This window comes from Photinus pyralis, unplaced genomic scaffold (genome assembly GCF_008802855.1).
Source record: "Photinus pyralis isolate 1611_PpyrPB1 unplaced genomic scaffold, Ppyr1.3 Ppyr1.4_LG6, whole genome shotgun sequence".
Taxonomy (NCBI): Eukaryota; Metazoa; Arthropoda; class Insecta; order Coleoptera; family Lampyridae; genus Photinus; species Photinus pyralis.
The window spans coordinates 12,267,648-12,339,736 of NW_022170663.1; the positions used below are offsets into that span (position 1 = coordinate 12,267,648).

The 72,089-nt window shown below is 33.6% G+C and overlaps 2 protein-coding genes and 1 long non-coding RNA gene across 3 annotated transcripts in view; 1 reads left to right on the plus strand and 2 right to left on the minus strand.

Annotated features, from left to right (window-relative positions):
* The window catches only part of LOC116172941 (roundabout homolog 2-like), a 20,240-nt gene extending 7,884 nt beyond the window's left edge, over window positions 1-12,356 (minus strand). Inside the window, exons 1-2 of the mRNA XM_031490219.1 lie at window positions 12,137-12,356; window positions 1,549-1,857 (exon numbers count right to left, since the gene is read on the minus strand). Of these exons, the coding sequence (XP_031346079.1) occupies window positions 1,549-1,857; window positions 12,137-12,191 (364 nt within the window). The 5' untranslated portion in view covers window positions 12,192-12,356. The remainder of the gene's footprint in view (window positions 1-1,548; window positions 1,858-12,136) is intronic.
* Window positions 12,357-33,814: 21,458 nt separating this feature from the next.
* LOC116174712 (ejaculatory bulb-specific protein 3-like) lies at window positions 33,815-34,359 on the minus strand. The gene has a single exon (XM_031492682.1). It carries the CDS (start codon window positions 34,324-34,326, stop codon window positions 33,946-33,948), a length of 381 nt encoding a protein of 126 aa, XP_031348542.1. The 5' UTR covers window positions 34,327-34,359; the 3' UTR covers window positions 33,815-33,945.
* A 6,753-nt stretch (window positions 34,360-41,112) lies between these two features.
* LOC116174199 lies at window positions 41,113-53,579 on the plus strand. Its single transcript, XR_004146054.1, has 3 exons — window positions 41,113-41,359; window positions 51,653-51,735; window positions 51,883-53,579. It is a non-coding gene; the product is annotated as an uncharacterized LOC116174199 (long non-coding RNA).
* Window positions 53,580-72,089: the final 18,510 nt, after the last annotated feature.

The window sequence follows — 72,089 nt, forward strand, 5'->3', positions numbered from 1 at the left end:
AAAATATTGTTGATGTATTACATTCAAAGTTAATGATTTTAATGGAATAAAAGTTACCGAATTTATTAGCTAACAAGCTAATAAAGTCCAGATTCATTACTGCTGAGCACAATCGATTATATTGATTTCTGATACTTGATTTGATAAGTTAGCATGAGGTTAGCAATGCCTTTGTTAAATTGAAATTGATGCTGTTAGAAAATGGTAAAACATAAAATGAGTTCTAAGCTCATGATTACCACCCCAGCATCAGGGGCGTAACCATAACCGATTAAACAATCGTATTTGTAAGTTCAATTGAAATTTTAAGAAGTCTCGGTTTCTCTGCATTTGTAGCTTCTACTAAAATTTTCGTGAAACAAGGCTTTGAAGTTTGAAGAAGGCTGAGATTTCCTACAAAGGAATCAATACAAACGAATTACTTAGTATATGGTGCATTAATCAGAAAAGTTACCAGAAAGCAGTTTATTTTAACCGGGGCGTCATGTTAATTTAAGACAAGTCCATTCTGAAGACGACACTACACTACCTGCAGTATGTAATTCTGCGCTGTATCGTTATTTTTTTCTTCATATTTTTGAACACTCTAGATGGCATAAACAGAGACCCAACGAGATATGCCACTTTACACGGTTGTGGCATTTTTAATTTGTAGCGTTGAGATTACGGACTAAGGGTGATGAAATTAACGAATACGAAAGAAAGACTCGATAAGGTCTTTTCTTTCTTTCGCCCCTTAAAACGGCAAAATTTTAAGAGTTTTCCGTGCTCCCATGATCATTTTTGCGGAAACGCCATCGACTTCTTCCTCTTTTGGGGAGTAGAGAGTTTTGTCGTGAAAGGTTGGATTTCGAAGCTAAAAATGTCGCGCGTTTTTAAAAATATACCCTTGAGTAACCGAAATAATTATATATTCTTCCATTTTGGCATTAAAAATTGTGCTGGAGTCACCTACGTCTCAGTGTTTATGAATTGTGTCATTTTGTAAGAATAAGAATTGGTGGGACTGAACTTCAGCAATATAAAATTGGGTTACGATTACGGGCGGATGAGATTCTGGGAGGTACACATATATTAAGATGATATTAATTGAGTTATATAAGAAGCTTCTAAGGTGCAATTAAAAGGGCTATTAAATCTGCGCCGGCAAGAATATTGTATATCTTGATAGAGTTGAATTATGTGCTTCATAATTAAAACATTCAATATGAATACGACACACGTTATTTCCACAGAAAAAAAACCATTAAATGCTAATGTTTTTATGCGCCAGTTAAATTGAATTAAAAGTAAATAAAACTAGGTGGTCTCAAGGTTCTTGTAATTTTAATTGATTTTTCCTGTCGTTTGCGTAAGAAGGATCTGCTGCTGTGATTATAAATGGTTTGAGGGGGCACGTCAAGTTTAGAATTTTTGTAAAGTTGTAAGGCGATCTTTTAATGGAACTAGTAGAGCTTTGAAGAAGTGTACATAATGAAATTGGATAATGAATCCGCCGTCTCTGTAGCTAACCACAAAGAAATATCAATATTTGTACAGTCATTTTACCTGCAACTTGAAGTGTAGCGTTTCTGCTAACGGCAATTCCGGCGATATTTCGTGCCACGCACCAGTAGACCCCCCCATCTTGTTCTTTTTTACTGCTTACAGTGCGAAGGAAAAATAATGATCCTGAAGGTAGCAGTACGCGATGGGACTTATTATCAACGGGAGAGGTCCTTACAGGTTCGCCATCCTTAAACCATTCCACGGAGGGCTCTGGGCGTCCTTCTGCTTTACAATTTAAGGTTACCGGTTCGTTTTTGGCAACGATTATATCGGATGGATGTTCTGTTATGCGGGGGGACCGATACTGTCCTGAAACAAAGAGATTCATTAAATTATATTTTGCTAGTTGAGCGAAAAGAGAAGATTGACTGGTTTTAACATTGCAAACTACCTATAAAAACGGTTTTAGTACATAGTGAAGTTTCTTTTATTTGTAGTGTTTTATCATCTGCAGACGTTTACTTTTATACGCAACACAGAAACGGACTTCAAATTCACGACAACCTAAAAGAAGAACCATCGTCAGTTAAGGGTTGCATTTGTTTTATTAAAATAAAGTTAAACTTAGGGCAATTTACGTAATTTAGAAGTTAGCTAGCCCACTCAACGAAGACCAAAAACTGCCAAATAGGAGAAATTATTCGTGTAAGAGGTCGAAGGTTCGGAAACATTAAAAGCAGAGTATGATTTGCAGAAAATGGACAAAAACTGAAGTTGCTGAGCAGGTTTTACAGCCTTACGACAATCATGCAGCGAACTGTTCTTCTCTAACATCAAGCAATTGCTAGGAAATTTTGCAATTACTTCATTCACAACTGCAACGCCTTAACGAACATTTTCATCTTTAAAACGAACCAAGACCTACCAGAGGAACCGAATGGGACGCTACATTTATTTTTTATCTAAATCACTACAACAATTCTTTAAAATGGTTACATTTTTAATCTGCTGCCTTAATTTATGTTTTCTAATTAAGTTTATCATTAATTCGTTGGGTCAAGCGATTTCTTTAGTTTTTCGTAATTCTCTTACGTAATTTTCGTGTGGAAATTAATTAGCTAAATACGCCATTTTTAACTTCCTACAGTTCCAGCTAGGCGGCTATTGCGTTTACATGTTAAAATTTCAGCAAATGTCGACGTTTTAGTTTATTTTTAGCAACTTTTAAAAAGATACAATTTTTTCGGTCTGTATGTATGTATGTTAGCAATATTCTGAGGTAACGGCTCGACCGATTTTGTTCAAATTTCGGATATGTATATAAGTATATTAAATTTTGGCGGTCGTCAAAAAAGTTTTTTGGTTTGAGCTAGGAAGCTATTCTATCAAAAATTTGGTACCTGGTTTTTTTGTTGTACGTTTTTTGAGACAACTGCAGTATTAACGCCGGCAGGTTTCTGTTAGCTTCCGTTTCAATGATTCATTGAATTTAATTGACCGATAGTTCTTGCAGGTTTGGTACAGAGAATCAAAGAGACTCAAACTATATGCGCTGTTGCTGATTGGAAATTTACCAATAAACAGTTCAGCTAATAGATAAGGATGTCAGTAATTGTGAAAAATGTCCCATTCACGGATATACATATAAGTAACCAGTAACAGAATTTGTGTATCGAGTGTGATAGAATATCCATGCAATACAAAACTGTCTTGCAAAGTCTGGTGTACGTCCAATTTAAACATAAAACCAAAGCGTCTCTTTAATTGAATTGCCATCAAAGAATGTATAAACATGCTAGGATTAAAATTCATCACTACTACATTCCCGTTCATGCATTCTTCACTTCGAAAAAGTCCCAAATTCAGAGGGTCATGTGACCTATCCAAATATAAAATGATGCTCTTCCGGATTTATTTTTGTACGGTAAAGGGTTTGGCGCAAGCCTTTATAATTAAATCACGAGTTATAAGAAGTTTATATCCGACGAAAGTTATACGTTTAATTAGAAAAGTGACAAAATACGTTACGAAAATCCTTGCAGTCTTTAAACGGAATCAAGTTAAACTTTAGTTAGAGTGACTGTTGTTATCTAAATTTTTAATGGGGGTTGTTAATCCTTCAGAATTATCTCTTGGAAAAGATAAAGTGGACGGAAAGCAAGACATTTGATTTATTTTTTATGACGGAAAATAAAATGGATCCGTGTCCGTAGGGACAATCGCGTACTCAAAATACCTTAAACGATAAATAAATATTTGTTAGGTACAGTTGACATTCTCCAACTCATTAATAAAGTCTACAAGTTACTTTAGGCATCAACATCACTTAAGATACAATCTAGTAATTTATAGTTGGGCCAATTATATTTTCATTTATCTTAAATTGGATCTTAAAGCGACTAGCGGCCGAGCATTCAATTCCAACTTAGCACCAACGATAAAATTTTTCCTTGTTCGAATTGATAAATGCGTTAGTTACTCTTCAAATTAACTCACCATTTAAAACAAAAAATAAAATGCGAAGTCTCTACGTTCGAAATAATAAATCTAAATTAGACTTTTGTGTTGGGTTTGATTAAAGACTCCTAATAAAAAACAAGAGGATCGAACGCAATTTACCGCTTAATCCCGAAATAATAGGAATTTAATGGCGCTCATGGGACCACGGGTAATCTTTGGCAGATAACGAACCAAAAAGTAATGGGAGGGAGACGTTCCCGGAACGGTTTCTATATTTTCAGATGATGCGTGCAATTTTCTGCACATCATTCGTCCTCTGACATTCGCCAGCAATAATTGGAAAATGAACCGATCGATTTTTATTTCGACAATAAAACTTTTGTATAAACTCTGTACTTTACCGGAGTAATAAACATCCAACGTTTAATAGCCTATTTCCTGAAGGAATTTAACTGTTTAATAGAATATAATGAGAACATATGGTTTTATGTTTTGGGTTTGCTTTGATGAAGCCTGCCTGTCATAAAATACATTTTATTAGTCACTTCAGCATCACTCTAACGGCGGTGATAGAATTATAGTCACTTCTTTTACGGCACCACATGTAACTACTACAAAACGCCAAAAATCCAACATCTATTATACTCCCTACCTCGACTACAGATTTATATCGCATTTGTTTGGTCGAATTTGCATCGCCTACAAATTAGTCAAATTCCAAAACTTTACGGCGATATAAATTGGTGAAACCTTTCGTTTGCCGCCATAAAGTCACATTATTCAGACGGTAGAATGCCAGAAAACGTGACTATTTTGAATATTTCCAACAATATTAAGATATCACGATTGGCACCACTCTTTGACTAGCCAAGACGCCGATTTAAAAGCATATAAATTATATTTTTAATAATAAATTTCGGCGTTGTTTCCAGCTGCTTGTATAACAGTACCATTGGCTACATGCCGAATATCATTAATCTAAACTGCCATATGAATGTGCAAAGTAAACCAACTGATGTTCAAACTTCTCAACTAAAAGAAGCAAGCGACTTGGGATAGTGATAATACACACCATTGGAATCGAACTCAATACTCGAACTCGAAAATTCATCCCTTAAGATACAAATGAAAGTCTATAAACACATGTCCTATAGGTAGGTATCTATATAAAAATAATTGCATGATACAGCGGGCCTAAATAAACACCTTTCCTTCGTCAAAAGTACTAATTTTTTTTATAAAAAAGTTCTTCCACAATTCCTATCGATTGGTAGATTAAGAAGGGTTTCGAATTTTCGAGGTTTTTTAATTCTTGAGATACATTAGTCTCTACAGATTTGTAAGATTCCTCAGATTCCTTAAACTCTTCAAATTCTTACGGTTCTTCGGGTGGATCCGTTCCTTCGAAATCTTTCGATTGTTGTTTAGATCCTTTCGTTCTTGCGAGTTCCTACAGTTATGCACCTCGAGTTCTTAGCATCCGCTTTCTTCATTAAACATCAATCGAGGAATCAAAAGTGTGTCGACGAGAGTTACACAGCTCTCAATTAGTGTAACGATAAGAAGTGATACAGGGACTCAATGATTTAGTACTTTTGGCGAGATATGAAATTTGTATGCCCTGTGAGAAGGTTGCTTGTAGACTTCGTAATCAATAGAGGAAACAAAGATATCCCTTGTACTACAATAATTACACCCTTGTCAATCGAAATTAGAATAATAAGCCAAAGTTTCCGAAAGTTTCTTTTCTATTCTTTTCAATCTCTCTAATCAGATCTTCAGATTCTTACATTCATCAAATTCTTCAAGTTCATTCCATGTATTCGAATCTTGTTATACATCTCTTCTACGAATGATTGCATTTCCCCGAATTATTTCCGATTTTTCAGATTGTTAGAATTGCTCAAGTACATAAGCTCCTGAAGATTCTTCAGATTCTTCCGTTTTTCCACATTCATCATATTCTACGAACATGATTTCTTAAAATTGTAGTAATTTCTGAATTTTTTGGGTTATTCTTCTTTTCACAACAGTCTTTCAAGCTTATTCAGTAACTTTTGTTCCCGAGTATTTATAATTCACTAATATAGTCAATAAGTTAAATAGAACCAATTATTTATTTAGAAACTTACGTACTATATTTACACTACCACAATTAATTCTGATCTATCACGCATCAGTACATCATTCGTTACGGAATTTGTTCATGGGGACCATCCCCCTATTCTCGTTGCGTCTTTCTCTCTCAAAAGAGAATTATCCGAACACTTGCAAATATTCGCAAATTTGATTCTTGTCGAGGATTCTTCAGAAAACATAAAATTCTCACTCTAACGGGATTGTATATATTACTGAAATCTGTCAATATATTTATGTCAACTCTAACAAGATGGTTAAAAGTAAGGATATACATCAATACAATATCCGAGGTAATGATAATCTTCGACCACATTTCACTAAGACAAAAATTGGAATCAATTGACCCTCCAATCTTGGAATTAAGATCTATAACCATTTACCTCACATAAAAATTATTTTTGTTTCTAGTTGACAAATGTCATTATGATATAAGTGAATATTTTACTGGTTAATGTAACTTGTTTGTCGCTATTTAATGTGTAATTTGTTTTTTACCTACATAATATTCAATGTAATTTAAAAATTTTAAGATATTTGTTGATAACTTCCACACAAACTAGTTTGTGTATGGAATAAATACTAATATTATTATTATCCCTTTTTTACCAAAAATCGACTACACCAAAATTTCTCGGGAAAACACTTTTTCTTATTAATTTGGGTGCGTAGAATCCAAATCAATTCGTACTTTTTCGAACAGACTTCTCAATCAAAAGTTATAGACTAGAAACCAATTTCGAAAAAAAATTCAAAGGGCTGTAACTTTTGAACTAGTAGCCCAATCTTGGAACTGTTTGTAATTATGGATTCTACAGGCCACATTCTATAAGAAAATTTTTTTTCCGGGTCGATCTGAGACAATTTTTTTTTCGGGGCTCAAAAAAAGGCAGTGTATAACCTTCCTTTTTACCAAAAATTGACTACACCAAAATTTCTCGGGAAAACACTTTTTCTTATTAATTTGGGTGCGTAGAATCCAAATCAATTCGTACTTTTTCGATCAGACTTTTCAATCAAAAGTTATAGACCAATTTTTAAAAAAAATTCAAAGGGCGGTAACTTTTGAACTAGTAGCCCAATCTTGGAACTGTTTGAAATTATGGATTCTACAGGGCACATTCTATAAGAACATTTTTTTCCCCGGTCGATCTGAGACAATTTTTTCTTCGGGGCTCAAAAAAAGGCAGTGTAAACCTTCCTTTTTTATCTCCTCAAACACGCAAAATGGGACCGTTTAAGGACACCCAAAAATTGCTCAACGTTTGAAAGGTCACTAGAAAATTTTACAACATAATCTACCCCTGTTTTAACATAGCTGAGTATTCGATTGCAATGCATCCAACGAACAATGCAAGCATTATTCCTAAAGCGCAGCATGTGGTCACTAAAAAAATAAATCAAGAAAGAGAAAACAGATCGCAACCGTCTTAAAAGTTAGTGTAAAATAAATATGAGATCTGAATCGAAAAACAGTAACATGTTAATAAGAATGCGCTTGCTCGCTGGCATTACAAGGTGCTATAAAACTCAGCACAGCATGAAGCTAATAAAGTAAACTTTTTATCTCATTTGTGTATTTTTTTAGCAAAAGATGTGAAAGAAATTTCAATACGACCTACGCCCGGTGGTGCTCGCGGTATTACAAAATCTCAATTTAAAAATACACATGCAGTTCTGGCGAAGAAAAACAGTTTGATTATAATTGACATATATATGTAAAATATGTTTTTGATTAGTGGATCATAAATATCATGGAATGTAGGTGGTTTGCTTGGGGGCGCGTATTTCAATTTCATTCGATTAGTTAACGCTTTCTTAAAGTACCAAATCTAATGCGGTTGTGAAAATACATTTCTTTTGGAAGCGCCTTACTTTAATGTCGTTCATTTCCTGTCTGTTATCACTATTTCGTGCTGCAACTGCAGTTAGGGTACATTGCCAAACGTACTACAGCGACCCCTCTTCTTTTTATCTTTTGCCATTTGCCGTGTCAATCTTTACCCCACAATCTGCCCTAACTAACATGGTTACTCCAATTTCGCTCTTTATCGACTGGTGCTCTCTACGAGGGTTATTTTCCAACAAATAAATGACACGTTTTCTTAGAAAGAGAACCGTCAAATTGTGCCTCTCGACCAATAAATCAAATTTAGTTAATTTTCTAGTTAACTTAAGATCGTTTGTTACAGTCGTTAAAAACAAACCCCTATAGCCTTATAGAAGTTTTTAACGAGCGACACAAGTGGGATGTAAGAAAGTTACAATTTAAACAATTAACTTGCCCTCTTTATGTAACACCCACAAGCGAGCTCGCAAATCTACTGGAAACAATAATTCAATTTAGTTTACTTCAGTTAACTCCCTCATAGCATTTCCCAGTTGCATTTCATTGCGTATCCGTAAGTTTTCATCGGGTTTTACGATATGTAAAACGATTACCGATTAGTTTTGTATTTGTAAGTCATGAGGGCGTACTTCAGCCTGTGGCGATTTGTACACTACACGTTTCGCTTCCGCTGAATTCTTCGAATACGATGGAGAGTTTAACTAAACTTGTATACTTAAAAAAACAATTAAACGCATTCTCAATATCTGGAAGGTGTGTTATATTTTTCAGGAGAAGAAAATTATTGTTGGTAATAATAGAATGACTGCGATTTTTGAGGGCGAAGCTTTGCCATTGTGCAGTGGCGACTTTTACTTTCTTCGAAGGCAGATTTGTATAACTGGATGATTGATGTAACAGTTATGTTCCATTTTGTAAGATTTTCAGATGCCTCCTGTCAGCTTGGCTCAATAGGCTGAATTGATCGTGTATGAATGGGGCCATTTGTAATACTAACGGAGAGGTTTTTTTCGGTTTTGTGTTGTTGAATATGCTGAAGCGTATTTGTCTGACTTATTTCCTGAAACATTTCCAATTCCGCGATGGGATTTCCTTACATTCATGAAGTATATGCGTCTAATAATTATTACTAACGTGTGTGGTCCTTCAAAATATTATTTAAAGAAAGCATAAAACAGAAACGGAATTGAGAATAAGCTAACATAGGAGCAGCTGAAAATTTCGACGTATACACAGATGCGTATAATAAGCTTTTAAGCGTGGCGATGTTTGTTTAGGTCGAATACTAGGATTAAACACATCTGAAAGGAAGGGAATGGAATGTCTAATTTTCCGAAAGTCAATAGCAACTGGTTCACGTGTCGAGTAGACCTACGATATAAGGACAAATATTACCTAAATAATACCTACCGCAACAAAAATTAATTACCTGCTTAGAATGAGATCAAAATGTCGGCAGTTGACTAGAATACCATTTTAATTTAATCGAGGTTTGAAAACTCATTATTTAAAGATTACAATACATTTGAATAAGGTCTGAAAGATACTCTATAATCTACAAGTAACTACCACATAAGCCCCATCTTCCCGCTTTGAAATTTCGCGATGTTCAATAAAATCCGCTTAATTCATCTATAAGCAACCCTTCAACTACCAAATAAAAATAAAATCCCCTCTCGTTTTGAAATTGAGCGATTTTCAAGAAAATCGGCGGCTTTACCGACACAGCAATATTCAATTGCGCGGGCGATAACCTTTGTTGCACATCAAAAATGTTTCTTCAATAGATTATGGTTAAATAACCTGGAAACAACCATTACATTGCCACATATAATCTGTTTCCGTTTTGAAATAGGGCATTTTCAAGAAAAGTCGGTTTTACTTACATAGCAATTGCCTAATATCCAATTGCACACGTTGTAAATCTTGATTCTCATCAAAAATTTTTGTTTCTTTAATATATTAGGCTTAATTGGTCACATAAATATCAAATCTTTTGTCGTTCTGAAAATTTGTAATTTTTAGAAAATTTCGTTCTTATCAGGGTTCTTATCTAGCAATATTTAACTGCGACGGTTGTAACTTTTGTTGCACATAAATTCTTTAATAGATTATTCTTAATTGATCTACAACCCCTATAAAACTAAAATCTCTTCCCGTTTTGAAATGTTATTATTTTCAAGAAAAGGCGCCTTGTCTGCATAGCAGTTTTTTTGTTTATGTGTTGCATTTTCCATTTTTAGCTTATAACTCTTTTTATTAAGTGATCGGAAATGTGTTTATTACCAAAGTTTCTTTGTAATGATAGCATCGTAATTTGCCGTTTTCAAAATAAGTATACGGCGTCAGGTAAAAAAGTTATTGAAGCATTTTTTAAATGGATTCAATTCAAAAAGGAAGTTTTTAAGGAAACTAAAAAATTCAAAAATTTTGTGAATTTTTTAATCATTTGAATCTTTTTTATGTGAAAATCACTTGCACCATTTTTTAATATCATCCCTGGTGTGCTATACCTAGTTGGGAAAAGATAATTTAGTATGCTATTTGTTTAGATTAAAACATACCGGATTTCCCAATTTAAAAAAATGAGGTTAAGCTCAATAACTTTTTCCTTGATGACAGACAGACCTGAATCCTTATCATTATTATTAATGAGTTGTAGTAGTGTTGAGTATTTTATAATCCTTATGAGACGTTCGGGTATTTTTTTACTAACATTCCAGCATTGGTTACCGTTGAAAATGGTGCTTAGAGTGCTCCCCTGTGATGTATCTCACATGGAAGTACCAATGTTGAAACATCATTAGAACTTTCACTGCTGGCTCATGGTTATGTATGAATTCAATTAATAATATTTATTAACACATCTTCAAAATTTATTAATGATGATTAAATGTTGAGCGTAGATAAAGGTATGACGAGTGATTCGATTTTTAAGGTCACACTATGACGAACTGCCATACCTATACCCTAAAATAGTAACTAATATAGAAATTTTATTTTTTACAAAAAAAAGACAATAACACACGGCAAATAATACACGAAGGTATTGTAAAAACTCTTCGTGAAATGAAATGGTCGTGCTTTTTGTATTTCGTAAGCAAACAAAGCAGCATTCGTTACTATGGTTAGAGGTACTGAAATAACGCGTAACAAAGACCTTGTTTTTTTGTATAAATGAACGTACCTACTATAATTATCTTAATGAAATTGTCTCACACCTCATTCGCAGTTTTATTGGTTCATTAGTCTTACCTTACATTATAACTTTTTGCAATACGTTTAATTAGACACACCAATAAACTAGTGCGCAAGTAGGTAGTGTTTCTGTTTAGTATACACAAAAGCCTGTAAAAAGCTCGACATGCCGACAGAATATGTCATTAGATTAGAGAAACACTATGCTATTTATTTATATCACCTTGTATTTGGAATTCCATTTTGAGTTAAAAAAAATAGAAAAGTGTAGAATGAAAATTTTGCACCCTGCGCAATGGGGATTTCAATGATTTCAATCTCTTCAATGTTTTATACTTGTAATAGAAACTAAAAATATCAATAGTAGAATTACAGGAAACTCTCAATTACCTCCAACTCTGCATTTTAATTTTGTTATTGATAAAGCCACTAGGGAGCAAAGCGTCCAATTAAGTGGTAACCTCCTTATTATTTCATGAAAGTAACTTAATCAGTTCAAACTGAAATCGGGAATGAGTATGCCAATGTGCAATTTGATATGTTTGCGGCTTTTGAATCTCGTTGTTATTTAGCTAATTTCAGCATTCACTTCATTTTGTGCTATGCAATCGGTAGTATTCGCATTACAGAATTACACATCTAAGGTCCGGAAAAGCGGATTTGTATAATTACATGATATACCTACATAAGAGCTTAATCAGAAATGCTCTTATATGTATATTATAGTGTACCTAAAACTCCTCTAACGTCGAGCCGTAACCTTTTTTATCGCAACGTTCATTTTGTTTGTTCATGGATCGTTCTAAATCTAGCTGAACGGTGTAAAAATCGCCTACTTCTTTTGAGGCATTAAGCAAAAATGGGAATGAACGCTTTTTGTCTTCTGCAGCCTGCCCGTAAACTAGTAACTAATATCCACGATTTGTATTCTCTTACCAAAATTCACAATCGGGATTCAACCGCAGGTACTAATTATTTTCATTTACTAGAATAAAAAATTCTTACCCATAGCCGAGGTAATTAGCATTGCAATTAAGCACAAACAATATGACTCCATCATGTTCACTTTCTAACATTTTATTTAAGGAAAATTATATAAATTCATCGCTTCTTTTTAGAAAATTAAAGTTGTTTATAATACGCGATATTAAAGGTACAGAGGACACGAAACATACTTCCTAAAAGCTCGCGCATGACTAACCCCGAACCCGGAATCCGGACTCCGGACTTGCTACCATTCTATTCACTTTTCAGTTGCAGCTTTCATATAAGCTCTATTTGTACCAGCGCACTAGAAGCTTTCTCACAAATAAACTTCGGCTGTATAATAGAGAAATTATAAAATGTAGTATGGAAAGCGTTTTTGACTTCGCAAGATTGGTACAACTGGCTGTTAAAATTCCAGAAATGTACACAAATGTAACAAGTCATTATTGGAAAATGCCTTTCATGAAGTAGTGAGACGCGCTTTTAAAGGGGGGTTGTAAGTAGGTGCACATTACACTTGCAAGCGTCTCCTTGCTCCGTTCTTGTATTTACAAGCTTTCCTTGGTATGGATTTAAATTTCTAAAGGAGATTCAATTACATTATTACCCGGACCTCTTTGAAATGAATGGAATTACTAATTTGTTACACATGCTGAAGCCTGACGATTAAACGCAATTGCAATACTACCAGATAAAATAATATAATTAATTATTAATAATAAAATTAATCTCACCCTAACTAGAAAAACTGATAGTTACTGCAACATCTACAGAAAACCTATACTACAACAGATGTAATTAGGTATACCCTTTAATTCATATCATGCACCCCAGATTAAAACTAGCATTTAATTATTTTTCAGACTTTTAAATACCCCTCTATTAAAACAAATTTAATGCAGGACTTTAATTGAGGATTTAACACCATTTTACAAATGGAAATAATACTAAAAACTAAAACTACCCATCTATTACAAAATCAAAAGACCTCAATGAAATTTATCTCTGTTATAAAAACTTATAATATAACTTCCTGTCAATTCCATACCATCCACGAATACACAACAAACTATCTACAAGACTACAACCCGCAAAATGTTCAACTTAAAATTAAAAACCAATCTCACCCCACACTAGCAAATCCCTTGGTCAATAATAAACCCCCAAACCCCAAAATATGAAAAAGGCCGGTATCTATGAAATCCAATACCACATTTGCAATATATCCTGCATTGGACTTATATTAAAACACGATTCAAAGAACATAAAAATGATTTAAACATAATCTACCAAAGAAGTAAAAATATTTGGGGTACCAGGTACCACACCAAACTAACCAAACAAAGTGCAACCCTCGCAATCGAGGATAGCATACATGGAGATGTGGATTTTCTAAAAAAAATTACGTACTTTTAATCTAAAAAGGCACTTTAGAGGGTAATTGAAAGGTTGCTTACAGACCACTCATACATAAGCTACTAAAGAAACGTAAATAATTTATCTATTTACAAGAGTTACAAACCCCGCAATCGAGGACTGCTATACACCAATTGTGAATAATCTAAAAAATATTGTAATTAAAACGAAAAAAACTTTATATTTGGTGGGTAATGAGTATGTACAGATACCGTGTACAGGTTGCAACCCCTAACCAGTTTTAATTTAATTAAACGGTTATGTAGTTAATTATTAATTATTAATTCAAAGTGCGTAAGAAGGTTGAGTGCGCTATATAGCAGGTGTAATCCTCTACTATTTGGGGTACTTTTGTTTACTTTTTTTTAGTGTTCGTAAGCTTGTTTATTCAGGGGGAGGAGTATGTTTACTTGATTCGGCGACCTAGTCAGAGTTTTGTTGAAATGTTGGTACAAATGTTGGTAAAATTATCGTTGTGGCCCTGGGCTTAACTCAGCGATTCAGTGTTTGCCTTTTTTTTATATTATTATGACATGTCTTCTACTCACAGATTTATAGATTTATCAATATTTATATCGTCCTGAGTAATTTTGTTTGTTGGCTGTAAATACATTGTGTTTGCTGTTGGTATTTGTGTATGAGAGGCTCCTTGGGATGCTGAAGGTGTTGCCTGAAGTTTTCAACAGCTACGGTCCGGCTCCCGTTATATTCAGCAGCGGGTTAGGAAGCGAGCTGGTGGCGTCTACATTCATTTTTTTTGCCTTTAGTCGATTTGAGGGTTGTAGTAAGTTCCGGTCAACGCGGCTATTAGCTAAGTTGGCGTTGTAGCAGGTTTGCTTATAACATAACATGATCTATCAAGCAAAATCACGTATTTACTAACGATAAAAATTTTTATTTTTAGGGGATATTGGATAGATGCTTGTGATTTCTTTAACAGATATCGATCAAAGAAACAAAAATATTGTATGCACTACAAAAGTTACAACCCCGTAATTGAGAATTGCTACACATCTCCATTCACAAGTCACAAATATTTATGGAACATTTATAGTAACAACAATACTAGGTTAATATTTCTCGATTACCGTCGAACGAATCCATCTTTTCACGAACTAGATCCTCGTTAGTATGTGTTTAACGTTAATAGACTCTTCGTCATCATTGCGCCGTTTTTGCAGTGTTTTGAAGCCAAAGGACAACTATTACGAAACTTCTAAATTGTTTAAAAATACTCAGAAAGGCCCATTCCAAATCCCCATATGATGTTTGCCGAGATGTTTGCGTACAGGAAGTTGACGACGGCACTGAACTTTTTAATATTTAACTCAAACAGAAAAACTCTTTTTGCATTAAAAATGGCATACCTATTAATTTATGAAAATTCAATACTATTTTTTAACATATACCTATACCTATCTAAAAAATGTATAGTAAGTTCATCTGGATTTAATTCAACAACTAAATTACAAGTTACAATCTCCACAATCGAGGATTGATGTACATGTAGTTGTGAATTTTCAAAAAAAATTAAATTTTAAACCCATCTTTTCGGTCAACTCAACATCACTTAAACATAATCTCCAAAAGAAGCAAAAATATTTGGTTTACTACAAATGTACAACCCCGCAATCGAGGAATATATTTTTACTATCCATCCAACGTTAATTAAATGCAAAAAAACTACACAAGAATCGTAAACAATCGCTAGAAATTGTGACATATTGTGTTTAAAAGCTGAACAAATCGAAGGTAGGTGAATAGGGATCGTTCGCCCTGTCGGTTGCCAAGGGTGACCGATAACCCCCGGTATCAAATAGCCCTCAAAATTTTTATGTGTTGCAGGAGGGAGCACCTTAAGGGATGTCTGTAATATGTAAGTCAAAGTTAAGGTTAAGTTAAATACACGTCTATCCGTGAGGATACGCTAGCTATATCGTGATGCCTTGAAAACGATAGCGATGGATTTTTGGGATCGCGGTGATTGATTTACTCAATTTGCGACTTGTAAGCTTGTCATTTCCTATTATCCTTGAGAAATGGAGTAAAATTGAAACTACACCCCCTTATATGCGAAAAGCCATAAGATACACGTGTCCATTCGGTAGTAGGATAAACATTTCCATGTGTTCCTAAAAGGCCTGTCATCGCTTAGACTAAGAATCTAAGCTAAGGCAACAAGGTAGGTAGGTATCTAGTAAGATAACAGCTCGTTAAAATTATATTGTGTGTAGGAGTTTCGAAAGTTGAAATCAGTATAAATGTTGTAGATTCATAACTTCACCAATCAGTGTAGATACACGTTTCAAATTTGAGAAACAATCACAAAATAAAATCTTCGGATGGCCTTAAAATAATTATAACTGGCGTAAGATTTTATCGGCGACTGCACGGAACCGCTGTCGCCAGAAGCTCCAAGTGTCATTTATTGAGATAAACAGCCTGATAGGTCTATCAAAGTTTGGATGTCTAATTAATGGTAGGCGTAGACGGCGTTTATACTAACTTCAATTCCAATTGTGGGACTTGCTAGCTTCATGTTGAAGTCGATACTCGATACCTACACAAAAAAGGGACATTGTTTTGGTACCTCATCAGTCAGAATCATTATTGATTGTTGTTTTACCACCTTAATTAGCTAATGACAGGTATTAAAAACTATTAATTTGATTTTAAACATCATTTTCGTAGATGCACCTACTCTCAGGCAAAAAGACTGAAACTTTTTAATAGGATTTCAACGTATGTGGTCCCGAAAGGTGTAATCTTATGAAATTAAAATTATACTGGAAAGGGTGTTATTATAGTAAACGATCCTTAACGCGCGTGGTTCTTTTATATGATAATCTCATCTTGAATGCCTTTGTTTTAAGTAACCGAGGAGAAGCCGGTCCCAAACGACACAAATTGAACGTAATTAAAAACACTGAGTGTGCATAAGAAAGTTGTTTAATTAACACGTAAGGATTTACCTATCTCGGTTTTTATACGTAGGATTCATTTTTCAACGCAAAAATAAAATCCGCGTTAATTAATACCTTGAGAGCCTCAACTCTTACCTTCCACCTGTCAGAAGCTGCGCGAATTTATAAGTTTTGAGAGAAGGATGTCAAGATAAATATTTTAAGCATGACTTCGTTCCGTGGGATATTCGCAGGAGAATATTCTAAATTGAAAAAGAAACACTTTTACAAAGCTGAGAATAATAAATGCATCCCGAAACAAGATTTTGATTTCACTTTATAAATTTTGGATATTATAAAATGTCAATGGTAACCGTAAGAGTATTTCAAACATTTTTACTACGGCCCTTTCTTCGTGAATTATAAAGTTCGAGCAAAGTTTTCGTAGAGGGCTTGTTAATTATTAAATCACGCATCTCGCCATAAGTTTAAGGGGCATTTCTAATTTAGGCAGATTCTCCCAAACAGTTTGTATATGCAAAATGTACACCAACAAAGATGTTCTGTTAAGTAGGTACGCATTTAATACTTAAGACAGTCATTTAACAAAAATCAGCCGACGCGAGAATATACACCGTCACTAAATTGGAGAATTAATAATGACCACACATAGACATCTAACTAACAACGTAGGAATGACATATTGAAAGCCGGTGAATTTTGATAGGAAAGGCGTCTCTTACTTCAGTTCCGATTAATTTACCTTATTAAGCATTCAAAAAGGTGCGAAAACATCAGCTGAAATATAGTACAAAAATATGAAATGTTGGGCAATCCGCGGATCATTAATTCTGTCGGTGGTAGTGGCTTAAATTAACACTTCGTTATTTATCGACTAATAATACCAAAATAACGAGCTCAATCGTTTATAGAACAAGTTGCAAACAATATAGCGAAAGAATGTGGGGTACGGTCGCAAGACACCCTTTATTACTATGCCCTGTTGGTTGCATATTTTGGTTGAGTATAGAGTTTTTAGTATCTTGTGTTTTTTGGGGGGCTGAATATGCTGAGGTTTGTCACATTTCTTTTACGATTTTAAGACCGATTACTTTGTGTATCAACCATACGCATATTTTATGTTGTTGTACAGCAAATTAATTGCTCGTTTTAAATACTATGTGTTTCTGTCGAGTCACCTTTGGAATTTTTGTTTACATGGGAAATCGTACTTCCAAAGGCGACTCGACCGCCACTCATTTTTGATCGCCCGTTATAGGCATTGCATTTGAAACACAAAAGTTGCATCGATTCTAGGTTATACCGGAAATGATGCCGGAAGTTTCAATATGCGATCGGACACTGGACAGATCGTAATGTCACATGTTACATCATATGACTAAGATTACATTCAATCATGATATTTTTTATTGTTATTGTTTAATTGTCATCGTTTTTTCCCGTAAGTAAAAATTAACTCGCTAGTATGTAACTACACCTAGCTTTTTCAGCATACAGTCTTAAGGTTTGTACTTTTATCCGGTAAGTTTTATAAATCTGTAACAGATATTGTAGTGTAGCCAGAAGATGACCGTTGGTCGAAACTAGTCGCTGCTTTCATAATTTGTTTATTAAATTAGTATGGGGAAGGTTTTGTGTCTTTTTGGTATTCAACGGCTCTAATATACACAAGCCGATTTTGAGTTTCATCACACCATGGATAACTCCGATTCTTTATAAAATTATATTTGACGAATTTTTCGTATCTCGCCAAATAAAAGGGATACTGCAGTGACGCTCTTATCCTGAACGCACTGTATACGACCTTTCAGAATGTTTTTCATTTTTATCCAAACGGTTAAAAAATTTTAATACGATTTTAAGGATAGCCTTTTCGGAGTGCATAAGAATTTTTACTAATTTTTGAATTTAAGTATTAACAGGGTAACTTAACGACCTTAACAGCAAGCATGTATATAATCTCCCTTAAATTTTCCGTTAGTCGTTAAAACTTCAATTTTAATACTCTATCAATATATCTTTCAGGTTGCATCAAAATCGGCAACAAAATATTTCAGTGAATAAATAACGAAATATTACTTTTGCTCCTTCACTCTTACGTGACAACATTTCTGCCTATTTGCGAACATGAACATGATGGCAAACATATAACAGTAAATTGGTGGGGGTGGTGTACAGAAAGTAATAAAAGTGATCAAATCTTTACCGGAAAAAGGGACAATGTTCTACCTCTCTGAATTCTAATCTTCAAATTAATAACCCCTATAGCCCCCAAAATTAAAGTAAAAATAGTAATTTAGGTTAATCATTCAAAAAACGGAGTGAATCAATTTTCTCTCGTTAGTTTTCGAACTAACTAATGGTGATTTTGGTTCCAAATGAAGTCACTGCGTCAAGGATTTTAAATACAGAATACAATAATTTATTTTCTATATCTATGCAATTAGGTATACATATAATTGCCATGGAACGATTTTAAAATGATCCAGTTCTGCCCTTAAAGGATAGAGGTATGGATTTTGTGTGATAGGCATAAACTGAGCTTAAATTATAATTAAGCCTGTCTCAAAGCATTGAATTCTCGTACAGCATCCCTTTAATCCCGAATATTTCGGTGGCAAGTTTAAGCCGAGTTCGCTCGATAAAGGTTTCGGAATTTAAATCACGTAAGGAATCAGCTCACAACTGCTACATGATTTTCAAATGACTTATATACCATGTTAATACGTCATAAACATTAAATAATATTAGATTAACCGTAGAATTACATAAACCGCATTTAGTCGTGGGGAAAAAAGATCTTGGCGCCGTTCCAATTTCCATTCAAAGTTGGCCATTAAATCCTACTAAAGTGATTGTTAACTAATAGGAAAAATCAGGCTGGAGTTGCTCGTTTTAACAAAGTTGTATAACCTAAGGGCTTCTGGGGATGGTAATTAGCTATTTAATGATCATCAACCTTTCGTATGGAGGTGGATTTAATTATACGAAATTGTTTTACTACCATTTTATTAATGTGCAGGTATGTGTAATAAAACGAACTTTATTTGGTTAATGCTATGTTGTACCAGTTGACTAAGACATTATTTTGCAGTTTGCCTTGACGTACATATTTTACTACAGAATAGCGAAATAATATAAAATCTGCCAGCGTTTTTTTCGTGCGTTAAAAGTGTCGTTTAGGAGTAAGATTTTATGGCAGGTGAATTTATCAGTCGAAAACATATGTTCCCCTTAAATTTATTGCAATATATGCGTATGGTGCTGGTACATGTTTATGTCGTATTTGTATGAAATTGAAATCGTATGTGGGTGTTCGCATTGCTTTGTATTAAAGGTAAAACATTGAAACTTTGAAAATAATTATATTTAACTGAGACGCCGTTTGGAATAAAAATAATCTAAACTACTTGTAGGTATATTAATATAGCACTTGGACCAGAGGTCCTTGTACATGTGCGAAGGTGTGCCAGAATCAAAAATCGAAGTATCTATCTAACAAACTGAAACCAACTTGATCTAATTAAGAAAAAAAACCAAAATTCATTTTCTTTCTCCAACACTCCACCCTGTATGATATTATTTTAACCATGATCAATTGGCGATTTTAGTTCGTTTCAACATCACGCGAAAACCCAACGACTTACGCAAAAGTATTTGATTCTCCTTGCCAGTATTTATGTCACTACTTCTTAAAGCGCTAAATAAAGTAGGTAGTTCGCATGTGGCGTTAAGGCAAGGAATATTTTAAAACTAAAATAACGCAAGATAAATAATACTGGAACAAATGTTGAAATCTACAACGAGGGATTAAGTGCAGAGCGCAATTTTGGGTTCTTCATACCCTATTGCCTATTCTAGGAAAACATTCTTTCATTAGCAACTGGAGCGTTTCGTTTTCCAAAAATAACACCGAAAACGCACCCCTGCATTTTGAACGCGCGTGTCTCATATACATTTTGCATTTGAATAGCATTCGAATGCCGCATATCACCTACCCTACTAGACCGCGGGATCAAAGGACCCCTAAAGCCGATAGAAAATAAATTCAATCTAAGTGCATTATTGCGTAAGGGCATAAATTATCGATTATTATAATAAAGTTGAATTACTAGATTCCAAACGAAAATATTGAAGGGGTTAAAAAGTAACAAGTTTTGAAAGAGCTATTAGGGAAGTTTTATTGATCGGGTAGTTTGCCAATAAACGCAAACTACGGCTAATTTAACGGTAGGATTTGCCGGATCATCACCCATGCCTTTAATGATACCGCAGCAGGAATTGCGGGAGCGAAGCAGGAAGAAGTTGCTGCTGACATTTGCCTTACATATTTAGAGCTCATGAACCGTGCAACCGGATATTATCCTTCTTGGCATTATTACACGTTACAAATCTTGGTCTTGTTTTAGTGACATGACCTAAAATGTTAAAGTTTTCGCAAGATCTCCGTTTTAATGCCAAGAACGAAATTGTGCCCAATTTATTATATCCAATTTACTAAATACGTGGAATTAATCATTGACAATTAGAGTGAAACTTTACATACACTTCAAAGGTTATGCTTGCGTTACCGTATATTTAGTTAAATAGCATTCGATTGAATTGACAAATTAACTGACACAGGGGAGCATTGTAGGTATTTTTAATCCTTCATCAAACATCTATAATTTATAATATAGTAGTCGTTAAACTTGAAAATCATACTTGAGACGCTATATTTTTCTATCAAACTTGATAAAATACAACAGAAAATGAACTGTGAAACGATGCCATGTGAAGTGGTGAAAATTAAGGGCTAATGGTGTACGAATATGTACAGCGTGATCTAAAATGGTGGATCCAATTTTAAACATTAATAAGTAATGCTGTAATAAACGTAGTTTAATTTATTTTTCACCAAAAGATAGAGATCCTAAAGTTTTTTTTACGTATTTTAATAGGTTTCTATGTGAGCTCCCTCCGTGGCACGGCAGACATCTAAGTGATATTTCGTCGTCTGCTGAATCATGTCGGGAGTGACAGTTGCAATCGTATAGTGTTGTCATTTACTTTATAACTTCTGATATGTACAAAAGACCGTGCAATTAAACAGCGTATGGAACAGAAATTTATACAAAGGGTGTTCAATTTTCGAAATAATTACCTTGTGCATTCATTTCACAAGCTACAGCTGAGACAAACCCTGTTAAAGCTAAACGTGGCATAATTGCCTTTCGACAATGCCTAACTTGCACGCATTGGCAAACCATATTAAACGCCAGTGAATAATAATTAAGCCTAGTAAATCATGCACAATGTGTTAGCTTATAAGGTGACACCGAATCAGTTTCGCATTAACGTATTAACTTGAAGATTCTTAATTAATAATGATTTGGGTAGCATTAGCCAATACTAAATAGTTGATTAAATTAATTACCTTTTATACATAATATAATACAGCACCTCGGAGTTACGTAGACTTGAATTGTAAGCAATCGTTGCTTGGGAAAAGCATAGTTTTAGTTTTTAGTTTATACGTGTCGTCTAAGCGTATCAGTTCTAAACTGAATTGTAATACCAAAGTATACAACTTTCAAAACTAAAAACTGCTAGAATAGAAAGAGTCCATTTGCAAATAGCTCTGGAGCTCTTTTTCCATGTTATAACATTTATGGAAATTCTATCCAGTGTAACTTAATGGGAACGTTTACTAAAAGGTTCCTGTACCGTCGCTGTCTGTATGTAAATAAAATAATCCATCAGTGTCTGGAAGAGGATGTCCGGTAACGCCTTCGTGTATTGGAATTTCGAATAATTAATTGACGGTATTAAATTACTATAGGAATAGATGAAAATTTTTATTTTCCAAATTAGTACAATGAATTTGAATAGAAAATATAAACGCCAGGTGGTTTCAATACATATTGAACTGAACATGAATACAATTCAAAATGTTTTCGGTTGGATTAACACAATGAGGTGCTGACAATATACAGCAACATAATGGACGTTAACTACTAAATTTCCATTATGCACCTGCTTAATTTTGGAACATCAACATTTACTTTTTTTGTCCTTTCCGGGCGAGTAACTTACACTGCACGACCTAAGCAGAAGGAAATATTTATTATATGCTACCCCGTTCGAACTAAAGCAAGAGTCGACCATAAATTCGCGTAAATCGAGCCGCTTCAATGTGATGTGTAGAATGAGTTTTCATTAGAAAGATTCACATTTTATATATAGGAAACTGCATTTATTTTATGAACCGGCCAGTATTTCCGTGTTGAAATATTCAAGATAGCGAACAATCACACTCGCTCACGTTTTCAGTTGAATTCAATTTATATGGAAATTGCAACTGTAATTCACTTTAGATTCCATCAAAACCAATTACAATTGATAACGGATATTATTCGAACCTTGAATTAACCTTTCATCCACTTCTGTTCTCAAAGCACGGTGGAAGAATTTAACGATGCGGTAGTTAAATATTTATTAGTCTTTGAGAGAACCTAACTCTTGATTTTTTCACTGTAGTAATCGTTTTTTATTGGCAAAATGCAAATTTCACATCGATCTAGTAATTATTTCAGTGAGATGCTGTAAGCAACCTGACATGATCTCAAACCAGCTTGAAAGGCTCCCGAATAAGATAACTTCAATTCAAAATAAAAATGTTCCTATTTCTCTAAGCATTTAAAACGGCGTACTATGAATATTCGTGTTTTTATTTTTTTGTGTGGGCGATCGATTTCGGGTAATTTACCCATCATCATGACGCCTGATGATGGGTAAATTACCCGAAATCGATTCGCCACAGAAAAACTTAATAAAAACACCTAGTTTGTCTTTTTAACCTTTTTTAATTACTTTGGTATATTAACATCATTTCTGGATAAAATTCATTCAGGTTTTAGCCTGTAAATATTGAGGGCGAGTTTTCCTTGGTTAAATTCGCCTCCTCGTACAAATAATTATAATATAGCGCAACTTTCCTGTAGCATAAAATGCCTTCAAAATTTTCACATAGTCCCTGAATTCGCCCAACCTTTAAATTGGTTTATTGATTCTAGACACAACGATGAATTCGTTATTTTAGGAATGATAATTTCAGCGAATTATTTAAATATAAAACACGCTCATCGAATTAGCCTCGTTAAAAATTCCATCTGGTAAGATTTTATTTCATCTTATAATACTAAATCGACACTTTCTTTGTCTGAAATATTCCCACCTCCCATTTCACAATATCTTTGAATGCATTTTGTGGTACGGGGTAAATTTTTTATCTAATGTCCATCTATGAAATTTGCATTCCCCTTTATTGGCGATACGTCATGCAGGGTTAGAGAAATTTAAACGCGATTGTGTTTAAAACCGCAGTGGAAATTGACTCTTTCACTCAATTAGGGGAGGTAATATGTCATAAATTTTACGTTCATTATCAGTAGTGATTAGCCAATTTATTGAACTTGTTTTATGGTTACTAAATTAGCCAACTTTGTACAAAATTGATATCTTATTTATTGCACGCTCTAACAACTAGATTGTATTTTACGACTTCATCATGTAATAAGCTGAATATGCAGTAGCACAAGATTATTAATTTGTTATAGCAAAGCGTAATAGCTATTTATATATACAGTAAGCGTACCATATTCCATATTTCACGACCCAAAAGTGTGCATCAGTTTCAACGAAAAGCTTAATTTCAGATGAAAATTAATCTCACGTAGAATATTATGGAGTATTATAATCTTCTATAATTGTGTAATGAGATTCCGAAAAGGAGCTTTCAGGTTGTAAAGTAAAAGTTATATGCTAAGGGTGAAAAGTTATTAAAATATTGAACGTAAAATTTTATCTATAGGAAAAGAAAGTCATTGGGAATACATTAAAGTTATTGCGAAAGGGGAAAATGTTCCGATATCACTGAAGGTTTTAATTTGTAGCTCTTAAAATCTTTTACTTTCGACCCCCCATCCAACGGGTGAAATTACTTAACTAAACTAATACTTACTAAAAATCGCGTCTTACTAGCAGTGTCCAGCGGGATCCGAATTCGTTCGTTCTACGTAACAAGCTTATTTTGTAAATCGAAAACCAATAAAACGCAGATGCTACAATACATCAACTTCACAGTTAAATGTCACGTTTCCGCCGGCACAAAGGATAAAATGGACGAAGTATGCAAATTTAAAACCACCAAATGTGTCTCAATTTACCAAATTGCGTACTTATTCGCTTACATCAAAGTGCCATTTTAAACACATTGGCTGGAAAATACTAACTAACATGGAAATACTTAAGTAACTTAATGCCAATCGATTTAAGATTTGTTACCTCATTCCGTGCCCAGGGAAGAACCATTCTCTAAGTTTGCAAAATAAGCCTTATTTGAATGCAAAGCTTTGTTGGAAAATGAAGAGCTGCAGTAAATGCAAATGTAATGCAGTATACGAGTTGAACTCCAGTATTTTAATGCAGATCAGTAGTCGCCTTATGCTTACTTATTCAATGTGATTATGTACTTGTAAAATTGAAACATAAAAAAACATGTGTAATAATTTGTGTATTTATTTTCGTTGTTTCATAATTGCAAACGCTCTTATTTAAATTATTCCTCCTAATTTCTCACATTAAGGCACCCGTTTACCTGTAAGCGGTTTCGCGTCCATATATTTTTTACTATTACAATAACACATGCAAACGACAAAATTAAACATAACGGGGTCATAAATTTGTAATAAATAAGCTGAAGGTGGTGAGTTTGGTAGTAGCAGGAAATATGTCATTTATTTTGTTGGACTGTAAAAAATGTTCTGTTTTTGAAATATAACAGCAAAAAAGAGAATACCGAGGGTTTGTCCTTATGTATAAAATATATTTCGTTTCTTTTTTTTTGAGAACTTATTCCAGAGCCCGACACGTACAAGTAAGATTAGTAGTGCTGTTATATTTTTTGCTAATGCCTTCAAGCAACAGCTTAAATGGGGTTTTCGTGCCTTCTAGTTGATTTATCTGCTACGCGAAAAATATTCTCTAATTTCTTTTGAAATTGCCACAGATTATTCGTACTGAAACTGTGTGGACATTAATTAAGATGTCCTAATTTATCCCAATGCATATGCACTAAGATTTTGAAATATATCCATTACCGTACGGCCCTTTATAATTTTCAAATAAATTGCTTTGCGTCAAAACTTTTATTGAATTCTTTTCGTAACATAATAAATTACAGTTATACGAGTAGTTAGATCTAGTTTATAGCGCCACGATTATATAATTAGATCATTTAATTGTTTCCTTTTTATTAGGGTTCTCCATTTAAGTACGCTGAAATGGACCGAACTGTCGATGAAAAATAGTTACGTCAGTAGATATGGCCACAGATCAATAAAAATGGACTAATATTGTAACGGTTTATAGCTCATGAAACAATATAAAAGTCACTTGTTTGTGGAGAAAATTCGTTGGACACCTACCTATACGGTTTGAAAGATGAAATATGATGTCAGAGCAGCGAACTAAATATGACTTAACGTCATTATAAAATACATTTAATGGTACGCAACAATAAAGCATGGCAAAGTACCATTACTTCAGCTTTACAAAGCAATATCCGTCGAGTTCTCCTCATTATGTACTATTTAAGCCCTTCAGTCATGTTTTAATTACAAGGCAGCTGCGTTAGGACAATAGTGTGAAGTATACATCTCCTGGGAGTTTCGTACCTACTCATTTAAGCTTTGTATTAAAAGCTCTTAATATTATAGGTAAGAAATTTACTCGCTTAAAATTATTATATTTGCTTCATTAAATAAAAATTAATAAATCCGGCCGTTAATGGTTTTGTACAAATCCTTTTCTTTCTTTTTCGTTTGTTGTAGTACGTTTCTAGCCATTTCCTAGGCCACGATTTTTTAAAAATGAGTGGAACTCTTATAATACCTATATGAGCTTCTAAATTGATTTTATTTACAGAGTCTACAAGGGATCCTCTCAGTTCAGATCTCACACTTCCCTCTCAGTTCAGATCTCACACTTCGAGGTTTCGAAATTATGAAATTATTAAGGAAATTTTATATATTTATTAGTCCTACACCCATTGATAAGGGTGTAATCTTCAATTTTGATAATACTCTGTGCCTGTTACGTACAAGATAAACTTAATAACTATTTACAAGAGATATAGAGAATATTTGGCCTCGTTTAACTTAGCACCACCATTTTATTTTTTAGCAACACCATTTTGTCTTTCCGAAAAAATAAAAAAAAAGTTTTGAATTCTACTAACGCCGAGTCCGCTAGCGCAATTTTGAGATTAGCTACCATTGTTATAAATTTTGCAGAAAAATCTTGATTATGAGGTGGGGTATTATGTTTACATCGTCACGATCGTCAGACCTAGCGGCAGCTAGCGCTACACCTTTTCGAGCCAGCGTTTCAGTTTCAACGAAAAGCTTAATTTCAGATGAAAATTAATCTCACGTAGAATATTATGGTATAATCTTCTATAATTGTGTAATGAGATTCCGAAAAGTTTGACTCATTGTGTACCATATATAGATATACGTATTAGAAATAAGTTCGATTTCCCACAATGCACGTATTGTTAAGCGCGTATAATGACAAGGAGATGAGATGAGCGCAAAATCGTGTCAACTTAATCAACGTCAAAAGTCAGTAACAAATTCGTTCTTAAAGTGCCATTACATGAGATATAAGTAATACTCTTCTATTAGTTAAAAATATCTTAGAAAAGGAACCGTTGTAAACTAATGACTGTAAGAGCTTTTTGTGGTCAGCTATTCGTTGAGGTCAACAGTCGTTCAACTTCAATAAAACTTTATATCTGACATATAACACACAATTCGGACTTTTATACCCCTTTTCACAAATAAAATAGGAGGTGTTATTTCCTACAAAGATTAACATTTATTATCAATGATTTGATTCGCATTTCTGAGCTCGCAGGGAGGACGCATTAAAGTAAGATTTACGAACTCGACCTCTTCTTTGGTATTTGAAGGGTTGGATTACATTGAAGCGTAATAAATTTCGGATATTATTTAAAAATGATAACATGTAAACAAAAACAGGAAGCGTGAATAGTTTCTTTGTTTTGCGAAAAACAACGGTTTATATTTACTCTTTCGTCCCTTATTTGTTTCCGATGTTGTTATCATATTTCTGAACAAGCAAATCAACGTCCATTTTATATTGACTTCTATTGTTGAGATTTATTGGCAAACTTATAATACACATATACACTATACAAGCCACGTACAGAAGCTAATGCATAATTCAAAATATTTTAATATCTAAGCAAAATGAACTTTGTATTTACAAGACGTAAGGGTCCACCATTTGTTCGTATTTAGGCAATAATTTATCAAATTTCAATAGTTGTGAAGCTATTACATCGATAACGGTATATTGCACGCAAGTATGGAAGTAACTGTGAGTGATTGATGTAAAATAGTAAACTAATTATTTATTTATCAGTTTTATCAACAAAATATGTATGATATCGGCTTAAAGATATGGAGTAAATAGTATCATTAACTGCGCGGTAATAACATGGCCAGTCAAGGAAACTTTACAGTTGACAGTGACAAATTAAAGGGAAGTTATTAATGAACGTTTGCTGAAGATCTATACTTTAATTTCAAGTATGTAACACGTTCCTATATTGATCAAACCTGGCGTAATTTTCGAATGGGTCAAAACGAGGTTACGTTTATAGAAAGGCCGTTTTTGTAAAAGGATGTAATTGTATTACCTACCTACCAAGAGTTAAAATAGGATTATTTCGGGTAGAATCTAACAATTAAAACCTTAAATTTAACGAATAAAGGCGTAAAAGCCGGAAGGCAAATTGTTATCTGTCTTTCTTTACTGTTTTGTTAGTATATACTTAATGATATGGTCTCGATTACCGTGAACAAACAGCGCGCTTAATTTAGATGTTTAACATTAGTCACAGAACAAACTAAACTGACAAAAAAAAAGAAATCAGAATGTATAAAATAGGACAACACATCACCAGTTCTAGGTGGGACCTGATGTGCATCGGAAGAATTTAATCTAAATTACAAATTAATGAATGTTCTATTAATAAAGAACTTAATACAATAAGATCCTCTTCTGACAAAGAACTGCTCATATCTACACTGAACATTGAAAATTGATGCCAACGGAATATTAAAAACCAGGTGCTATTCCAGAGAAAAGACGTCAGAAGTTTATCTATTATGATATGGCCATACTGTCACACGACAAGTGCAGGGTGCACCTGCACAAGGCTCAAGAAGTTCGTCAAGTTGATAAATGTCGCGCCAACGAATTAAGACATCCGACCTATAATTCGGATTTAGCACCCTACGACTACTATCTTTTCCCCAAGTTAAGAAAACACTTACAATTCCAAAGATATGCTTCCGATGATTACCAGACAGTGGCTATTTTGAAGATCTGTTTATTGCAGAAATAGTGGAATAAGTCTGTCAAATTTTGTGTTTCCTTCAATTCCTTTTCTTTCAAACTTAGGTAGATTACATAAAAATGTACCCTCATAGAATTTACTGTCAGGAAAAATTCAGTCCTGCCCTCAATTGTTATACGAGTGTTGTGATTCAAATTTGTAAGAGTATATGACATCCTTCCAAACGACGTCGCTTTAATTAAATTTCACCTCTCTTTAACGGCGTTGTTACAAAAAAGTATGCAAATGTATTAATCGCAGTTTGCAACTTTAAGCAAAGCTTATTGAGTATCATCTGCATATAAAATGAAAAACTTTTCCAACCTTTTTTTTAATAAGCATTTTATTTATTCTCCTGAAGCAAATTTCCGTCTCGATTCTTCTTACCTAAATTACATTTTTGCATAAAAACCATCTGTATATTTTTGACATTTAGAAAACGTTTGATGTTGTTAACCGACACAATGAAAGCAAAATTGTAGGTTTTCGGCACGTAACGAAATTAAATGTTACACTACTAAAGCGCATAAAGACGCTTTACGACCGGAAATTGCATTTCACACTTTGTATACTGAATTCTGCAAATGTCGTATTGCTCATCATTGACTTCTGCTAATGCGTAAGATTTTTAAGCAAAAGTTCAACAACACCATCACTATTTACATTCCATTTAATTTGTTCAAGTTCAAACGATTTCTGCCGACTTGGTGATCTAAATTAGGAACAGAAACATTTTCGTATCTGTCATTTACATTTTGACTTAATGAAAAAGGAGAATATAATCGACTCGTTAACTTCACTGTGCGAATTCCAGATGTTTGCATATTATTATGTTTTAGTTCTGGCCTACTCGCTATTATGATTATAAGACCCATTTACCCGTTAAGCCACAATGTGTGCTTTGAAACTCCAATCACACATTAACAAAGGTCATTGTATCTACTGAAAGGGTTTGCCAGCGGGGTGTCATTCATAAACACCGGCATTATACCCTTTTCATTAAGGCTTTGTTGTAAGTGTTTTAAGTAATACTGTAATAGCTTTTTATATATTTTTTTTTAAATAAGCAACTGAGCAGAACGTGATTTCATATTCCTGTTCTTTTTAGTGTATCTATCAGAAAAATGGCTATTGCAACTACTGCAGGATATTTGCTTCGTGCAGACAACCCTCAAATTGTTGCCCAGACCAGAACAGCGTACAAGGTGAGGAACGCGGATAAAATGATTAGTTTTCAATCCTTACCAAAATCCGTTTTGAAATTGTGTTATTAAAAAACAAAATACTTTTTGAACTAAATTAATTTAGATTACAAAGTTTCGTTAAAAATTATCCTCACAAAGTTTTGAAAAGTAAGAGACTAATTTAATTGTAAAATATAAAATCGGAAATTCTTAATCCATTATGGAATTATAGGGTTAAAGTTTATTTTGTTAGAGGAAAAGAATACTTTACCCCTCACTGATGGTTCCGAGGTTTTAAAAGGATCATTTAACATGTACCTAAATGAAACACTGGGTTGTTTCTTATGAAACAATGACTGCAACATTACAAAATCATAACAGGTAAGGGTCATTTTCAGTTCTTGACAATTTTATTAAGTCAACGATTGATGTGATTACAATTTTTAAATTATAATAGAGCTTTTTTGTGGATTTTATAATAAGCCGGCTTCCGATATTTTGAGTCCCCCCTAATACACACGTAAGCTTTCAAGATTGTAAATTGAATTTCAGGTAGTGTACTGTATAGTGCAATATATTCAGCATGCATCTATGCATAAGCTTTAGATTTGAGCGATCGACGGCGGCGCTGCTTTCGAAGATTAATCCCCCCACTAAAAGCGCATCTGCTTAATCCAAAATCGATTCGCCATACACTAAAGTTTACACAACTTCGTCAGACATATCATATCATAATGCATTAAGAACAGTTGCAATAAAAAGTCATCGATGAATTACACTTGTAAATACGCGTGAACATTGCTTTCATCATAGAAATATTTCACGTACAATTTATTAGTGAAATCTTAGAACCACGTTCTGTTCCATTAACTGCACGTGCTGGTGTAAATTGTAAATAGCCACGCGTACGACCGCCTGTTGTTGACAATTCAAGAATTGCAGCGGAACTTAACAGTCTACTGGTTACTACTTCCGAAGGGTAGATTCGCACATAAAAAGGACCCCCTGTCGTGACAATGGCGTTTGAATTTTTTTAAGCCCGTAGGAGTAACTTTCGAATCGTATTTTACTTCCTTAGTAAGTGGAAGTTGCAATAGTTTTTGATTTATTACCGCAAAACGGAACGCTGGCAATCGCTTTAATTTTATTAACAATAAAGAGACTGTCGAGTTAAAAACGCTTGATACAATTCAGCCACAGCTTGATTTTCAATTTTCATTGCTATTAGTGAAGTAACTTTTAAGAATTAAAGTACACCTAACTTTAACGTTTAGCACGAGAATAAAATACATATGTATGTACCTAAGTTTTCAAAATATTGCGTTTTCGGGCATTGTTCAATGTTCATGCTTATGAAACAAGTAACATTTCGAAAAGGTTATATAGTACGGTGCCAAAGAGATACCTCCGTGCAAGAAATATCCAAAAGTAAACTTGAACTGATACATTTTTCAATCAATTCTTCAATAGTCTTAATCTTGCTGGTAAAGTGTAACAATGTTTCAGGTAAGTACTTAAAGAAATTGAATAGATAGCTCAATTTAAAGCAATCTTCAAGCAAGAAATAAAAAAATGACAAGAAAATAATTTTAATTTATAAACATTTCAGCATTTGCTTCCCTCTGCAGGAGACATACTACATACCCAACTTTAAAGAGAACTATTACGTATAGTAAAAGGGGAGTTGACTATTACGATGTTGTCTTATGTAATACGAATTTGTAGGAGAAAAGCCATCGCGTCGTTCAATCAAGCGAAAAGTCGACTTGTCTGATTATTCCCAAATGGGATGCAATCTCTCGTTTCGCTGAAATTAAATTACTAATAAGATTTTGGTAATGCATCACGAAGTATTATCGAATAAAGTCTCACGAGATTTGATTGATTAAATATTATGAGGATTTTAGTTTGCCGAGATTTAAAATTTCAGTTTACGGCAAATCGCCAAGTTCTTAAGAAAATTACATTTTGTCCTCCCTAGATAATATAATTTCCATTACTTTGATGAACTCTAAAGACGTGCACTAGGGTTGCTATAGCGGCTGTCGGTCGTGAAGTTTGCTTACTTTTATTCTAAAATGTTTTATTTGCTATCGATTTTCAGAAATTTGAAGAAACCATCTACTGTTGTTGAGCGTGGTAAAATTACATGCTTAATCATCCGCCGAGATATAATGAAAGGCTCAGAAAACAATGTTTACAAGGAAACTTTTATCCCCTTACACAGAAATTTGTTGTAGTCTTTACATTCAGGCTGTATTCTTATTCAAGGCGTAGCTCACTAAAATCCGGGTTTTAATGACTTGTTTTTTAATATTACTGGGGGATGAGTCTTCCTTAGCAAGGGGATGAAACACTAACAATGCGAATAATGAAATTGTTATTTTAAATGTGTATACGTATACTGTGTTCTTGACATATAAAGTTCGATGTTCTAGGAAATTATTATTTATTGTGGTTTTATCTGAAAACTCAATTTTCAGCCAACTCGAGACACGGAATCGTATTTTTACAGTCGAGTTGATAATCGAACTCTTGGGGAAGTTGACTTGTGTTTATATTGGTTGCACAAGTAGTTGTGCAGACTATGTATTTTATTTTCTATAACGATTTGAACTCGGAGGACTTTATCATTTATACTTTTATGACAAATATTCTTACATCCTTTTCAAGTCGCGCGTTAGTCGACTGGTTGTATAAAATAATCGAGGGTTTTTTGCAGGAGTTGGATTTGGAATTTTTCATGTGTGTGGGTAGGTAATACAAAATCATTTAATTAGAAAAAAATAAATTTATCCAAAAAACACGCTAGGAAATTTTGAAATAATAAGGAAAGAAGTTCAAACTAGCGTCATATCACATCTACATTTTCGATAAGTATTTTCTGACGTTTAATATGATTTGAAGAAAGCAAATGCGAGAGGGTCAATGAAAATTTTTACTAGACCATCTCTTTTTATTCGTTTTTATAAATTTAATAATTACGTTTTGCTTCGCGATTGCTATTTTATGTGCAAGCAGTTGTAAACGCATAACTTAAGTACGTGTTCAGGAACTCAACAACGGCATTTCGTAGGTTAGCGTGCTATAAAGTAGGAACCAGAGGGTAAAATGAAATTGGGAGTCTACTGTTAACAATCCTTACGTGTACTAAGGATGAGATATTTCCCTGTTCGGCCATTTCGAACTGCCAAGAAACGAAATATGTACTCTGCACTGCAGCCTCGCTACATTAGTTTTAATACAATATATTTTTTCTCTTCATATACCAAGCCAATGCAGGGATGAGATACTGCCAACGACGAGTTATATTTGCCAGACAGTTTTAATAAAACAAGGGCGACTCTTACTAGACCGTTATTAAAGTATGTCTCGTGAAGGTGTCGAGTTAAATCCAACCGGCCACCGTAACCATGTAACTTCCTGCAGATATGTTCTAAAGTTCGAGCTTAATTTATAATGACATGAAACATTATCCATCAGCCCTTAAGAGGGAACCCCCATTAAATTGGCCATGTAGTTTTACTTTCATTTGGGAATTGAAACTTCGTCTTAAACCGATCCATATCTCGTGACTATTATATAAACCATTACGCTTAAATAAAGGTCAGAAGGTAGACCTGGAAACATGAGGATGATTCAGTAATGTCACAGATTACCCTATACGTAATCTGTGGTAATGTGAAGTATATTTCCACTTAAATACTATCGTGATTACTGATTATTATTACACACAAAATAAGCAAATCTAATTTGAAACAGGTTATTTAATACAAAACAAATTTGTTATGACCATTTGTATAGAAAAAGTGATGGTTACAGATACCCAAAACCTTATGCAGCCTCCATTTCATCGATGTACTTTTTGTACTGGTCACGATGTTTTCCATCCTTGTCGAAATGAGCAATAAGAGAATTCCAAATGTCACGGTAATGCTTGGCAAGGTAACGAAGAACCTTTTCAGTTGCCTCCTTTTGCTTTTCACTGCAACGTTTGCACTCATTATTCAAGGCGTCTGGTACTATATCCTTTAACGTTTGTCCTTGATCATTACACTTTCCTTTGCCTAAAAGGCAGTCGGCGTAGTACAAGGTTAATCTCTTGTTAGCCAAAATTTCGTCTACGTCAATGTCGTCGTACTTCGTAGTATACGGAGGTTCATCTTTCGCGTATACTACGACAATCACTAAACAGACTAAAACAATTAACTTCATGATGCCTCGGGAATACGAGATTCTACTGAAATTTTCAAGATCGCCCATTTTATTTATACTCCAAAAAAGATTTAACTACCTAATTAAGATTTCTTTGAAGTAATTACAGAGATAACCGCATCGTTTAATAACGATTAAATTTGTTACCCAAAAATACCGTTAAAATAAGAGTGGATATATAACAAAATTAGGTTTTAATTAAAAATTCATGAAAATGCACTTAAGATAGCAGCGTAAATTCACAACTAACTTAAATATGAAATGGAAAATACCTGTAACAATACATTTATTTCTTATTACTACATAGTATATACATAGGTACATAATTTGGAATTTTAAGTCTTGTTTGTTACTGACTGGGTTTAACATAATATTGTTCGTGAATTTTGCCCGTTCATTTTTATATTATAAGTTTGTACAAACTACGAATCGAAGTAGTAAATGCAAGCGGTGCAATGTGATTGTTCTGAAGAAATTCCAATCAAAAATCGAAACAAAAGTTATACAACGGCGTTTTTCAAACTGTCTGGAAATTCGCCGCTCTGCAGGCTTAGGTTAATTATTTTTGATAAAACTGGACTAATTATATCATTAACATTTTTTTCCACATATGCAGATATTCCATCCAGTCCAGGAACCTTATTAGGATTTAACTTGGTGATTATACAACTAACTTCTTCTTTCCATGTTGGTAAAAGGAAAAATGATTTTTCATAATGATCACAAGGAAATAGTTTTTTGTATTCATTTAGAACATAATCATCAACTGTATCCAAACCGTTCCTCAGATTAACCACAGCGTTTTAAAAAAAACATGTTAAATTTTCTTGTTATGCTAAGAGGGTTTGTTAGCATAATGGTAGGTTGCTCAAATTCGTGTACGCAATGAAGTGTAGTATTTTTTCGTTAACGCCCAAGATGTTATTGATAATCTGCCACTGCCTCTTTGTGTCATTTTTATGCGCATTAAACAAGTTTAAATAATAGTTACTCTTGCTAGTTTTCATATCGTTTTTTAAATTTAAAGAAAATGTTTCATAATCGTGCTTAAGTTGAGAATATTAACATGGGAAACTATTTTCTAAGCTTAAGTACCATAGGCATAGAGGAAAATTTCCTCTATGGTAATACTTAGTCCCGTTGGAAAGATGTAATAATTATAGTTACGGTAATCGATCTAAAGATTTAGTTCATTGTTGACATATCTGCAAAGGACATTTCATTAGCTTTTTGAATATGCTAATCTAAATCAATTTCTCCTTTGCCGTTTTCAGTATATTTTACAGAAATTCAATCTCGATTTTAAATGTGCAATCAGATTTACGACTGCCATTTACTCGCACACTTGATAGACCGTATTCTTCGGATTAATGGATATTCAATTCGTTTTCGAAAATCCTTCTGATTTATTTCAACTACTTTTGAATATATTACGTTATTCCGCAAGCAGGTTCAATGGTAACGCCAATTTTATACGTAGGTAATTTTTTTTAGGTGGTTGGGCGACGGTCGATGATGTTGCGAAAGAATTTATGCAGAAATCTAAACCTCAGAGGGCTGTTAACGATAGATAGCAAACAAGACGTCGCGTCGGGGTGTGTATAAAGTACAATGCATATAAACTGTTTCGTATTATACTGCAACCCCTGCTCATTTCGGAATAGAGCTGAGGTAGAATGGTACGTAGGGGAGAGAGATATGCAAAGATTTTCGTTAAATGGTCTAAATTTAAATATAAACTACTTTGTTCGTGCCTCTGGCTGGAATTGAGTGGAAAAAATAATTAACTACAAATAATGAGTTACTAACAACTATTATTATAATGGTAGCAATATCGATATATCAAAAGTAATTATGGGGAAAATGTTACTAACTAGATGTATTTTGTTAGGAAACGTCTTACATAATTCCGCCGGCAGCTTAGCAATATTTTCAACCCACGTTCTAATTCTTAGAAATTATCCCCCATAACTATTTCAAGAAAGATTTACTTTCTGCACACTTTTCTATCTGAAATGTTCGCGGGTAGTGTCTTATGTCCAAAGACTAGGTAAACTGCTGATTTGTTGTGCAGAACTACATCATAAATATCAATGCTCAAGCGTACCTTTTGAACCTGAGTTTAAAATTCATTAAATTTTATGAAAACTTAGTATTCATTACCTTCTACATTTATACAGGGTGGCGTTTTTGTTAAACGACACGTCAATTTTAGGTTCGAGAGGAATATTTTGATAATGGAAAACCGACCCGCCTACAAATGGTAAAAGGAGGCACAATGTTTTATTTGCCTACACTTAAAGCAAATCTTTCGTGATATAATTTTAATTAATCACAGCCCTACAATCCATTTCTCCAAAGAAACATTTTTACGAATCTCTAGAGGTGCCAAATAGTAATTAATTTCAGTTTTCCAGAAGTTTTCATTCTTTTGTGTCTAACCAAAATTATTCTCCTTGCGGTGGTAATAAATTATCCGTTAGGATTTTAAATTAATCCGGAGCTTCTGCCAATAAATTAATCTAACTAAAGGGGCACAATCGAAATCTGACCATAAATTTAGTTTACAATTTTGTATTGCTTTCAGTTGTAGATTCTATAATAAACATAAATGTATTCAAAATACTAATTACTTGATTCGCTATCGTTAAGTAAATATTAATAAAATTAATTGAAATTAGCGAACCACCCAGGCAACTTAATGTTCCCTCCAGTTATATAAACTGAGGCATTCATTGGATTAAATACGAATATTCCCGGATTTAAATGAGAAACCGTATAATATAACTGGTAATCTACAGTGGCCTCTGGCTATTTCCGCGTATTTTAGGATTGTAACATAAACGGTTATGCAATTTATCATACAGGATAAAGGCTACGGAAAGTGTATTTCACCAGTGATTTTATCTTCATTAACGTTAAATTGGTAGCTTAACAGATAGAACATACACACTTCGCCCTTTTTGGTAATATTCGTTCAATTTTAAGGAGCGAATTTCCTCTAGAAGGGAAGCGTCTCAAACGGTTGACAACAGCTGGAATCCCTTGCAAGTATTAAACTAATAGCAAGAGAATGAACGAAAGCACAGAGTTCTGCATCTTGAGGATCATATTACAAATGGGAGTTTAGTTAACCCTGTGACAAGAAAATTCCATTAACTGAGACAATAATTTTATTGTGACTAATCCTATATATGTAACGCTCCTTTTAGATTGTTCAGCGACGACAAAGGGTTAGTTAAGTTTGAGCGGAGAAATTTCTGTATCAAACTTGTTTGAGCACAATTTTCAACTTGTATCGGAGAGAAGAAAAAGCTTTCCACTTTGTGGAAACTTATAAAGGCAATTGAATTACTTTGAGTTTTTAACAGAAAATGTTTCATATAACTTTAAAGGATCAAATTAAATTCTTTTATAAGTATTCAATATTCTTTCATCGGAAGAAGCTCTTCACGTCTTCACCTCCTCTTCGTTCTAGTCCTAAAGGAATGAAATATGAGATTTTTTCCTTTTAAAACTGGTGTAAATACCGTATGATGCACAGCTAAGCCTGATTTATTGCAAATCGTTTACCAGCGTCAACATTTATACAGCGTCTTTTAGGGAAACCGGAAATAAATCGATATACCGATTTATCATATTCATATTCCCTTAAGAATTTAAATAAATTGATGTAGTGAAACAAAATTCATTTTCATTTTATTTAATCATTAAAGTCCACAGGGAAATCTGTAATTGGTGGAAGAGAAACACCCTTTACGTACCATACAAACAAAGATATATGTTATCATGTTTGTGCATCAATTTGGAATGTAAAGGAAATAGTTGCATTGTCTTAGACTAGACAGGTTTATTTTATTATATATAATTTCTTACCATCATTAATATTACAAAACGTGTAATTTGGGCAACCTGCAACACAGTTTAAGAATATGTAAGTTGTGGGTAATAGATTGATAATGCCAGAACTAGGGTAGAGAATTAAAGATCCTAGGAGCAATAGCGATAACCTACCCTTATTGATGTCCTTGGTAAATAAATAGATTAGGGGTTTGGCGTTGTGGTTCAATTACTGGTCCCAACATAAATTTGGTGTGCTGCCCCCGTACCACCCCTAAAACTGCCGAAATTTGGTTGGTTTCTTAGTTTTCCATTCATATCTTTTTAAAAATGAAAACTATAATCTTCAAATTACAGAAATAGTTCCTTTATAGGCTCGGCCGACCCGGTGTAGGTAGATTCCAATAAAAGTGTCCGCCATTTTATTCCAATATGGTGTGTATGAGTTTATGAGTTACACCAACCTTTAAAGTTTGGCCGAAATCGGTTCATAATTACGAAGGTTAGAGAGTTTGTTGGAAGTGATATATTTATAAACCTATAGGCCTATACATAATTTAACATTAACCTATCAACATACTGGTACCATTACAATAGGTAGAAGAAATCTACCTGAATTCTAAAAGAACTCGAAGATGCATAACAAGAGAATGTGTATAATTTAGTAAACTTCTTAAAAATCTCAAATCTTCATAGAGTACCTAATCGAATTACACTCTGATGTAACTCCAATTATATTTATGTAACACTATGTCAAATGTAAAGTACATACAGGGTGACAATTTGAAAACTTACCACCCCCCATATCTTAGTAAATAAACGAGATATTTAAAAAAATCAAAATCCGTTTCGGTAAGTCGAAGGGGGAATCACAATGACATAGTTGGCGACGCACCCCCTCCAACCCCCTGCGCCCCAGCCACCCCAACTTTTAAATCTTAAATAGTGACCCCCCATGTGTGATACGTCGTTGGAAAGCTCTGAAAAAATGCTTTCCAACCATACCAAATAGCATTACATTTAGGTTAGTAATTATCGTGCAAATCAAAAAATAAACTAATATGATACATTTGAAATCTGTCATTTTTACAACGCAACCGGCGAACATAGACGAACTAAGACAGAGAATAATTCAAGAATGTCGAAATATTGCAAAACCAACATTGGAAAGGTTCGACAAGAGTTTGAGAATAGATTATAACTGGCGATCAAAAATGAGTTGCTGTCAAGTCGGCTTTGGAAGTTCAAGTTAAATACGATTTTCCATGCTTATTTTTTGATTTGCACGATAATTACTAACCTAAATGTAATGCTATTTGGTATGGTTGGAAAGCATTTTTGCAGAGCTTTCCAATGACGTATCACACATGGGGAGTCACTATTTAAGATTTAAAAGTTGGGGTGGCTAGGGCGCAGGGGGTGTGAGGGGGTGCGTCGCCAACTATGTCATTGTGATTCCCCCTCCGAATTACCGAAACGGATTTTGATTTTTTTGAATATCTCGTTTATTTACTAAGATATGGGGGGTGGTAAGTTTTCAAATTGTCACCCTGTATGATCAATTTATAGGCGTAATTATGACCAAAGCAGTTAAACACGCCCAATAAATAAAATAAATAAATAAAGGTTCAAAATATTGTTATCAGAAATCCATATAATTATGCACAAATTTTTATTAAAAAATATATACTTAGACTTTCAAAGTTTCGTATATTTTGAAGAATTATGAAATTTCTATATATTTTAATAAAATTGTATAAATGGATACCCTATCTTTTATAACTAAGAGTCGTATGTAGAGATCTCTCTAATATAAAGTTGTGGTGAAGAAAAATCACAGTTTAGTCCCGTAAATGGAAGACAAACACGTCCATTTAGTGTACGGAGTACAAAAAATATTATGTTATACTCGAGGTTATACTATATTTATGTGTAGCTTTTAAGCGAATATACATAATCAAACTGAGGGTACTACATACAGAGGACATACTTGTCCGTCAAGTGCTCTAAATTTTGTCTAGGAATGATGAAATATCTACTAAGGTTATATTAAAAGGCGCATATTTTGTATATGAACATGAATAACCTATCCGCGTTTAATACAAACTGGAAACCAGACTGTTACGCAACGCATATTTATTTATTTATTATCCCTCTCGTGTTCTGTGCCCTCAACAGGGTTGCGCACAATTACAGACTACAGAGTGACCCGTATACTGCTTTTTAGAGGCGCCTCTGCAGAGGGTTTTAAGTTGCATTGCATATCTACTGTAACATATATGTATACAGATACAGCAGTACAACGCTATCTTACACGAAATCAACATAATTTTAGGCGTGGGATAAAATAAGATACAGAGTGAACGAGTTGTTAATAAAAGCGCCGTTTGAAAAAAATACACTACCCCCTAGGTTTTTTATTATAATAATATGCACTGAATGAAGACGAAACGGATCGTTCAGAATGAATATTTGAAAAGTGCCTAGATTCGAGGGGGGCTCTTTTACATTTCAATTCAATCACTAATCTCTTTATTCACACTTACGCCACAATTTCCAACATTTTTGTTATAAAATCGAGTCATTTCGATGCTTTCATCAGCGTATTCTTTTTCTTGTAACCCGTACTATCCTTGCATAAACAGCGCATGCCAGAATTTTTTTTTGTTTTATGATATAAAAAAAAATTTAGGTACGTTCGATTTATTTTGTAAAAGAAAACTGACCAATATAAAAATTACAAAAAATGTATATCAAAGTGAAATAACGAAATTAAATTTTGAAACAAAACTGACATAGTTAGTGCGTAATATCTACGCATCATCAAAATTATCGATTGGTAAACAGGAATCCAAGATATAGTGATAAGAATTAAACTAGTGCCGCCCTCTTCTACCAAGTTATAATATCAGTTCGATGAAATCTATGCGTCGTTTCGGTCGAACTACTGAAAACTGCCACTGTCGACATAACCGGTAGGTTTCTACTTGTTGTTGTTGTGGTATGCCAGTAGAATGTGTGGGCAAGTGGTTCCGAACTGACTCCCAATAAAATAGTGCATAAAGTGTTTTCCAACTATACGAGATAAACAATTAACTAGTTAGGTTATGATAAAATTTTATCTAAATTAAGTGCAGATATTTTATTTTAAATCTCAGAAAAAATTTTGTGATGTGAAAAAGTTGGAAAATTGGTGAGTTCAATTGTATTTTGCCTATTTTTCATGTGAATATTAGGTTAGATTCTTTCTTTTGGTTTGCGAAAATCCGTAATTTTCTGATGGTTGGATTAAAATTACTGCTCGTATTATTTTTTTGAGTTTTCCACACTTTTTGGGCAAAATAAATAGAAATTAAACAGTAAAATTGGCAAAAGGGAATCATAAAAATACCTTAACTGGAGGGTTCCAATATTCTACAACTTGTGAGGCTTACAGTAACAATTTACAATTCAATGAGCGATGACTCTGCATGTCTAATGAGATTCGTATCAATGCTAAAGTTATACTAATACGATAATAATCAAGAGTCTTTGTTGAGAACTTTTAAACTACGCCGTTGTATAATTCTTTTAAAGTTGTACACAAAAAATGTTCGACGTAATACGTAATGCCTTTACTACGCATAGAATATGAAATATTAGCTTCCTAGTTTGAATTAGGTGGCTACTACGATCATCGTTTTTTGGACTTTTTCAACTTTTAATGAATATAATTGTTTTCCGTCTGTATGTACTGATTAAATGGACCAAGATTTGTTGTACTCCCAGTCATCGTTTCCTGATTTAATTTATAAACTACAGGAAATAATTATTTCAAGGAATCTATACGGACGTCAACTATACTTAAACCTCGACTTAAACTAACTAGTTCTCAGGGTTAATTCGAACCTTCTTCCAAGAATCCTTTTTCTTTTGAACACTACCTGTAGAATTAGTACTTTATATATTTTTTCTGTAGGGATTGAAATACCTACATTAAATAGTGTTTTGCAGGATCGCTGTACCTGTACCAAAGTGCAAAGAGAGAAGGAAAAATTGATACAATCTAATTTATATTGCCAGTGTGTAATAAAAATTAGGTACTACAAGCTTAAAAATGTTTCCCCGCGCTCCCTCTACTTGTGCAAAATGCCTATAGGGAGCATCGCTTAACCAATAGCAAATTGATTTTAAAAGAAACAGTTGTAAAATACATAAAACAGCATGTAAATAGTCACTTTGTGACCAATCCGTATTTTATGGGTTTTGGCTCAAATAAGGATTATTTTACTAATGTTTTATCAAATTTCCTTTCGACTATTAAAATTTATCAAACATTTTTATTATAAGGAAAAAAACAAGAAATTTACAGATTATTCGAATAGTAGATTAGAAATTTAATCGAATAACGGATACTATCTGAATTAATTTAGTGTGACATATAAATTTTAATTTTAGGTATACACACCATGGTGTATATCTCATATCTTCCTTGACATTTTTTTCAGAATTAACTGTTAAATTTTGAACGTTTCCTTTTATAATCTGAACATTTCGTAACAATTACACCGCCATCCCTTTCTTTCGTACGAAGTTTGTGTTGTTCTTTCTTTGCATTCATTTATAGTAACATGTTTAATTGGAGAAAAATATCTCTGAATTAATTACATCATATTTCTTGCAATATTAAGTTTATGATAATTTCTGTAATTAATGAAAGATTATGGCAGGTTTAGTTTTGGTGAAGACATCGGAATCTTTTTGTGGCAAAATTAGTAGGTAGTAGAAATACAAGCCGTTAAAGACGAAAAAGATTGTGCGAAGTAACATCATATGGATTGCATCCTGGTTTTATTTTCTTTGTCAAGTGCTAACACAATTTTCTCTTTTCAAAGACAAACGTATACATATATTATATTGTACGTACAGACTTCAAACATTCGTTAACAAATCAAAATGGCAGATAAAACATGTGAAAGAATGCTTGCAATAGTTAAATATCCTTTAGAAACGACGCGTAGGAGGTACTTATTAACTTGCCTAAAGTCTCTATTTGGCGACTGCCATTAACACTGACTTTTTTAATCGTTTGTAGGTACAATGTTGGATGTAAATTATTAATGGAATAAATTCAATTTTAAATCGTTGCGTTCGAAGTTAAAAGTAAATGTGCAATGAATGTTTTCACTCGCACACATTCCTTAGGATAAACTATAATGTCCGGTAGTATAAAGTGGCAGACAGGCACGTAAGTGAAGATTTGCGCAAAGCTAAGCTATAAAACTGTGATGTACACGCCATTACCCTTTTTAGCATTTTCAATAGTTTTATAGTTATTAGTAAGCTTCTCTTCAATTTAAATAAAATAAATATTTAAATTAAGGTTGGTTGCATTTTCCTATGATTAGTCTAAAAACAACACAAAACAAACATGACTCTAGCTATATCCTAATGTAAGAAATCTTCAGTGTTTTAGTATTTAGTCGGTACATTCTTGACTAAGTTTGCAGATCTTATATTTGACATTTAAACCTTGTTCAGATCCCGATTGTTTGAAAAAGATAGATCTAAGTGCCCTAATATATTATTCCGTAATCTGAGCTCATTTGTGAGCCTTCCTGCATCTCAGGCAGGTGATGCAAACTACCGGAAATTTAATACGTCCATTTCCTGGCGGCTAATCCCGGGCGTCCCTCGGGAATTTAGAAACAGATGACCACCGTCCAGAGTGTGAAATATTATGCCAAGATATATTGAAAGTAAAGGTGCGCTTATTAGGGTCTACAACCGGTACCTTCATTTGTCATTGCTTTTGCTTTATTAATTATTTGCCAAGCAGCAGTGAAAATTAAACTTTCAATAGGTAATAGTTCTGCTAGTTATCCCACAACGTAAACAGAGTATAATCTAACATAATTATGTTATTATTGGGTACACCTTACTTAAAGTACCTACTAGCGTCATCATTAGTTCTTTCGTTGCGGGCGATATTTCAGCAATAAGAAACTATTGCAACTTAATCCATATTTTATACACAGAATCAGGATCAGCCTTATTTTATTGTTGCATTAGGTAACTGTAAAAAGTAGTAGCTATGTTGCTTGTATTCTGTTATCTAAATTTAAAAATTAATTTATAATATATTTATATAGCAGTAGAATTCCAGTAATTGATGAAAATGAGAGATGTTATAAATAATTATAAGCTATCTATATGCTGACTTCAGACCATAATCAAGCCCTACTAATTTTATTAAGGATTCCATTTTAAGTAGTCAGTGCGCAAAAATAGTCCCGTTTTTTTGGTTCGAAAGACAACTGTTTTTCGTAAAAGGATGATACATTTTAACGAGGTCTCACACTGATTAAAAACGTTTTTCATTATCTATTATATAGTCCAGTAACTATATACATCAGACCATGCGTCAAATCCGGTAGTTCTGATTTTTTGTGGGATTGCTTATGTTGTTAACCCAATGTATAATTCAAGTTTTCGACATCGAGCGGCGAACGCAACATAGTCAAATATACTAAAAACCGAGGAATTTTCGTTTTCTTTTCAGATTTTGACGATTTTAACCCTGAAGGACCAGTTTTTCGCCAATAACGGTTCAATAAGTTTTCAAAGCAGACCAAATTTGCTATAATTTAATCCCACATCTGTTTGTATAGGTGTAAGGTGAGAAGCAGTCATAAGGGAATCAAGTACACTCTATACTACCATGGGCATCGCACAAGGAAGTGTAATTGTACCACTGCTATTCATTCTTTTGGTCCATAACTTTTGATTGAGAAGTCCGATCGAAAAGGTACGAATTGTTTTGGATTCTACTCACCAAAATTAATAAGAAAAAGTGTTTTCCCGAGAAATTTTGGTGCAGTCGATTTTTGGTAAAAAAAGGAAGGTTATACACTGCCTTTTTTTGAGCCTCGAAAAAAAAATTGTCTCAGATCGATCCGGAAAAAAAATTTCTTATAGAATGTGGCCTGTAGAATCCATAATTTCAAACAGTTCCAAGATTGGGCTACTAGTTCAAAAGTTACAGCCCTTTGAATTTTCTTTCGAAATTGGTTTCTAGTCCATAACTTTTGATTGAGAAGTCGATCGAAAAAGTACGAATTGTTTTGGATTCTACGCACCAAAATTAATAAGAAAAGGTGTTTTCCCGAGAAATTTTGGTGCAATCGTTTTTTGGTAAAAAAGGAAGGACTGCCTTTTTTTGAGCCCCGAAAAAAAAATTGTCTCAGATCGACCCGGAAAAAAATTTTCTTATAGAATGTGGCCCGTAGAATCCATAATTTCAAACAGTTCCAAGATTGGGCTCCTAGTTCAAAAGTTACAGCCCTTTGAATTTTTTTTCGAAATTGGTTTCTAGTCCATAACTTTTGATTGAGTAGTCTGATCGAAAAAGTACGAATTATTTTGGATTCTACGCACCAAAATTAATAAGAAAAAGTGTTTTCTCGAGAAATTTTGGCGCAGTCGATTTTTGAGCCCCGAAAAAAAAATTGTCTCAGATCGACCCGAAAAAAAAATTTTCTTATCGAATGTTAATAATGTGCCTGGATGTATTTGGGACATTATCTTTACTTTCGGAAACACCCCGTCATTTTTGTACGGTTTTGCACGATACTTTAAAACGACGACCTTTGACTAGAGATTCCAATTCTGTCTTCAAATTTTTATGGAGCCGTTTGTAATGATAAAAAGAAGCAATTTGTGAAAAAAAACTTCCCTAGGAATTATTTTATTAATCGCACAATTGTTTTTTCAGTAACTCGAATTTTTCATTTGCTGTGAATTGTCGAATTCGTTACGCCCACAAATAAGGAAGGCCCTTTTGACATCTCCGTCAGTTATAAACCAAATTGCATTAAATTCAATATGCGCATAGCTTTAGCCATATAATATGCAATGCCAGAAGTTGAGTCTAATCGATTCAATATTCACAGTGCCCTTTTCGCACCATTTGTGAACCGTAAAGTTTGCACTTGTTTATGAAGGCATTTGATATCTTCGGTGATCTCTTTTATCAAAAGTCAGTTAATAAACTCATGAACAAGCTAAGACAACCCTTACCTGACAACCCATCCCTTTCTTCCACTGAAACTAATTTAAATGATTCTGATCTCCTCAACACTCCCTTCTCACTGCAAGAACTACTACATGCTCTTTCCACCTAAAAAAACTCCACTGCAGGACCTGATAATATCCCTTTTATTTTTCTCAAAAATCTATCACAAAATAGTTTACTAAAACTGCTGGAAATATATAACATAATCTGGGTAACGAAAAAGTTCCCATCAAAATGGTGAGAATCGATCATCATTCCTATAAAAAAGTAAAACGCCGAATCCTACAGGTCAATCTCCTTGACATGTACCATGTGCAAGCTAATCGAAAAAATGATCAACAAGAGATTATAATTTTTATTTATTTATATAATTTTTATTTTATTCTGTTATACATTTTGTGCAAGATGTGTAACTAATAAAAGACATTATTATTATTAAACTTTCTTACTTACGATATCTTCCCTCTTTTGACGATTCATCTTCCTTGTAGCACATGCACGACGCACGTGCTAGTAGGTACTTTTTTTAAATCTAAAAATCTATATAGTAAAACAGGGCGACAATATGGGTTGCATTGGTATCAGAAGTGTTAATCAGCTAGAAAACACTAAAGCGAATTTTTTTAAGAATTTATTAGTTTTTACATGATTATTGGACATCCTGTTAAGCGCAGTAAATTCACAACTTTTATTTATTATTATAGCCATACTCGCTAGTCACGCATGGGTTGGGCAAAACATATACATAATAAGAAAAGAGTAAATTGCAAGTACATCATCTATAATGTAAAAAATGCAAAGGTTTATAGATAATAAAATTGCAAAAGGTAAACGGTAGTATCACTAAATTGACATTCAACAAATCTTGGTACGCTGCCGATGTATAAGCTCAATAATCGTCTTTAATATTTGCCATTATCGTGAATTTAACAGTGTATTTATTTATAAAGGCCATTAAATTAAATGGGTTTTTTTGCTGTGACACTGTGGAAGAAAAACGCCAGTTTTAAATTAATTAATAAGCGCTCCTATACATTTTTTATATGATTAGATCACGACAAGAAATAATTACAGATTTAGTGCAAGCTTAAAACAATGTCTAATTACAGGAGAACAATCTGACAAGAAACCTACAGTTATGGTTCGTGGTAGATTTTTTTTCCTGTTTCTAAGTTACATTTTTCCCGCAACAATCACGCCTGGCTCGATTCGTGACATTTACCGAGTTGTAAAGGTGCGATCGTAGTCGGAAAAGCATTGCCCGTATTTGCAAATTATGTGATTGCATTCGTCTGAGAAAACTGAGCAACTGTAATTGCTTTTCGTTTTTGTTTAGATTCGAAAAACCGTTAGTTTGGTGTTTGCGTGGTATTAAATATGATGCTATTTTCTACAGAGCCGAACGTGATATATAGATATTGGAACTGTACGCCAAATGGCTTTGGAAGCTTGCGATGGCTATTAACTATTATATAGTAATTAAAGACTAATTATGCCCCAAAGATAAGTTATAGAGGACAAGTTCTTTCGGCATGTGGCTTGGACGCTGTCCAATTTCTTGTATTGAAATACTATTTACAACATTTAATTAATATAGTGGTCGGTGTGGGGACGAAGAAACAAAAGAGACTCAAATTCACGTACCACCACATATGAGTCATGAAATTCTGCAATAGTGCAACGACTTAACAACTATTATCAGTGCTAGAATCGGAAGATGAGTAAGGGTAACTTCTAGTCACGATTCGCGTAGTGCATTAATTTTTCTGCATCGATGTGCATATAAATGCGTATTTTTAAAATTATAAGATGCATTCCCCATCGAGTGAGTGACATATCATTTTAAAGGCCATACAATGATCTATGCAGAAATACTCACAAAATAACATTTGGATGGCCTGGTTACGAATTAATTTTAAAAACCAACACATACAATATAAATGAATTTCACACATTTCTCACGGTGATTGTAATATAAGTGTATTGAAAGACAACTGTTACAATGCAACCTACTGTAATAAAACTACATACAACAATACATAAAGCATTGTAACACGTGTTTTTATACTATTTCTAGCGCATTTCCACAAAAATTAAAAAACGGCTATTGTGGCCATTTCCCCGTTCGTCTGTCCGTCCCTTCGACTGTATATGTATAGCTCCTAGGTCTTTATCTTAAGAGCTATTGTTCTACTTTTATCGCTATTTGGTTCGATATTGCACCAAGGAAGGAATTTTTTCTGCGTTTCATTACTAAAAAAAGTTATAGCAAAAAATCAATTTTTCTAATGTACCATAATTTAACATTTTTGCCGATTCTTGTGATTAAAAATTCTATGCGCTAAGAATAGGTTGTGCATGCGCAGTGCTAACTTTCATGTTTGTGGACGAATTTTTTGGTTAATTGGCTGAACATTCGTAATTTGCGTCAAGTTTCGATTTAATTCGTAAAATAAATTCAGAGCGACCGTGTACACCGCCTTCACAAATCGTTCAAGATAATAAACTATAATCGTCTATAAAGCAGATCTTTTTTTTTTAGAAAAATTAGGATATTCATCGAGTTTTTAATTCTTCGGGAAGAACCCCCGACGAAATAATCAAATTAATAACAGTATGTTTACCAGTAAGCTAATGTTACTTTCCATAAATTTTGCGTTCGGTTCGGTGCGTAAATGTCTCTGCATCTTCTAGTTTTTAGTTCTCGCAAAGCGTGCCTAACTGTAATTTGAGAAATCTGCACAAATTCAAGTGCACGTGTTGATTTATTTGAGTACAGACTTCCAGAGTTATTATCAACAGTACTTGCTGGCAGTGTTCGAAAAGTATACATAACAGATACATAATTGATCTCTAACGTTAAATTAAATCATTGAACAGAAAACTATAAAGTTCTAGAGTGTGTTAAACGGTCAAATAGTCACGAAATTAATAGCTTTTCGGAGACTACTAAATTTTTATATGAATTTTACATAGAATAGAGAAGTAAAAGAGCTAATAATTGAAAGACATCATATGAGAAGTAATTTAAAAAGAAGTTCAAGTAGTTATACAAAAACAGTAGTAAACAAAGAGTTATGGCCTATGAATATTAAAATGCCGTTTCTTTCAACCAAAACATATTTTATGAAGTACCACAAAAAAACGTAGGTATTTAACTCTTATTTAATTATGCGCCACCTGTGTATCCTGTTACGAAAGGTTTGAAATAGATTTTCTTCTTTTTCTTATATTAAGTATGGAATATGAACGAATCGTAATAATGGTGGCGTGCTTTAAGGATTTCAGAATTCATACAATTGCTTTTTAAATAACATACTTGGTAGTACACGCATATACGGAGTCATGTAATTATTATCGCTCATTCGTGAGTTCCGTTTCTATAGCGACTTTAAGCGAATCGTTATTTTTTGAAAACGTGTTCGTAGGCCGTTTATTTCTAAAATTATATTTCAATCAATTTTTTTGCGTTCCATTGTTTGCTCTCTGCAGTCTGCAAGCAATATATTTACAATTTACATCAATATAAGTGATTTTTCTTCTTCGATTAATGTGGGATATAGCTCAACCGAGTACTGATAACAGAAAAAAAATTGTAATTGAAAATAATCTGTGGCACTAAAAATTAATAAAATTGCAGTATTAAGTTCCTTTTACTGTAAGTAAAATATAAATAATCATGAAATTGAATTTTAGTTTTTGCATTTACCCCTGCATCCACAGCTATCCTCGCTTTACAATTATAATATGCAAAACCCCATTGACATAGAGCATCTCCAAATATCAAATTTGGAAGTTAATTCATAACCAAACCGTCTAAATTTTACTTTGTGGATATTTTGGTAATTTTGTTTCGACGGGGGCGCATATAATAATTTTAATATAGATAACTGGAGACACCCGAGGGTAAACAGTCCATTAAACTATCGAACTGAGCATGATTTTGCAATTTTTGATTTTTATTAAAATTACAAATTATACAGCCCGTGTTAAAATGAAAGCATACTTAGACAAATAATTTTAAATTACTTACAATACAAAATCAATAGTTTTCTCGGCAACGCTTTCAAAATTAAAACTATTCAATTTCTATTCTACTTTTAATGCTGTAAATAATAGCCGTCAGTTAGTAATTAAAAGCATAATGAGCATAGAGCATGTAATTGCAATTATTGTATGAGCTGTTGAACTGTCTAGCGCGAGACCGTCTTTCTCGGCCTAATGCCTACATGTAAAAAGGCTACAAATTAATAAACATGTATTTCCTTTAATGTAAAATGATGTGTCTAAATTTTACTTTCTCGTTATCCAAATTTATACTTCCCACAATAATTCATTATAATACCGGTTGTAATTATTATCGACGTCACATTTCCAATATCGTTTACGTAGGTATAGAAGTTTATTAATTTGATATCGTAAATCAAGTTACGCAGTACAATGGCACTGGCGATTAAAAAGATAAAAATGGCCGCTTTTTACAACCGATATTTATTAGCTACTGTTTGTTATTGCCTTTTTTATTTTATTACCGAGGTTGGGCTCGTCATTATGCTTTTTTCTATCCTATTTTGCAATAACTGGAATCAACATACCTTCAGAATGTGTATTTGTCGTGGCTATTTTCATAAAAACGTCTGTATTCCTTTTTTAAATACAGGCATCCATCTACGAGGGGCCACTGCATTTTCACTTTTTTGTAGTGAGGATCCATTATGCGCTTATCGGCATCGATTCTTGTTTCGTTGCACAATCCGTTTTAAAGCTTTCAAATTTCACTAGCACATTTTTTGCGTCACAAGTTTTTGTTCTGTGCGAGAAGCCTAGCAATCCATGTCGTAATACTTCCCTCATCCCCAATTCTTCGTGAAAAATTTTCAAAACTGTGACCTCTGATATGTGTGCTTTCCTTGCAATAACTGAAACTTCTTCTCATCTTTTCAATTCTCTGTCTCCTGTGATTTTGGATCATCTTGTTGATGGATCCTAGACCACAACGAAGTTGCTTCCACCACCCGAATTGTACATCACCGTAAAAGGTAATCATTTGTTCACGGATAGTTTTTTTAGAAATTTAATTTTTTAGAATTCTGAAATTAAAGGTTAGTCTTTATTTATGGCTATCAATGAAGACCATGTACTCGATGGTTTCGCAATCAATTTTCTATGCATCCAATTCAAAGGCTATGATCTATTTTTTGAATGCACGTTCGTCCCTTTGGTATTTAATATCCACAAAAATATCTATAATCACTCTTAATATAGGTATGTAATTTAGTTGGTGCTAGCAACGCATTTCACATACGTGAACGTACATTTTTTCCGTAAACGCAATTACAATTATAGCTAATTTCTGGCAGAATTAATGAAACCGTCATTGATTAAACCACCAACGATTATAGTAAAATCAATTTAATTGTGTTTTTGTTGCAGCTGATTTTTGCAACGCATCGTAAAATCCTGCCATAATCTCGAAATGTATTTTATGAAGGTTCAGAAGAGTTGACGTTACTGAGGTATGTACTTTTTTATATTTTTTAACGAACTCGCCCTCACATTAACCGACAAGGGTAGCCATTTAATTATTTATCTTAGCATTCTCAGTTTAAAATATTGATAGCATCCTTTATGGCTTTTATGATAACCAGTAGACGTTTGTATAGATTAACCGATAGTATCTTCCTGTCGAAAGAAGAGTTTGATCTCAAGTTGGAACGTATCAGTAACCCATGATTAATACTTCAATCTTCTCGACGGGATCGTTGTACGTTACAAATGTCTTACGTACGTCCATCTGACATGATTCGTATCAAGATTATCGAGCGAAAGCATTTGGCCTGCTTTTATCTACTTACAGTTAAGTTTGACGATGAGTGTAATATTAATTATTTCTTAAGGACGAAATTTTTTACACAACGTGGGGTGTGTTTGCGTCCGTAACCCTTAGCTTTTAACGTGAATATCACTTTTCTTATCTGCCTGAAATAGAAAAGCGTTTGGTCTGTAACGAACGAACTTTTTTTTACTTAGCCTGTTATGCATAAATTTATTGCATCTTAGTTTTCATATCCCCGCTTTATAGACACATAAATTAAAGAGGCTTTTATTTATCACAACGTCATGACTGTAATACTCTCCCGTAAGGATAATTACTGTATTAATAGTCAGTGGTATTAAGTGGTATAATTAAAGTCAACATTTTCTTTGTTTATAATAAGAACTGTTGAAGAAAACTAATGGATTTTCCTGTAATTAGTAAATGCTATAATAAAAATAGTGAAGATGTTTTATATACCAGTGAAAGTACTTGCGGTCTTTCATTACTCAATTCATTTAATGACTTCTGTGCAGTATATAAAAAAGAAGTGGAAGTAGTCGCATCAATCAATCGTACTTTTTTCGTAATTATTGCAAATATAGGTAACCAAACACCACTCCTAGTTAGTAAATCATCGCCAGACATCTTGGTAGAATATCCCATTTCATAGCGCACTTTAAAATCTATTAACTAGTGTCCAAGTATTCCCGTTGCCGAAGAATGATTGTTTAGTGGGTAATTAGCTATTTTATAAAGTGCAAGTCAAGTGTAGACGACGATACTTCTAATTTAGTCAAATCCCCTTTTTTACGGCAATGCCCTATAGTTATGCTATATTAAGGATAAAGTGGTATAATAACCCTCATTACAAGAATTACTCGATCACGTTTTATTGTTTTAATGCGGCACAGCGTTGCCTATTACAACCATAATTTTAAGGCAAATATTCCATGACAAACATAAACTAATTGAGTACTTATTATAGAGATATGTGATTAAATTTATGTATTTTAATGCAATTTACTTATATCTTAACAATCATCCGCACTAGACATTTCGATTATTAAACCGTAGGGTGTTGTTAGTAGTTGTCCAAGCGTATATTGGCAGTAGTATTATGTGGTTTTAAACACGGATTAAAGCGGTCGTTCCGGTTCATATTTTTATTATTTACTACGTGCCAGGGATGGGTGCATTATCCGCATCACCGTACCATCATTTTGCATCTAGTATTAGTATGCAACAATGTTATTCCCACACCTTCTCACTTATTCTTCGTATCGGGCGACTAGTAAAATGACAGAAACTATTATTCAAGACGTTCTCATTCTTATTTCCATTGCGTTTGTTTAATAATTCGCATTATTTAATATATTACACGGTTGTCTTTTCATTTCATACCTTGATTCTCATTTATGATTCAAAGCGCTTTACACATCTGCATAGTTGCACTAGAAATCGCGAAATATATGAAATTTAGCCAAGCTGGAGCCGTAGCTACCCCGTGGCCCGTAGCGAAAGTGGAATTTGCTTCAATGGAAATCAAAGTTTGAACTAGTTACAGAATTGAATAATCTTTGAAGTAACGTACCATACGACCGTATGTACCAGTGAAATTTTTAAGGGATGCTTAGCCCACATAAGGGGATGAAGTGTGAGTTTTGTGTCTTTTTTACACACTAGAGCATTTTTTCTGGTAACTAATTTATTCTATTACACAATTTAACGCGAATTTGCATTGATGTTATTAATTTCTGTAAATCTCTAATTTTGTCCTTGTTTTTATAATAAAAAGTAAACAGTTATTGATTTAGTTTTAGAATTTCATTTACTATAAAAAGGCAAATTTGTTCAGCTTAACAGAAACCGAGCAAAGTTTATGAAGAAATTGAAGAAAAAACGTTAGCTACACTTTCCTTATTTTATTTAATAAGACCACAAAACTATATATAATTGGTTGTCAATAGACTCCATCAATTATTATTAGATTATTACGAATGCGTTTACACTTATTACATGTGCGATAAAATTCTGAATAATGTATACGGTTCATCTTCATCTTATGGTTACATGAAAAGAGAATAAAAAAGTTTAAAGCAGAAACGAAAAAAAGTCTATAACTAAGTACAGTAATAAATGATATCAAGGGTTTACGATTTTAAAATTTTTATTTCTAAAAATATTCTGGGATATAAATTAAAATATAAATAATATAAATATTTGTAGGAAATAAAGGACTTGTATCAACTAAATTTTATTCAAGGTTGATTTATTTATTACTTGGAGAAGACATCACAAGTGTGAAGGTATTTTTATTGATCCTGGTTAATACACGAAGTGGAATGTTTTTATAAAGAAATGCAAAATATGTAAAAGGAACACTCGAAGCAAAAAAAAAGAATTAGCTCTAATATTTTAACTTCAGTTGGTGCACGCTACTGGGTTTTTATGCTGCGGACAACCTGTACCTTCATCCATTGAAGTATACCTGCTTAGTCAAATAATGGTATTGTCTATACTGGACAAACAAGATTTAGGTTTTGGCGGATTCTTTTATACTAAAAGCACAATAATGCTAGTATTGTGTTCTCACGAGTTTATGGCAATAAATGCAATCGTTTTTCCAGAACACGTCAATTTTCGTTGCGATTTTAAGCTCTGAGACAATTGAAATAACAAACAGGCGATGCCCAAGTATTGGGCCCTGAGGTACACCGCATTTAACCTCAACGTTATCTGATGCTGTTTCATTCAGCTTGAAACCTTCCTTGTAGATAACTAGAAATTAGTGCAGCTGCCCCAACCCAATATAATGCAAGATGGACCGAAGAATGAAGGAGTAGTAAACGTTAGATAGTTCAAAGGAATTTTCGAGCTTGAACTACTCACAAAATACACGTACTTCTAAAGATTTTCTACTACAACTTGATTGCACTTAATTTTTTCAATCCTGTAAAGGGCTTCAGATACGGCACGATTGATCTGTCGAATCTGTTGTTTCAGTTTTTGGAGTGTAATTCGGCCCTTCTCAGGGTTGAAGTTATGTAAATAGTATCATTTAATTTGGATGTCCCCCTCAAAACTAAAATTGACCGGTTCGAGCGTTTCTGACAAAACTGTCGGTAATGTATAGCTGCCATCTTATCTCGCCGCGCACAGTCGCATACGCCATTTTGTAGAGTTTACGTCGGTGCCCTTGGGTACATTTTCTTTAAAATTTAAATTAAAGCGCTGATAAAGAGCTCGATCAAATATTCATTTCAATTATATTAACTAGTTTTTATTACTACGTTTACTTCATTTACTTGGATGATTAATAATGTTTGTGAGGATGTTTTAAATTTACTTTATTGATTTCCATATATGTGCAAATTGGCATTTCAGGCACTCAACTTCAGTATATAAAATTTGAAAGAAACGAATTTTCTTAATATAATTATTTTCTTGTATATAGAATTAACAAAAGCTAAATTTGGTGATCAAAAGTTATAGCGGAAAATCAATCTTTAATATAGCAAAGTAGGCAGTAGGTCTTCTTGTTTGCAAAATCGAAATCAGATTTCTACCTTCTGTTAAATGAAAGTGTTACTTAATTTTCATGGAAAATTTTCAAGCGAGTCAGTTAAACTTAAAAGAATGTTAAAAAAACTGCCCTTAAATCAAATATCGGAGATAAAACAATCGAGATTTGACAGACATTATCGTCTTTTGTTTCCCACGCACTCTTGAAAATTCAATGCCTATTTAGATTTATTTAACGCTATCCCAAAATGGTGCGATTTAGATCGGAAAAAAACACTTCACGAAATTTTCAAGTAAATCCGTCGATGACACATAGTACCTACTCTTGTTACAATTCTTCAAAATCAGTAGAGGTATACATATTAATTGTCTATGCTTGACTATGCTGTCAAAGTCTCTTGTTTAAGTTGTCTAAACATATAAACTACCTAACGTTCTCAACGTTTTATAGCTAACTTGAAATATGAAGAAATCTTTCGGCATCGCAGCTTTAAAGAAACTGGAAATTTATGACACATTTATATAAAACCGGCGAGAGTATTATGGTCGCTTTAAAATTTTTATGACAATGGACGGGCATATTCTTACGATTACTCTTTGTACTTAATTACAATTATGTAGTATTAGCAGGACTACTGCTAACATTCTTTAAGAAAAAATATTATGTGATATACGGTTAGTTCGATTCGCATATCACATTTCTTGCGTATGTAATACCTTAACTACCTCCATTATGTTGGTGAAGCGCTTACCTATAATTATCGACTGGGATATTAGTGCGTACCTACCAATTAGGTTCATTAAAAATATAGAGAGAGATGCATGAACGACCTCCGCACAAAACGTAACTGCTCTCTAATGGAGCATTTGCTGAATCAATTAAAGAACCGATACTCGGATGCACGAGGATATAATTCGTTGTTCGAGTCTATAAAACACTACGAAACTACGATTTCCTGCTTTCTACCTGCACGATGTTTGTTTTCTTTATTTAAAGGACTACTACGTGTATTGTTCTTGTTACATGGTTGGAAATTTATGTCCATTATTCCCGATTTATTTCGTAATTTTTAAGAAAATTTGCTTTTACCTACATACACTTTGTTTCGTTCATTTAAAAGTTAACGGATTGTGGTTATTTAATATAAGCAACTTCAAATTAAGAATAAGATCGCTTACCGTTTTTAAAAATCGTAAATTTTAAGAAAATTCAGTGTCAGCTGCATGGTAATATTTAATAGTCATAGCGATTGCTAGAGAGGCGCAAAAGTTGGTGCGCTTTAGTCAGTGCCACAAACAAAAATCAAATTTGTGAGTATGAATTTATACCGTCGCTCACCTTATTTCGAAGTCAACATGATAAAATGAACCCAAATTAAATTATCATCGGCCCCTACAATTAACACAAAAAGACATTATTTATATACAGTTGCAGATGCAACAGTTTGCGGCACGTGTCGCGTTGGGTACGACCTTATACCCTTTAACATTGTGACCTAAACTCTGCGTGGCTATAAAGGGGCACGGGTCATTTACATCATTCAAAACTGCAATTTTATTATAAGAATCACAGACAACATAGTATACAACATAGAATTAATCATATTATTATCACATCACAAAATACTGCAACGGGTTTGAGCGTTCAATTGGCAATTATGTAATCTCAACAAGTCCTTATGATTGTATTTAGTAATTTATTTAACACATCAGAAATATGTACCTGAAAATTGTAGAGGACATTTTCATGTTTAGTAAAGTAAACAGGATATATTTTCACTGAAAGACGGTAGCGTACAATTTAACCTGAATGTATAAACCTTAAGATGTGCAAATATAAAATACTATTTGATAAATATCTTTTGAATTACAATAAACACAGTACATTCTTCGGGTGCGAGGCGGTTTTAACGTGACTTCTAAAGCTCAGGCGAGGTTCGCGATTTTGCAGATGGTAGCTACGAACAATAACATGTATCAGTCTGGAACGCATATTCCAATAAATTTTGAATCTCGTGCTTTTTACCTGAGCTTTATAGAGATGTGATAGCAGATTTAAAGTTTCTCTTGATTTTATAAACTTTCGTGTAATGGACTGCTCTTTATCTATGTAAATATTTACCTTTGGGATGTTTAAATATTCAATTGTACCCAGAACTACAATGAGCTTTATTTGTATCACCTATTGTGATTTCAAGTTACGATTATAGATACCTTGACAAGCACACAATTTGTCTTCAATAGAGCTGTATATGTAGATGGTTATAGATTTTATCTTCAAAAACTTCAATGCACGACTTTAAAATTTATTAATCATTTCAGTCGTGGCTATTCTCCTCTATTAATGTATACAGAGTGTTACAAATCGCAAGTGAAAATCATTAAGGTAAATGACAGGATGTGACGACGGCAACTTACTGAGTCATCTTCATGAAAGGTTCGTTTATTTTGATTAACAAAGGCTATTATTTTATTATGTAGGTTAAATGTGAAATTTCTGTTAATACAGCGCAAAAATGTTTCCATCGTCCGTATTTTGTTATAAAAACATATTTGAAGCAATTAGGTATGTAAGACGTGGGCCGAAGTCATTATGATTATGAACATCCATTTTTACTATCTCACAATATATGTCACTCTTGAATAAAAGCTTCATCATAAATACGCGAGTTAATCCACGCATATTGAAACACCAATCAAATCTACAACAATAAAATAAAGTTAACAAATGCCACACGCGTACCGTATTTGGACGTAGACTGAAAGATTTTGAATCCTTTTACTGTTATTATAATTAACTGCTCAAATAAAAAATGCGCCACTAACTGAGAAATCTGATAACGAATTCTTTAACTAAATCTATAAAAGTTACGTGAACATGAATTTATAACTTCAGTAATATGAATAATGATAAAATGGAAGGTATTAGCTAAACTTTTATTTAAGAAGTCATCTAACCACCTGGTGTGCAAGACTATAACAACTAATCACGCATTGCGGCACTAGAGTGATACCATTAAAGGTATTGTACAAATCTGCAAGTATCATTTGCCATAACACAAGTTCAAGTATGTACCATAAAATAAATGAAAAATTTGAGTGAAACAGTTGGAAATTGCTGGTAATGAGGATTTGTGTTCAAAAAATCATCAAATTTTCCCCATTGAAATTTGTTTGGAATGGTGCATTTAAATGACTGTGGGGGCGTCCGGAAGTGGGTACCGACAAATGGAATATGGTAGAACCCCGACACGATCTTATCGATCCATGGCAAAGGTTGAGTTCTCGGTGCCTTCGGGTGAATCAAATAATGTACGTATAGGTACTCGGTTCTATTTCAGTTGCTGTTTCATTAATCGAACCCGCTTCTAAACAGATTTCAAAATCATTTAAAAATTTCAGCTCTTCCTCTTATGTCTAAGAATATCTGTACCAAATTTGGTTCCAATCGGTTCGGCCGTTTCGCCGGAAATGAGAGTACAAGACAGACAGACCAACAGGCTAGTCGACATGATCGAGATTTTGCCTAATTGGGATTACTGGTGCATCAAAAGGTGTATTTCCGTAAAAAAGTGGGGGGGGACATTTTTAATCCCAATGCAATACCTCCCTTACAAAGGTGCGGGTGGTAAAAATGGTTATAATTATGTGTTTTTAGACTGTTGTAGAATGTAGGTATCGAATCTTATTGTAAGTAAGTAAATCCAGATCTGTCCCTGGTTTAGTGTAATTCGATTGTTCTGTTTTATTGTTGCTGAGAAAACAAAAGGAATCATGGGATATTATAACCAAATTTTATATCACACATTACATCCTGGATCCCACATACAAAATAGACTTTGTACGCCTAAAATGGGGCGTTACAGATTTATGTTTAATGATTTACTTACCTACTGCTTGTTGGCGACTAGTTTACAATAAAGTTCATACGTTTGAATTGAATCAATGAATGACGACAAATATATCAAGGACATTTTGTAATATGTGCATATCCGGCAACCAATCTGCATAAACTAATATTTTTATTGTACTTATTGGTATTCCATAGGAAGAGTTTTACGAAAAATATTGTGACATGCATGAATTTCTTTAAATTTGTGTTATTTTATAAACGATGCGAACAACTAATAGCAATAATAATTTTAAAAGCTGGAATAATTTTGGAATAGAATGTTTACGTGTACATAAATATTAAAATGGCATACATTAATTTTTAAAGCTTCGAACCGTTCGGTTGGAGATTACTATAAAATGATAAACCGTAACCGTCCACTAAATCAGTAATGTCCACCTAGAAAATCTGAATTGGACAAAGCTTTAACCGTTAAGTTAAATCTAAAAGCTCTACCACATATAGCAGTTTCAGAGGTAGAAGGATTCAGTGCGCGCTCAACTCGTGTTGCGTTCGTTGGTCAAGCAAATCCTGTTATTGTTGATATTCGGACACATACACAACGTGAAGATTCCAATCGGCAACACACTTCTTTTCAATTGAAATTATCGTTTATTGCATAAGAACTCGTTCCTTATTGCTTGCAATGAGAGTGCGACTATTGTGTACTTAATTCGCGGATTTTGCGAGATATTTCGTTTTCAGATACTGGCTAAATTATAATTCAAGTGCAGGTGAGTTTTAATTTACTTTTCTTTGCTACTGAATATTAATTCAGAAAATGTGCGCCAGGCATTTTGATATGTGTCTATTTCCAATATCCAAAACATCTTGTTTTTGGCAAAGAGAATGTGTTTTCACCTTTGCATGATCTATGTTCTCCAAAGAATTAGTAATTCCCAAAATTACCTACAACAAAATTGTCCATACATTGTAGTATACTTAAAACTGTTTAGATGTATGTATACATTACATTCAAAAATAAGATCATTTGCATTTTATTCATTTTCACAGAAACGGAAATGTTTTGGGCAATTTTGCTGTGGTGTTTGGTATACGAATTTTCCACTGTGTAACTCGGGGATAAAGTTACTACATGAACACCTTTGAAACAACGGTAATTGATGCGGATTAGGACAGATTTTATTTAGTGGAATATTACCATTTTTTAAGGATCTAAAAACCTCTTCACTTTGCAATAATTTGCGATTATTCGCAAAATATAAGCCAAAGCACCTGCAATACATAAAGATTTAAGACCACACACACACGTCAGTACTTAACTAATAATTGTCCAATTAATCAATTCCAGTGGGGACCACGCAGCTTCTATGTATTAAAATTACCGTCCCGTGTACGCTAAAGTCTGCACTATCAAATAATTACTCCCCCTCTCTTTCTATATTATTTTCCATTCGCGGTTTCATAATTTACGATGCCATTAAACTCTGGTTTTGACACAGAGTACACAGCAGCATGTAAAAATTGTATTATTTAAATAGGTGATTATTATACTTTAGATGTGCGTCTCTTACATAATATAAAGACCGACTCCCCTCGGCGACAGACAAATAACATGTGTATATTACGGCCAATTAAATACACGGAGCGGTTCTTAACATTGCATCAAATGAATTCACTGGCGATGCTGTCATCACTTGTACGGCTGCTTGGTAATGTGTGAAATTACTGAAGTTAATAATCGTTTAATCGTTACAACTACTCTACGACAATAAAACAGGAAAAGAACTTGATTGGTTACGATAAATCTGAATCATTTCGTCTGAATGAATTATAGCGTTTCGCAATAAAATTTATGCATAATACTCTTTCTCCATTCGAATTTATAAAATATAAAATGGTTTCCGTGTTATTTACACTTCACAATATAGCACCGAATGCCCCGAATCTCACATGGAAATAAGAAATACAACACAGAATACACAATAGGTACAAATTAATTAAATTGGCGGTAGACCAAGTCCCATGTTTAGGTATATTATATTTTCTTATAACGATATATGTACCTACACATCAAAAAGCAATCAGCAATGAGTAAAATTCCACCTAACGTGGTTTAATATGGGAAGTTTGAATACAAACAATTTTAAATGCTATTTGCAAATCTTTGTAATTCTTAAAAAATCCTACCTACTCTCTAACGCGGTACAAATTCGAACAGGCAACACGCGTTCTTCATTATTTCTATACTCTGTTTTTTAACTAGGAAGACGGATTTAAAAACCTGATTTACACTGGAAATGTCACTAGAATCTAGTAACAAAAATAATAGACTCATTTTATACAGACATGTATTGTGGGTTGCGTGATGTGATTTTCTTTCACATTTGGAATAATCTTTATTAAAACCTGTTGGGTTCTTTTTGTCTTAGAAATCGCCTTTTATCTGTAAGTAACACATATTAAGAGAAATGAGGGGGAGGCGGTACACTCCTTTGGGTTATTATTTAGTAGGAACTCCTTTATAATTATGCATACATCATACTTTTAAAAGCGAATTATAATAAATAGGTAATACATTCATAATAGGTAATCATCCTGCATACATTTTTTTGGCCTTTGAAACATTATTTTGAATTGTAGTTTTAAATCTTTTATCAGTTGTATTACTACACAATCCACATTACAATTTACAACAAATGTTAAGTTATTGAACAAATTCAGAACAATGGAATTATACTCATATTAGTAAACAGCACAGTTCACTGCTTTATATATAAGCGATTTAGTCACTGTCTTCCGAAAGTTCACTAAAACTGTCACTGTCCTCCGATCCGAATGAAGTAATTAATGGTTCTATAAGGGTATCCATTAGGCCATCCAATCTACACACATTATTTTCTTCCTTAATAACGTGTTGCACACAATTCCGCCAATCGTTAGAGCTCACATTTGCAACAGCGTTATGACCACCGGAACGTTTCGAAGGGGTAACAATCCCAGTACTTCAATATTCTTTAATTATCCGGTATACTGTAGATCGTGCGACTCCTAAATATGTGTCATACTTTAATAACCAAATATATATCTATATCATTATTTACGTTACCTACCTGTGGTAGATGCAATCTTTAACACAAGCGTACCAAAATTCATATCCGGAGTATCAGCCAACATTTGTTTATGTGTTTATAATAAACTGCTTCTCGGAGACTGATAAAATGATCCAAGTTGAAGCGACTACGTTTTTTCAAAGGAGACAAGCTTGCTTTACTGGTACTTGGAGTTTGAATCCATCACTAATGCCAGTACACTTAGGACGCGAAATATCAACTTTAGTTCTTAAATGAACTGGTTTTTTTGTTAAAATTTATGCAAATGGACTCAGAACACACAAAAACTCAAAAATAAGTGCAACAGTTAAAGGACGAGACTCGCGATTAAATTTGACAGTTAAATCATGTCAATAGCAATTTTACCTGGGTGTAAAACGGGCGCAGCGCGAGCCAATAGAAACTAAGATTTTTTGCGGGAACTTTTAAATCCGTCTTCCTAGTTAAAAAACAGAGTATAGCTATACTACGGCACAAAGCCTACAGTTATCACGCCCTCTAACGCAAGGTCTACCGCTCATACGTCCTAACTTTATTACTTACTTTTTGAATGCTAAGCGTTTGTAGGTATGATCACTGCTCTATCAAAATGTATAGGTGTCTGGAAACTATAAAAAAGTTGATGCATTCAACGGATATCTTGGTAAACCACACCTTTAAGGAGGTAAATGATTAAAGGGTGCAGTGAATCAGAATAGAAATATTGCTAACTCACACCATTCAATAATAATTCAGATTCTTTATTCAATGGTCACACTAAATATTTTTTTTAATTTATTAGCAGTCAACGAGTATAGCTATTTGTGTATTAAGAGCGCAAAATGATATATTGTCGATTGAAAGAGACAGTTGACGCGCGACGAAGGAGCGCGGCAATCTCTTGAAATCGACAATCAATTTGCGCTCGAATTACACACAAGATTTTTTCTACAATCGAGCAGTTCACATATTTCTAGAAATTTAATTTGTTCACTCAAATCATTTTAATCTTATGCCCAAATGACAGATGTCATTTACTCGTTGTCATTGGATACTCTGAGCAATGCATATTTGATTTATAGTTAATAATTGGGAGAGCGAGCGTTTTTTCTATTTTGTCGCTTATAAGCGACAAAGTGACATTTCTCGAAAAAGATGACGTTTGCGTTGTCAAATACGAGCGCAAATGCCTACTTTGGATATCGATTGTAGAAAAAGTATTATAATCTGTTAGGACGTATGAGCTAAGCGGTGCAGCTTCTTCATGGGATGGCGTAATAACTTAAGGCATTGTGCCGTAGTATAGTTATAACTTATAATATAATCAGAACACGTGTTGTATGTTTCAATCGTAGATAGTAGGTAGGATCTGTACTTCCGGGGGCAAGTATACCTCTGCAATGTGAAACAATTTTCTGATGTGATGTGTCCGATATTTTGCTGATCCGTTTTTTGTCTGCTCTCAGAGTTCGAGTGGTTAAATTGGGGTGTCAATAGTTAATACCATTGAATAAAAACACTATTTTATTCAATGTTAATACTTATTGTCGCGCTTTCGTCTCTGTAAGAATAAGTTATATATGTCGTAGTCTTTTAGAGAAATCCGTCATTTCACGAAACGCCTAGTCATTTATATGAAACTGTGGCACAGTGTACTTTCCAGGGCCAAGCGATTGGATTCCGTTCCCATTGGAAATCGATAAATGGCATCCTTATCGATCTAGAAGGGGAAGGGAAATTACCCCACACGTACAAATTTTCAGCGTTTCACTAAATGACTAGGCCTCGGACTAGGCGTTTCGTGAAATGACGGATTTCACTAAAAGACTACGACATATACATGACAACGTCAAATGTAAGGCTCCAATTACATTAGAGTACTGGTTGCTATATCGACAGCAGACTTTAACAATCTTATTACTTAGGTACATTCCGAGGAAAATAATGACTTATCTGTCACATTTGAATTTGCACAATAATTCATCTCCCGTGCTTCCCTTAATCACTAGCGCGAAAAATGTAATAAGCACCACGGAATGTAGTTGGAACTTTGGAAGAATTAATATTCCTCGAAGCTTAATGCACTACTTACATTCCTTGTGGTTGAAGTTTTCTTCTTCTTTTGAATTTTTTAAATAAATATTTGATCATTTGTGAGAATGCTACATTGAACATTGTGTCATATTAAACAATTTTCAAGCGCGGGCAAAGAGATCCCCAGAGCGGGATTTACCCGCTCTTGTCCCCTTCTGGCTACGGCCCTGTAAATGTCCCGTTTCACGCTTTGGTGTGGTTCCTGTACAGCGTAGTGTTCTGCATACAGTGCATTGCAGTTAAAATGGGCCACTCTGGATAAGTCAATATCAAATGACTTACTAAGGGTTTTAACTGGAATACAAAGTATATCCCAACCCACACTATAATTTGACCTTTTCTTTTTTCTTAATAACTGAATTAACTGAAATGGTGGAAACATTTTGTGAAATATTGTCGCTTTCCTACGTCTATATAAACAAATTGCCTAAGAAATAATACAGGTGAGCATTTTACTAAGTGAGTTTATTCACACGATAATCAAACAGCGTGAAATTATAGTTTAATCGGCTATGGCTATGTGCACATAGAGTAAAATTACATGACCATTATATTCCTTATCTAATTTTCTAGCAAATTTATTTAATTTACTCAATACTTACGGCGTCTTTAATTACACTGTATTTTATCACTAACAAGAAATCGCTGAATAAATTTACCTTAACGTTTCTACCACGTACGGATACGGTTGATGGACAATGTAGAGATGGCCATAAAGAACCTTTTAATTTGTAAAATACGTCGATAATCAATCGGGAATTAACAAATGTGGATCCTTGCTAGAATAAATTAAAGCAAACAGCTTATATACCACTCATTCAAACGCACAAATTAAAATTAAATATGCATAAAATAATCTTATAGTCTGCTAATGTTTATATCTCGCCAAAATTAATCCCAATATATGTATATAATTTCGGGTTCTCTAACAGAACAGTTATTTCCATAAGGAATATGTTAATCAAGAATGGTTGACGATGTCTTATGTTATAATTTATTTGATTATTCTGTTTGTTCTTTAAATGCCAAAAAAGGTTACAAACATATTCTCAAAATTTCAGAAACCTACACTCCCATTTGGTGGATATTTGCATTTTCTTCATCAATTTGCCTAATTAAGTGTTAAGTTATTATATTTACCACAAAATCATCAGCTCTCATACTGTTGTAAGTGAGAGATTACTGAATTACTGATATTGAAGTAATCATTTTTACCATCAATTTATTATTATTGTTGTATGGCAACTCGACATTTTTATGCTCATATTGTGGATGGTTTTCAGATAAAAATTTAAAGATACACGTATTAAACTCCCACGCGGTGTGTTATATAAATTGCGATCTATTGGTCATCAAAGAGTATATAGATAACTACCTACCATTCAATTAATTCAATTTTGAAATAACTTTAAACGTGTGATTTATTACAATAATCTTTCGCTAGCTGGTATCTTTTAAAATCTTACCGCATACCCCAATTCATTATCTTTTTCTTTTATACTTCCACATCTTTATGGTAGGTACATTTTGTGGTCATTCTGATTTTTCTCAAGACATCTTTTACAACCTCCTTATTAGCAGTCACTAAGGGGTCAGGTGACTTCCCAGAAGCAAGACTTCCTGTATGTTAAACCGCTCAAGTAAACGATGAACATTTCGGCGTATATTGTTGTAATCCTCAATGGTCGGGAAACGTTTCTCGCAACTCCTGTATACACTAACGTATGGAGTACTCCCAAACTTCACTTTCGCATCTTATTCCCTTCTAAAGTAAAAGGCATGTCGGAGTAAACCTACATTACACGCTGCAACTAAAAAAACGTTTGTTTATAATTTATAAGTAATTTACCTACCTTGTAAATATTCGAAAGAAACTGGTAGTCTTGAAAAAAGCTGTTTTGAAAGGAAGGCACAAATCACTGAGGAAGGTGAGGAATTATAGGTCATGTTTTTGTTTTGTATTGGTACATATGCCTGGTTGCGGCAAATGATTACTAATGTGATGTTTTATAAGAGCGGTGCAGCATATGATTATATTGATCTCTCTGTATATGGTTTCCAGGGCGAAATGAACTTTTTAAATTCCTAGTTCATATTTACAGACATTGCCGAATTCTGCGAAAACCAATCGAAATGCAAAATATAATCAACGTTCTTATTTCTTTCCCAGGATGAATGATTAAAATTTAAATTCGTATTCAGGACACGTAAAGCGAAAGATAGGTTGCCATCCTATGTCAGCTTTATTATAAAGTTATACGCACATAACTTATATGGGCTATTAGGAAAAATTAAGTTTATTAAGCGGCAGAGCAAAGCAATGCAAGCTTTATAGGGGAGTCGATGGTGTCCGTCTGTCCGTGAACACGATAACTATCAAACGCTTGGACCGATTTGGTTCAGACTTTGCACAGTTGACCCTCGAGTTGAGCTATATGCCACATGTAATAAGCCTATTGAAAATGGATTCAAATCCAATGACTCCGATGGAGTCACACCGAGGTGCTCTGCCGCTTTTTTAAACGCTCTTTATGGGTTTATTCGTATATAGGACATTTATTTCGGATTTAGTGGATTGATTGGATCAATTTTTACTTTGATTTTTCTGCTCCACTGCATACCAGAGACAACGTTTGGTAGCTATTGCTTCATATATTTAAATTTAAATTATAATTGCACTGTTCTTGAGTAAAAAAATGTATTAATATGCAAACGATGTTTGAATTGTGTAGTCGCTGAAATGAATATTAATCAACATGGCGCATTAAGAATTTTCTTTGTAAAAAGCGTGAAAATTATGATCGGTTCCGTTATCCACAGCTAGACCACATCTCATCTAACTTTGTATTAACTAAGGAAATATTGATATAATCAACAATATTTGTTCAAGAAAAATGTTTAGTCAATTACGCTTATGATGGTACTCTATAATTACGTCGGTGTTAACTAAAGAAGATTGCTATAAATGGTAAATGGGCTGGTTGCACATGCACTAGTCATAAAACGGCCATTCTTCTTATACATTAACATTATAATATGTACAATGGGTATGATACAATACAAGGTTTTTTTCTGCGAACAAAGAGCTTGGACCAATACAGCACGCGCTAATAAGCACATCCCAATCACTCTGAATACAACTGTCAATTACGATATTAAACTTGTTCCGGTCTTGATCAGAATGGAATGTATGAACTCGAAAGCAATAAAATCATTTGAAAATAACTTGCTATTAAAACAATATAGAGCACATTACATGTTAGCCTTCGATTAATTAGTTCTTTGTTTAATGGAGTATTAATCTCATTATAATTTTTATCTCTTACAGATGATCATAATTCAGATAATTTATTTTCTAATCACATAATTAAATAATTCAGTCTGAATGAGTTTATTTCACAAACAAAGATTCGTTTGATGCCTAATTGATTTTGGAATGTTGAAACTCATCCAATTCATTCACTGCAAAAATTGAAAAATGTTTTTGTACGTTTAGAATCCCCAGCCAGCCAGCAGGGATTTACTATGATGATAAAAATTTATCGGAATTGCTACATTGGTTGACCAATATCCAAAGGCAACCGCGAAACATAATACACTGCCATTATCTCTGTCAAGGATATCCTGCCGTTGTTGACATGCAAATTACCCGATATGACACTGATATATTTGAAGGATTCAGTATTTATGTAAACACCTGTTGGTGTTTGGAATTTTTCACATTTTACCAGTTCCTAATAAAGATAAGCCAGGACCTTTACCTTCCAACATTTGCTCATATATGAACGGTGTAATTACTGATAATTTTCTTAATTACATAGCGTTTCTACCTCACAAGAAATGTAGGAAAACATGTTTTTATCTGGCGGGAATGGCACAAGAAGGTAAAAAAATACGTAGCAGCACGAACTCATTACCAACTTAAACGATTATAATTTATTCGATGCGAGAAAAAGGGACACTTTATTTTGATCTGTCAACGAGCTATGTAGACGCCATGTTTCTGTAGGTTAGGTCACAATACCGGTTTTGACAGGATATTAAGGAAACGTTTAAATCTCACATTTGTATGAACTTTTTAAAAATGAATATAATATCGTTCGTTATGTATAAATTATTGAAATCTGCTTATATAAATTTACATAATACGTAAGCCACTACTAATCCGTAATTTATGTTCAAAAATTTTGCAACGGCAATTAGAAATCCCTAATTATTAATTAACCTTAATGTGTAAAATCCCGTAAGTCCCCCAGCAAATGGTCCTTCTCAGCTTGATATTGTGGTGGCTGTACAATTGCTCAATACTTTGGTGCATGGTTTTCGTAAAACTAAACGGTTATATGAACATAATCTGTAAATGATTAAACAATCAAGCTGTCGTCATAAAAGTCGAAATGGTGTAATTTCTCAATATCGCATACGATAAATGTTTGTACCAAATAAGTTCACATAATTTTTTGAAGTTAGAACATTTGTATATAGTTTCAAGTGGTCGTATCAGTTCTTATCTGCAATTTTCGTCGGCAATTTATACATAGTTTACCTAATTTTTTGGGATATTACCTATTAATGAGTATGTATACCTATATAATGAGATGTTTATTTATTTTGGGAACAATTTAAAATGCATGATTTTATCAATAGTTTTTGTGTTTGAAAGGAAGCCACATTATTATACATGTGTGACTGTATTTAATTAACGTAAGTAAATGGTTCCTGCCTATATACCAACGGGTCAGGCAATTAATATTGTTCTATGGATTTAGAAGGATAAATAACGTTTTTGTTGCATGGCGATCTTTTGAGTTTTGATTATAAAACCGATTACCTTTAAAATTGTTTGGGAAGGAACTGTTGGAGACTAATCTTTTGAGTTCATCATAAACGTGTCCAAAATCTTATCCCGAACACAGTCATAAATTAAGAGCTGGTGGTGGTCGTGTGTTATTTCTATTTGAATTAGTAAACGCGTTTCCAAATAGTAATTTATTGAAGTATTGTGGTTTAAGCTGCACTAATCATTAGACAAAAGCATTTATAAAGAATAACCCAGAAATTGGAATTTTTGCGAAAAATGTATCAAAAATTGGAAGTTATTCAATAGTTTAATTTATTGCTTTCATTCAGATTAGTTCCGATATCGTACGAGAAGCGATTCATGCACTTAAAATCAGTAGGAGTAAGATTCATTTGATATAAATTGACTGCATATGTCCACCTGTTACTCTGGATATAAATTTAGATTTAAACATCTTCAGTGTCCAGTCAAGGGAAGGATGTTCCTCGTCAAACATAGGAGTAATACCTACTTTTAATTTCATAAAGCATACTACATGAATTAATAATGGCTTGATGTGTGTTGGCTGGTCTAATACTGGCACGTATAAAAATTTTCACCAAGCCGTTCAAATATTTTATGATAAATTGTGTTCCGTTCTCTTCCGACTAATCAATATGATAGTAGCTCATTTGTGGGTTACGCGTCACACATTTAAAGATAAGAAAAAGAAGTTAAAAAAGTAATTGTAAATGATTAACAAAAAGCGCATTTTCACTTGCATTCATTTCCCATTTATAAGATGCAACTTCTGTTAAAATTTCGTAAAAATCCGCCCACAAATATGAAGGTTAGCATTGCACATGTGCAATCCATTTTGGACGTCCTACTTTTCATTTTATAAGAAGAATCCTACCCTACACTTTCTGAAGGGTGGGTTTATAAATAACGAACGTAGGTCTCGGCATGTGCAATAATTGTTTTACGTGTTTTCAGTCTGCTTATGTACAATTATTTTTTATGATCCCTATTTTTTAACGTACCATTTCAATTTGATTTTATAAATAAGAAGTATCTTGGCTTATAGAATTGATATAAGCACAAAAATCCAATATCTGAACTGAATACCGGACGATCCTCGAGGTCTTCACGCATCCATCATTTTTACAACGCACCTTAAGGGGCTGATTCTGTTCCACCAGATCAGCATAGCTTCATAACAATTTTTTTTTGATTCGGCATTAGTTTAACTTTTACTCGAGGTGCCTATACATACCAAGGTTGGATTGCGCATTTGTAGCTGCATAGTTGATTGAGATTTATGGAATATTTACTAACACAGAAAACCGGACATTCATATATTCTTTGTAACAAGAATTATAAAAGAAACCCTTTTTTTTTAGGTTTGGGCAGTTTTTGGGCTGGAACTTATTAGCCCAATAGTCTACGTATAGATGAAAATCAATAGCAACCTTTCTTATATTATATTCTTAAGAACATGTGTGCCAATCAGACGTTGCTATAAACAAAGTTATCGGGCGCACGCACAGACAATCATAACGAACCAAATAGCGAAAAAGTAGAACAATAGCTTTAAGATAAAGATCTAGTGGCTATACAGCCATAAAGGCGGGCAGACAGACGGATGGACAAACTTGTCACAAAATAGCGCATTTTTTTTATTCTTGTGGAAATGCGCTAAAAATGTGAATAACATAATTCGTTGTAGTTTAAGGGTTGATTGCAAACTTTCATGCCTTTGACTTGTGGATGCGATTTATTGTAAGCAGATGGAGTAATTATGTATCTAACAGTGATACATTTTTTGGTGGGGGCATAAAATTATCTTCGAATGTTAAGGGTCGATTACAACCAATCATCTCCCGAGCTAGAATGGATTTTATTGTTAGTAGATAGGGCGATTACCAACCATTTAAGTCTATAGTCAGAAAGTGATATTTTTTTTCTAAGGGATTAAATGAATTTCTTTAAAGGTAGATTACAATATAAACCTTACTATGAGACTTACGGAAGTTATGCTTCTATAATAATTGTACGTTATGAAACTAACGGATAACAAAAAAAATCCAGGATTATTGTTTAATCCGGTTTGGCAAATAATGAAGATGAAATGTAAGCTATTTTGAATAAAGTGTGTTTAATATTTTGGTAGCATGTTTCTTCTATAGATAACCTGAAAGCAAAAAAAAAACCCTATTCCGTAAAGGTTTTTGGTTTATTTTTTAAATGACGCACAGCTCTGCCTCAGGAACCTATATTTTGTGAAATACATTGATCCAGTCTAACATAGGTAAACACGTAATTCCAACGTTTACTATGGTTTAAAATGAATTTTTTAATATATTTATTTCAATATTCTCCAAAAAAGAGAATTGATGACGTGCGCGCCGACTAAGGAAAATCCTACTTGACCTCATTAAAATCTCAAAAATAAAATGTTCTCAGCTTACTACGGCCTCGTTCAATTTTTAGTATGGGGATATGTCAGTCATGTGACAAGTCAATCACATTATAAGGTAAGTACATTTTAGAATAAACGAAGCGCTTAAACATAGGCAAATAGAAATAATAAACAAAATTATATGTATAATAAAATAAAAATGTTCAATTAATTTTGAGTTTCAGACATTATAATAATACCAAGTACTAAATAGTATATTACCGATATTTTCATCCAAACCAGGCACGTA

Excerpts from the sequence above, each read along its gene's own strand:
- LOC116174712 (XM_031492682.1), bottom strand. The coding sequence starts at position 34,326 with ATGAAGTTAATTGTTTTAGTCTGTTTAGTGATTGTCGTAGTATACGCG.